This window comes from Mauremys reevesii, unplaced genomic scaffold (assembly GCF_016161935.1).
Source record: "Mauremys reevesii isolate NIE-2019 unplaced genomic scaffold, ASM1616193v1 Contig9, whole genome shotgun sequence".
NCBI lineage: Eukaryota > Metazoa > Chordata > Testudines > Geoemydidae > Mauremys > Mauremys reevesii.
This window is the reverse complement of record NW_024100906.1, coordinates 346,195-417,570: the sequence shown is the minus strand read 5'-3', so window position 1 is coordinate 417,570 and position 71,376 is coordinate 346,195. Positions and strand designations below refer to the sequence as shown.

Sequence of the window (71,376 nt, the reverse complement as noted above, 5' to 3'; positions counted from 1 at the left end):
TCATTAGAAAGCCAGAGTGTAAATACATGACACCGAGAAAACATGCTCCCTCTGTGCTGTGAAAGGGCAGTACCCAGTGCCCATCCCAAAGAGGCCACTAGTTCATCCCTCACCCATCACTGTGGTATTGGGGCTGGGACATGGGTGTTCAAACAGCCTTCTCAATACTGTATAATGTGCAGGTGTGTGGAGTGTGGGGCGATTATGGCCGTCATGGCCTGGGGAGTGATGCAGACACAAGTGATGGGGCCCTGGGGCTCTGATTTGCCCTGTCACAGAGGATCTGTTTGTACCAGTCACATCAACTCTCAAACCCCTCTCAGCTCTGGGGTGAGGGCCTCTTACATCTGGGTTTTGCTCTGGGCTCAGATCTCATTCCAAAGGGGTGTGTGTGTGTGTGTGTTTGTGTTTGTGTGGAGAAACTACACTAGAGAGCAGCAGTGACTGGTGAGCACAGTAAGTGATGGGGCTGCAGGTACCTCCTGCTCCTCCCACCCTGACCTCCTGCTCTCTCTGCCGGGTGAGCAACGTTTGATAGTGAAAAACTGGGACAGGGGTTGGGGAGGGGGAGGAAAAGGGGAGGGGGCTTCCCTCTGCCACCCTGGGACCCTCTACAGCAAAGTGGGCAGTGGGAATGTCAATACTTGTCCCTCTCTACCCCCTTCACTATTGTCTCCCAGAGCCAGCTTCTCTCTGCCCCCTCCCTCATGCCACCACCCCCCGACTCTCTCAGCTCTCCTTTTATAAGGTCTGGCAGGTGAGGGGAGATAAGGTACTTGGGGTCACATGGAGAGGGGGTCTCCCCCACAAGGTGGTGGAAGATGGAGCTCTCGGGGGTGAGTGAAGCTGGCAGGGTCCATGGCCATTGGGAGTGTCATGTCCCCTTTTAATACCCCTGCTCCACGAGCTCTTCAGCTCCATGAGGCTGATGCTGTCAGTCACTCTCTCTCTCTGCCTCTCACCCTCCTTCCCTTCCTCCCTGCAGGTCAGAACTACTGGCAGTCAGAGCAAGGTCCATCTGCTAACACTAGGGTCAGAATTGTGGGTAAGTTATTGCATGGTTCCATCAACCTTTTGTTAACCACACACAGGGACAGAGCGGGTTTGTCTGCAGAATAACTGTGTTCCTTCGCATTGGATACCACACAATCATTTTATAAGAATGAACATGGGGGTGCTGGGTGTTCCCTCGAGGTACAGAACATCACAGGGTGGTGGGAGGGGGAGTTCTCAGGAGGGTGAGTGAAGCTGGCAGGGTCCATGGCCCCTTTTTACCCCTGCTCCAAGAGCTCTTCAGCTCCATGAGGCTGATGCTCTCTGTCACTCTCTCAATCAGCCTCTCACCCTTCTTCCCTCCTTCCCTGCAGAACAGGGCTACTGGGAGCCAGAGCATCCATCTGCTAACACCGGGGTCAGAGCTGTGGGTAAGTTATTGCATGGCTCCATTAACCCTTTGTTAACCACACACAGGGACAGAGCGGGTTTGTCTGCAGAATAACTGTGTTCCTAAAACCTCCCATTGTCCTGTAGTGGGTGGCCTGGTCCTCTTGCTGCTGCCTGATCTTCCCTGAAAGCTTTCTGTTATGATCTACCCCTACTAGAACCCTTGCTGACTCATTCCAGTATATTGGTGATAGCATCTGTGTGATCAAAAACTAATGTTGTCTCTGGAAATGCCATTACCCCAGACAGCCTTAACTCTGCCCTCTCACCATGTCCCTGAATCTCTCCCATGCTCCTTGCAAGGCAAGAGTGTGTCAATGTAAAGTGTCAGTATCCCATTAGGTAACTTCTCAATCTCTCTATCCCAGTGGTGTCAAACACCCAGCCTGCTTTGTATATTTGAAACCCCTGATGATTACCATGAATACCATTCCATGGGCATTGATGATTACCTATTCTGTTCATTCCCTACGGGGCAGCTGGCACTGTCCACTGTCAGTAGACAGGATACTGGGCTAGATGGACCTTTGGTCAGACCCAGTATGGCTGTTCTTATGTTCTTAAGTTCACAGAAGATAGGTCCATCATTTGCTATTAGTCAAAATGGTCAGGGATGGAACCCTATGCTTGGAGTGACCCTCAACCTCTGACTACCAGAGGCCAATAGTGGAAGATGGGTAATAAGTCTATAATTTCCCTGGTCTGTACACTCCCCATGAAGGTCTGGCACAGGCCACTGTCAGAGACAGGACATGGTCTGACCCAGTATGGCAGCTCTTATGTTCTTTATGTTCAGTGGCTGGCCCAATGTGGCCCCGACTCCTGATTCCCTAGAGTTCACCTGGACCAGCTGACACACCTTCTGCAAGTGGCCTCTGCACATTCCCACTCACAGGATGCGCTGATGGGGCAGCTCTCACAGTGGAATGGTCTCCTAACTAATAGTGGCCACTGGAGTGCTTTCACGCCCCTTTCCATCTCCCCTCACTGTTCCTGCATGTTCTCACAATAAAACTATAACAGAGGTGTGGTGCCCCAGCTGCCTCTGTTTCTTCCCACTGTGGTACCAGACAGGTCAAGAACATCACTGGGTTGATCCAACCCACCTTGGTCAGAATGGTCTGTTCCCAGTGCCTTCCGACTAGCTAGTTAACAACTCAGTTTAGGTAGATTTGATCTTTTAATTTTGATTTTTTTTATTTATTGCATTGTAATTATTTATTTTACTCCTTATTTTTAATTTGATGGGATCCCATGCCTTGGCAGCTAAGCCCTCCAGTTCTGAGCACAATGGATCTGTGAGTCTGGAGAGGCCGGCTTCAGTCCTGACCAACTTGAGAGCTAAACTGCCTAGCAAAGTCCTGACTAAAATACTGGCCTCTTCTACTGGAGCCAGACTTCAGATCCTGGTGTTAGGAGTGCTAGTGCCAATGTAGGATTCAAGCCTGTATTTTTGCCTGAGATAGAATTTTGAGTCTTGCTTGCCTGTTTGATTTTTTACATTCTTACTAATATGTATGAACAAAGGGATCCTTGCTAATATGTGTAAACACAGGACAAAGACACTGTGTATGTTGCTTTTGCCTAAGCCACATGGGTTTGTTAATATAATGGGAACAGATAAGAGCAGTTAAAGTGTTACTGGGCATGGTGGGAGTATAATATATGAGGACACACATGAAGACTGTCTCAACTCCTATCTCACGCAACCAGTCGGGAGGGGCAAGGGGAAATTGGGGGGAAGATAAAACACTAAAAAGCCAGAGAAATGCCTGTCCCTGACCATAGCACAACCTCACTCCTTACCCCTCCCACGGGGAACAAAAAAGGTGGGATGAAGACCCCAGACCCATGACCCCCAAAATGGAACATGACCATAAATTGTAAGGGGTGGGACTGTGGGCCTGCATTTCAGGCATATTTATGCCTACTGAGGAGGGGGAGAGGGACACTGGAAAACAAGGGTCTGCAGTGTCAGAGTTATGGTACAGATGCTTGCTGGAAACTAACCCCAATAAACATCGCATTGCCTGCACTTCTGACTTCTGGTCTTCTGCTTTCTGTCTGCGTGACAAGAACCAGGGGAGAGGGTGAAGAGAAAGCCCTCTAACACCTGGTTCTAAAGGATCTGGGACCATCAGATGCAATCGACCAGCAGAACAGGACCTTGCAGATGTCATCCTCTTCTAATAGAGCCAGGCCCCAGGAATGTATCCCTTCGGTTCCAGCACCACTGGCTCTGGACACAGGAATATCAACAGGCATGTGGCTATATCCGCTGTGAGATGGCACTTCATAGATTCAACTGGATCAGTTCTGAGAACTCAGTTGCAGTCTTTGGAACCAGAGCAAAGCCAAGGGGCCATATTGAGGATGAAAGGCATAATAAGGACCTTAATCCTAATGAAATGAACCTTCTGGTTCTCTTGGCAATATCAGATGAGGCACCTGAAGCTGCCTTGGATTCATTGGTTCCTACCAGATCTGTGATTACTGTAGTGGTTCAGGCTGACCACTCAGATCCCCAGTCAGATCAGAAAGCCCTTCAGGCAGCACAGGACACAATGTCCTCATGGCAGAAAGGCAAAGGAAAGAAACAAAAGGCAGCTGAGCCAGTTTCTTCTGTTCCTTTCCCTCTGCTCCCATCCCCAGAAAAGAAGAGTCTGCAAACTGTCACTAACCACCCCCTCACAGGTGAAGGCTTCCCAGAAACACAGGAACCTCCCCCAGAGGCTGCCCCAAGAGATACACCTTGCCATTCTCGGCCCTTCAGATACCGAAACCAGTAATGTCTTCCATACAGACCACTTCAGATCCGTACTCTGATCCACAATCCATTGCTGGACCAGGATAGGATCCATCCGACACTCTTCCTTCCCCTTTCTCTCCTGAGGAATAGATCTCTAGAGAGCACTATAGAGACTCTTGGTTCCAAGTGTGTAGACTGATACCCTTCCTCAGTGGGGCATTTGAGAGAGGGTACTGGGAGGTAATTCCATGGGCCAGATGGCCATATTGGCCTTCATGTAGCTATCACCATATCTACATGGTGGAGTTGGACAGCCACATAGAGGACCTTCTCCCCAAAGGGGTCAAGGGACATCTCAAGCACTTGATCTGCCTTGCTGTCTCCATTCCTCCTTCCAGAACAGTCTCTGTTGCTGGTCCCAGACTTTCTGTCTGAGGAAGAACCTGAGGGGCTATAGAGCTCAAAGAGCCAGATGTGGAGCCAGATATTCAAATTCACCATGCAATAATGTGTGTGTTTCTTTGGCTTCTTCTCCTTCAGAAGATGCACTGCAATTTCATGAATTGGTAGGAAGTAGCAGTTAACAGGATGGCTTCAGCCCTAGCGTTCCAACGCATTTGATACTTTGGAATCACCCTAGAAAAGGATTATTCTAGCCCTACAGGGTTTGCAACCAGAAAACAACAACAACAAATTCAGGTTGAATCCACCCCCTGGGCAAGCAATTCTAAGAAAGCTGACAAAATATCAACTTCCCCTTGAGAGATTTTCATACTCTGCTCCAAACTCATTGGTAGTGGCGGCTGCTGTTCAGAGAACAAACAGAGGTAAAGTCCATTCTACCCCTTCTGATAGAAAGGGCAAAAACTTGGATACCCTGAGTAGAAAAGTTTTCTCCTCAGCTACATTGAGCCTTAGAGTGTTCAACTACCAGGCAGTAATGTCTAGGTAGCAGTACCATCTACAGGAGATGATTTGTATATTTGCAAAGTCTCTGCCAGAAAAGCAGAGGAAACTGGCCAGAACATCCATTTGGGAAGATCAGCCAGTGGCAAAATATGACTTAAAGGCTTGTTTGACTCCTGAGATGCAGCTTCCAGTGTGGCAGTTTCAGCAATTACACTAAGAGATAAGTCTTGGCTTCGCTCTTCCGGTTTCCCTCCAAAAAACAGAACCAGGGTGGAAGACCTTCCATTTGAGAGGCTTAGATTATTCAGTGCTTGAACTGATGAAGTTCTAGAAAATATAAAGGTCACTGTGTCTACAGCTAGATTGTCCGAGATCTTTCAGCCATCGAGGAGGAGGTTTGATGTGCCAATGTTCAGGTATTACAGGCAGCAATACCAGTTGTCTTTGTCTTATTTAGTGAAAAAGATACAATATCAGCAGAAACCCCTTGCTCATCTTCAGCAGAGAAGGGAAGACTTATAAGCCTCATCCTGAAGGGAAATCAGTTTCATCGTCTACTTGTGCACCAGGTCCTTGGCCTCAGATTTGATGAGATCCTTGAGAATCTCTGAGCAATTTCTACCCAATCACTCACTTGCCTGCCCGTGGCCCCCCCACACCCCCCCCCCTTCAGAAACCATCTTTCTCACTCCTTCAACACCTGGAGTGCCATCACTATGGACAGATGGATTCTGGAGATTGTTCAAAGGCTGCTCCATTCAGTTCAGTACCCCTCCTGCCCCCAACCCTCCCCTTACAATAATGATTTTCAGACCTCCTAAAGCTATCACAAGGGGTCTGTCTGTCTCTCCTAGCAACCACATATTTTTTGACTGATAAGAATGATTGGATTTGCCAGCCAGACCCACTATATCTTCTCTTGGCAGCATGGGCCATAGGACTCTGTCCTGCTCAGAAAAAGTTCAAAACTTTCTTAAACTCCAAGAAACAGTCAACCCGCCGATGTTATGACTTAAGTGGAAAAGGTTCACTCTGGGCTCCTAATAATAGCATAAACCCAAGTTCAGCTCCTGTTCAACCTGCACTGGAGTACCTGCTTCATTTGAGATGCTTAAGGCTTTTCTTATCCATGAGAGTGAATCATGTATTAATTGACAATGAGATTGTATTTAGTCATGACTCTGTAAATAGATTCCTGAAGGGACTAATGAATGTTTATCCTCCAGTCAAAGAACCTACACCAACATGGGACCTCCTTCTTGTACTTAGCTCATGAAACTGCCCTTTGAATCTTTGGGAGGTGAGTTAAGACAGTCTTCATTGTGGCCATTCTATCTGCTAGAAGAGGAGAGTTACAAGCACTTATGGATGACCCACCATTTTTAGTCTTCCACAAGATAAAGGGGTTCTTCACCCTCACCCTAAACCCCTCCTCATGGTGGTAACAGAATTCTATCTCAAATATTCCATTCACTTGCCAGTACATTTTCCTAGCCCTTACCCTCAGTTGCGGGAGGTGAAGTTGCACGCATTAGATGCCAACAGAGCATTTGCTTTCTACTTGAATAGGCCTGAGGAGTTCAGGAAATCACTTAGGCTGTTGGTCTCCTATGAAGATCACAATAAAGGGCAGGCAGTCTCATCACCACACCAGTCCAAATAGGTTAGACTTCATATTAAATGTTCCAGACACTCCTGTGTGGCTCTGTCCCTCTTCCAGGAGACTATCAGGGCAAAGGCAGCTTCCATGACCTACCTTAGACATGTCCCAACTTTAGAGATCTGCAGAATTGCCACCTTGATCTCTGTTCACACCTTTCTGGAGCACCACTCCCCTGATCTGACATCTAGATTGGAGCCAAATTGGTACAGCCATATTACAATCACTGTTTAACTAGGACTCCGCATCCCACCATCCAGAGATAGGAGTGCTGCTTATCACACTGTCCCATGAGAAGGAATGTGCTGAGGCCACTCAGGGAAGAAATTAAAGTTATTCACCTGGAGCTGGAGTTCTCAGACATGAACTCTTCACATTCCTACTCCCTGTCCATCTTCCCCACTTCTTCGAGTCCTAATTACAACTTTGGACTTGAGGAGGTGGTGGAAGGAATCAAGGTGGCTGGAGCGCCAGGCCCCCTTTCCTAGCCACACCCTCAGCACATACAGGTAGGGTAAGGATAGGGCAGGAAGGTGCTCCAAAGGGTACTGCTGTCCCCCCTCAGAGCTGTACCATTGGCATATTCTATGAGTGGGAATGTGCAGAGTCCACTTCAAATAACTCCAGTTTACGCACATGCATGAGAATCTTTCTATCATCTTTTACAGACCATGACCTCTTCATGGGAAGGGGTCTGCCTTGCCATATCCAGTACCGACTACTGCAGTGATGTAACAATAATAGTACAATGAAATTTTCACCTACTGGTCGTCCAGTGTCAAACCTCTGTTTTCAAGGAAAGATGTGGGCAAAGTGGGAGGCCTAGTGGATAGCACACTGGAACTCTTGGTCAATTCGTTTGGAGTCACTCCAAGTTTAGATCTGTGTAACTGAGATCAGAATCTAGCCCTAACTTCATTGTTCGGTGGGGTCCTGGATTTACACCAGGTTCACTGAGATCAAAATTTGGCTCATATTGTTTGGAATTTTGTCAGTTTCCATTTTTCTTTTCAGGATTCATCGGTGAAGACACTGAATCCGATCCCAGTTCTGCCGCAAAGACAGAGGCGGCAGGAGGTGGGTGGTGCTGATTGTAGCTCCGCTTCTCCCCCTCTAACATGCGCACTGGCCTATCACAGCCACAAGTGCTTCTGCTCTCACAGTGCCAGTGGGTCTACTTTATTCCTTGCCATTACCATTCTGTACAAGCAACTTGGCTTGTGCACAGGCTCAGAGTCCAGGAGGCTCAGGATTCTCTTTCACTTCCTGTCCCAAACTCCTATTTGTGCAGCATCATTGGGTGGCTGTTCACCAGCTGCTGTGTCCCACCCAGAAGTGGCTACATTTAAGCACCAGGTGAGCAATTCCTGTGAAACACTGCTGTATGGCTGTTAACCAGCTGCCCCAACCCCAGAGGTAGCTGCATTTCTGTGCTGCCAAGCTGCTGTAATACTGCACAGACCCCCCCATAGGTCTGATCTGGTATGACAAGGAGTGGGGAGGATATTGGGCTAGATGAGCCTGTTGGTTTGATCAGGGGCAGCAGGTAGAGGGCCGGATACAGGGCTAGATGAACCCATAAGGCTGTTGTGTCCCATTACAGAGGTGGCTGCATGTGTATCCCTGGAAAGCAGCTTGGGATGGAAGGAGCCTGGGGAATAAATGCTAATGACGTTATTGACATTATTAATAATTTATCCCTCCCCAGAGATCACCTGCAAACAGACTCTCCTGTCCTCCACTGGGTCTGCGGCTGGTGCTGCAGGTGAGTGAGGTTCAAATTGACCAGAGGGGTGGTCTGATGGGCCTCGCTCATGGCCGAATAGAAAGAAACAAAACGTCCCCTTGGCCTGTTGTTCTGACCATCCCCTGATCAGACCCTGACACCATGCCCCCAACACCTGCATCAGGTTTAATCTCTGGTGCTTGCAGGATTGCTCGGGTCTCTTCCCTCCCTTTGCTGCCCCCACTCCACATCCTGCCCACTCTCCTTCCCTTTATGCCCTGATCCCCTTCTTTGAACCTGTCTGTCCCACACTGCCCCACCTTCTTCCTCAACACAGAGCCCTTCCGCCGGGCCTTGTGAGCCCAGCAGTCCCCGCACAGCAGCAGGGTCAGAGCTGGGTTAACATGTAGAACAGATGCATCCACGGGGGAGTTTGCCAGTGGAATTGTCCAGATCCCATTGCTCTGCACAAGGGATGGGGGCTCGATATTCAATGCTGTCAGGATGTGAGATGTGAAAGGGTCTTTCCCTCTCTCTGCCACAGGAGAGACCAGCTGGAGTGAGGATCCCAGCAGGGACCCCTGGGGACAGGACAAATGTGACTTGTGTCCCAGAGAGGAGGTAAAGTATTGTGGGATCACTCAGATCCTTGTCTGTCTGTCCATCCATCACCTCTTCCCTTCTCTCTTTCTCTCCCTCCCCTCAGCCGTACCTCTGAGTATTTCACCAGTGCTCAGGGCTGGGACATCTCGGCCACTTGGGAAACACCCCTGGGGAATGACTGACTGTGGGGCTGGAATCCAGCTGATCACAGAGTCCCCCCTGCCAGCCACTCTGCCAGGGTCCCAGGCCACAGAAACAGCCCCCAGCTGAACACTCGGCCACAGCTGCCCAGGTTCCTTCTGTTAAGGGCTCTGCAGTGGGAAATCGCCAGTGAGGCTGAGTTAACGCCTGTTCCTGTGTTCTAGGATCTTCCAGAAGAAATACACCCTGAGACTGTTCGGGGCCCAGATGGGAAGCAGGAGACGTACAGGTGAGAGCTGGGCCTGGGAGTTCGGTGTCACCCCTCTTCGCAGCAGTGTCTGGGAGTTCAGGACAGCTCCTATCACACTGAATGTGCATTGTCCTGTGTGGGTGGGCTCATGTTGAGAGATGCTCATGTTGGTGGGTAGAGCAGAGTAGGGAGACGACTGGAAACCAGGAGCCTTGAGAGCCCTGGGAGGGGTGGGGAGGGGAGTATAATGGTTTATAGCAGTGGGGACTGGGAGTCAGGACTCCTGGTTTCTGTCTGCAGCTCTGGGAGAGGTGTGGGGTCTAGTGGGTTAGAGGAGTCAAGATATCTAGGCTCTACTCTCAACTTTACCATGCGCTGCTACTGAGTGACTGTGTGCAAGTCCCTTCCCATCCCTGTCCCTCAGTTTTCCCATCTCTCAAAAGGGGAAAAAATTGTTCCCATCTTTCACAAGGAGGCTGAGGGGGAGTCAGGAGTACAACAAGGCAGGCTGCAACATGTCCTGTGATGCCACGCAAACCTTCTGTTTGTTAGCACCTCCATGAGTGTTATTAATATAACTTCCACCAAACCACCATCACAATCCTGCACAGCAGCGTGGTCTACAGTTTTCTCCAGTCCTCAGCCTCTTACTCCAGGGAGAGGAAGAGCAAGAGATCTTGCCACCCTGAGCTCTAACTTCCTCCTAACTCTGCCAGCCTCCCCTCTCTGCACTTCCTTCCAGTGCTTCTTAACTGCTCTCCCAGCTAATGGGATAATTATCTATAATGTTCTATTATAATTAGCAATATTATAATTGGAAAAGGTGCAGAGAAGGACAACAAAAATGATTAGGGAAATGGAACAGCTTCCATATGAGGAGAGATTAAAAAGACTGGGATTGTTCAGATGGAAAAGAGGACTAAGGGAGGATATGATAGAGGTCTATAAAATTGTGACTGGTGTGAAGAAAGTGAGTAAGGAAGTGTTATTTACTCCTTCACATCACTCAAGAACTAGGGGGTCACCAAATGAAATTAATAGGGAGCAGGTTTAAAACAAACAAAAGGAAGTACTTCTTCACACAACACATAGTCAACCTGTGGAACTCATTGCCAGGGGATGTTGTGAAGGCCAAAACTGTAACTGGGTTCAAAAAAGATCTAGATACATTCTGGAGGATAGATCCATCAATGGTTATTAGCCGAATTGGTCAGGGATGCAACCCTATGCTCTGGGTGTCCCTAGCCTCTGATTGCCAGAAGCTGGGACTGGACAACAGGGAATGGATCACTCGATAATTGCCCTGTTCTGTTCATTCTCTTTGAAGCATGTGGCACTGTCGACTGTCAGAAGACAGGACACTGTGGACTAGATGGACCATTGATCTGACCTAGTATGACCATTCTTATATTCTTATGTTCTTAGCTCATCACCCTCCAGTCTGAGTGGCTAATGAAGTACTCCACTCCTCCATCAGGTCTTTCCTGGGGGAACTAATTAATGCTTGAGTGCTGGGCCAGTGACTAGCTTTCAGCCCTCTGTCACAAGGAGCTCAATCCACTCAATTAGCCTGGCTCTCCTTAGCTGCTCACCGGGACGGGGTCTGAGAAGGGCCAAGTGTTCTCATTGTCACCCAGCTTCTGTTGTTGGTTACAGAGTAACCCTGATACCAAAGCACAGGGCTGAGCTGGAGCCAGAATTAAGGGGATAAATGTGAGGGCACCTGGGGTCGTTGGAAAAGGACGTGAGATGGTTCCAGCCAGTGCTGTTTAACACTTTTCTCCCCACACTATGCAGGGTTCACCTCCCAAGGGCAGGCTCATTCCATTGCTCTGAAACCGAACTGGGGTTCGAGGTGAGGGCAGCCGTGACCATCCAATATGGATATGACTCCTGGGATCGGCGTCTGAATATATATGAGAAGCAGCAATGGATGGTGGCCGGCCCTTTGTTCAACATCAGGGTAGAACCAGCTAGGGCTGTGGCAGCCGTTCACCTCCCACACTTCCTGTGCCTCGCAGGTACTGTAGTAAAATACTGCTAGAAATGGCATTCTATAGCTCCTTTCAGCCACACAGGAGATATACATGAGCCAGGTTTTTAAAAGTATTTAGATTAATAGGTTCCGGGGCCAGAAGGGACCATTGTGATCATCTAGTCTGACTTCCTCTATAGCATGGGCTAGAAAAATTCTCCAAACGTATTGCCTATCTTTTAGAAAAACATCTGATCTTGATTTTAAAATTGCCAGTAATGGAGAATCCACCACAAACCTTGGTAAGTTGTCCCAATGGTTAATCACTGTCACCCTATAAATGTATGCCTTATTTCCCGTCTACATCTGTCTAGCTTCAACTTCCAGCCTTGGATTGTGTTAGACCTTTCTCTGCTAGACTGAAGAGCCCATTACTACATATGTGTTCCCTATGGAGGTTCTTATAAACTACGATCAAGTCACATCTTTGTTATGCGAAATAGATTGAGCTCCTTGAGTCTCGCTATAAGGCATGTTTTCTAATTGTTTAATCATACTTGTGGCTCTTCTCTGAACTCTCTCCAACTTATCAACACCCTTCGAAATGTAAGGTGCTACACTTAGGGAAGAAAAACCAAATGCACAAAAACAAAATGGGGGATAACTGGCTTGGCGGCAGCACTGCTGAGGAGGATCTGGGAGTTGTGGTGGATCACAGTCTCAACATGAGTCAGAAATGCGATGCTGTTGCAAAAAAAACAAATGCAATTTTAGGTTCCATTAACAGAAGCGTGGTATGCAAGTCACGGGAGGTGATAGTACTGCCTTACTCATCCGGGTTAGGCCTCATCTGGAGTACTGTGTCCAATTTTGGTCACCAATGTATAGAAAGAATGTAGGAGCAGAGCCATGAGAAAGATTATTCCAGAGCCGTGGATTCAGTAGGAAATTGGACAAAGGTCATTTAATCTTTTAGGACAGGAAGCCAGAAACACTGGTTGCAAAGTACTGATCTCACACTGGGGAGAGTAAACTAGCACTGAGCTGTCTACAGTGGACATTTCCTCCAGATCAGGGAACAGAGTGCTGACTCTCAGGCCCTGATCCAGCCATTAGCCAGCAAGGAGAACAAGACAAGTAAAATCTCATGTTCTTTGTTGTCCTTCGACAGCAGCAGAGGTTGATGTTTCTCAGCTTCAAGTGGCCCATTTTGTTGACTGTGGGATGATCCTGGAAAGTCCAACGCGGGTGAGGCCGTTCCACGCCGTGCTGGAGAACCCCAGCTTCTCTCCAATTGGACTGCTTTGGAAACAGATCTATTCTAAGCTATTTCCTCCAGTGCACACCCTGGTGCTGCTCTATCAGTCCAGCAGGGCTGCAGACATAACCCTCCACCTCTACCTGATACCCAGTGACCTCTCACTAGCACAGGTAAAGGAGACTCCAATAATAATATACTGTAGATGTACGTTGTACAGATCCACCAGCTACGCTTGTGCTGAGAAGAAGGAGTGTGTTGCAACATCCTCTAGCATGCACTGTAGTGAAATAACTGCACAAACCAGTGAAGTGATGTGTGCTTCTGAGGGCCGAGTGACTCCAAACTCACTCTCCAGAGTGTGATTCTACCTCAGAAATGTTAGAAAGGATTTCCGTTGAATCTGAGTGAGTTATGCCCAGTCCCATGTGACTGGGATGGGGCACGTTGCCTACCTGGGTCACACAGATAAGGAAGACAGCCTGGACAGAGAGCTCTAGGGTTCTGGGCTGGGTTTATATATGGGAAGGCAGGCAGCTGGGTCTGGCTAAACAGCCAGGTGGCTAGACAGCTAAGCAGGTACAGAGAGGAGCGAGTGCATCACATGCAGGCCTCCCCTCCCGCAGGGTTTCCTCCTGTGCATTGCTCTATGTGTACATAAAGGCTTTCTCACATGCCTCTTTGAAGCCCCATGTGACGACCAAAGAGACTGTGTCTGTCCCAGGCCTTTGGAATGGTTCAGGACTGTCTGGGCCTCTTTTTGCTTCTTGGAGAAAGAAGGTCTGTGATGCTCATTATGTGAAATAAGTCCCGCTGCTGTCCTCACCCCACATCCCTGCTGTTTATGGGGATATCCTCCATCCTTAAAGGTTTTTAAGGCCCTTCTTGACAAAGCCCTGGCTAGAATGATTTAGTCAGGGTTGGTCCTGCTTCGGGCAGGGGGTTGGACTAGATGACCTTCTGAGGTCTCTTCCAACCCTAATCTATGATTCTATATATAGTTTGGTCTCGCCTGGCTTTGTTGGAGGCCCTCTGGAAGGTACAAAGCTGGTTACTCTCAGTTCTTAGTTCCTTAATTTAATATGGATCCAGCCATGAAATGAAGATGGGGTAAATGGACAGATGGGAGCAGATTTGACTTTCCTTATTGGGAGCAAAATCACACTAAAAATGCAGGTTCCCCAAGGTTACTCCTTGCTTGCAGATCTTATAATACCACTGCCCCTGGGATCACAAATACTGTTCTTCCTGATGGCTGTGATGTAGCAATTAAAAAGGAATCTGGACCCTTTCTCCTCTGGTCCCATCCATCTCTGTTTGGCTTTCCAAGAAATAACTGTGCTTGTACTTCACAGGCGATTGAGGACAATGAAATGAAGTACCGGTCAATACGGGTGCGCAAGCCTTCTAAAAGCAAGCCCCTGTACTTCGGCTCTCGTTCTTTTGTATCCAGTCCCTCAAAAATAGAGGTGACACCTAAGGTATGTAAAATTTAAACTCTCTGCTTCCATGGAGGATTAACAACATTAGGGTCTGTTGTGATAACTGGGTCTGCAAATTTACCATTATTGCAAGCTCAACTGTTAAAAGTGAGTGTAAGTTTATGAAGCGTCAAAATAACCCATAACAATCAGTGCTGATGGGAAAAGGTACAGAAGGGAGACAGACTGAATTAGTCCAAACAAAAAGCCCCCCTGGATCTAATGCAAAGACTGTGTTAAGATCATGCCTGGTAAACAAGAAAATGTGGGACTAGAAATCAATTAACCAAACTTTGGTGTATCAGATAGGCCTAATTGGAGGACAAAATTATGAGAGGATGGGCTGTTCCTCTCACTCCTTTTTGGGGTCCTTAAAGAAAGGGATTTGGGGAGAGAAATTTGCCTACAGGAGTGAGCTCCACCTTGATTGCTGCCACTCACCCTGTCTCCTGGGCCCCGGACCTTCTGCAGCTCCATCCTGAAAGATGTCCTGACCAGACCAGGCCAGAAAGAGGGAGCCAGATGACATTGGCACCTCCACTGGCTTCAGCTGAATCCTGAGTACTACCTGGGATGTGAGACTTTGTCTCTCTTCTCCCCTCCCCCATGTGTTTTTTCCCTTCCCTACTTTATTTCTTTTCCATCCTAGCTGTCTCCTTTTTCCATCTGTCTAATGAGAGTCTGGCTTAGCCAACCAAGGCTGGATATTTTGAAACACTGCTGTAAGCCTGTGACCAGAAAGATGCAGCTTATATCTGTGCCCTAGACAACCCAACTCCTGTACAAGTTTGCCAGGTCTCGGACAGGCTGATCAGACAATGTGCTGGGCCTGTGTTTCTCCAGCAGTGAAGTAGCCAGTGAGAGTCAGCACCAGAGACAAAAGCATTTTCTTTCTTTGCTGTTCTTTTCTCCCCCCTTTTTTGTGTGCTTGTCTTGTTTTGTCTTACAGGAAACAGGATCAGATTTTAACAAGAACAGTAACTATGACAACTCCAGCCCCTCTCAGCTAACTTTGCTTTTGCCCAAAGAGCACAGTTATTACCATCTTTGATACCATCTGAGACATCAAGGTGGTTTTTCCTTCTAAAAACTCTCTGTAGCGAATGGGAAAGGAACAAGAGATGTTGTTACAATCAAATCCTTATTTACTACTTTACATTTCAAAGACTTTCATCTGCTTTTCCTTCTGTATCTTTAATCAGAGGTTATGGCATAGGATGTAGAGGATGGCTCAGTAGGGGGTGCTCTCTTCATAGTCAATGTTGACCCGGCTGCCCCGATACAGTGTGAGGGGGCGCTGTGCTGCAGGGAGCTCTGGGTGACAGGAGGCCAGCGTAGCTATTGACAAGGATGGAGAAGGCAGAGACAGGGAAGGGATTGGAAGGGGAGGTGAGGAACTGAGCTCAGTATGAACCAGCTGCAGGAGATACCAGAGGAGGCAGGGCGCTGGCAGAGTGAGTAGAGAGGCTGACCTAGGAATCGTCATCACAGAGGTGGGAGCTGAATCTGCCCCTCTTCTGCTTTCAGTAGGGCTGTTGGAGTGAACCAACAGGGGCTCAGTCAGTCTGAGGGCAGAGCAAGCCCAGGTGCAGGATGTGATTGAGAAAGGGATGAAAGTTATATTGACGGCTACTGTGTTCCTGGTACTGGGAGGCCAAATGCGGGAGGCCCCTCCTGCTCTGACAATTCAGGGAGGATTATTAAGGATTCCTGTGGATTTGGGGAGTATTGTTGAGAATCCACATGCATTGCCCACTCCTGCTCTGCCGGCTCAGGTGGGCTCACTCCAAGGGGACGGCTTCTCTTTGCTGCAGGAGTTGGAGTTCTCCAATATGGCAGCTCATCCCCTGGATCCAGACATGGAAATCTACACCAAAGACTTGGGGGGCAAATTGGAGCTCAGCCTGATGGAGAAGAAAGAGCAGCAACAGATTTGGGAGACAACTGTGAGACCAGGTAGGCTCAGCCATCCTGGCAGAGGGGAGGGGATTGTGCAGGAAGCACTCTCCCAGCATCTGCTTGTGGTTGCAAGGGCCAGCCGTGGGCACACAATAAGGCAGGACACTTGTGCACAGCCACCTCTTACAACCCATGGGAATGTGAACTGGGGCTGGGCTGGATGAGGGAGAGCAGAGGAGCAGGTTTGGAAAGGCCTATTGAGATCACATCACTCTAGTCCCCAAACAGAGGCACCCAGCACAGCGCTGCTGTCACTCTGCCTACCATGGCCATAGAGAATCTCACAGCAACTGAGGGGGAGAGAACGCTCCAACTCTGGCTCCCAAACTCAGCCCCTGCCTCTCCAGCTCCAGCAGTTCATCGGGGATCGGGTCTGTGACACGTGGCTGAGAAGTGTGATTCATCTTCTCCAGCCAGGAAGCACAGACACACCAGCCAAGTCATTGTTCCCTGGCTGGCCTCGGATCCAGGGTAATGTCCATCCCCACTCCCAACCTAACATCAGACCCAGAGTGTATCCAGCCTATGCTAGAGCCTACACCCAACTAGTATAGTGTGTTGGTTGTTGTGACCTTGTCCTTCATTGGGGAGGGATAGCTCAGTGGTTTGAGCATTGGCCTGCTAAACCCAGGGTTGTGAGTTTAATCCTCAAGGGGGGCATTTAGGAATCTGGGGCAAAAAATCTGTCAGGGACAGTACTTGGTCCTGCTGTGAAGGCAGGGGACTGGACTCAATGACCTTTCAAGGTCCCTTCCAGTTTTATGAGATAGGTATATCTCCATATTATTATTATATTGCTCGGGAGAGTATTAACTGTATTGGCTGCTGACCTTGCATTCACCAGTAGGAAGAGCTGTATCTCTGTGCACAGGTGCCCTGTGCTTCTGAGAATTATCACTGAGCAGAACTGAATCTCTCAGCATTGGTTGGTGCCTGTTGCACCCATAAGGGCATCATCCTTTCCTCTTGTCTCATCTCTCCCTGCTCAGCCCATAGGAATCAAGGGGCTCAAGTTCTCTCAGCCACTATGGCCACCCCAGGTCCTCCATAGTCCTAGCACATGGCAACGTTCTTCAACCTTCTCAGCCATATTAAGGTACTTGTCAAAAGGACATGGCTGCTTTCTACACCTGTCAATCCCCTGCTCTAACTACTAGCCCACACTCCTTCATATGGCTAGAAGAAGAACCCAGGAGTCCAGTGCCTTCATTCCAAGATGATCCTTCCCTCCCTATTCACAAACTCAACATGGTGGATGCTGTAAAATGTCCTGATGCTGGTAGGTGCTGAGCTCCTGAACTCCCATTGGGAGCGGTGAGCACTTAGCCCTCCTCAGGATCAGGTCATAAGAGTGAATTAATAAGCCCCCCTCTTAGCCTTACAGTGAAGAGATCCATGGAAATTACTGCTCAGGGCAGTAGCTACAGAGGTACAGAGTCTGTACATGGTAATTAGCTGCACTGCCAAGTGAATGGCTTAGCCAGTCAGATATCAGATATCTAGTGGGATCTCTCATGAGCAGCATGAACCCAGTATCTGATTCCCTCTTTCCTTCTCTTTTCCAGGCGATGTGAGGCTTCCTGGCTCCACCCCAACACAAGCAGGTCAGTAGGAGTTCATGGAGCTTGTGATCCCAACGTCTAATCCCAGTTGTTCTCTCAGAGGCCCAGATCCTCCTGCCTGCAGCACAGGGGTTCGGGTGGCGAGGCCTCATTAGGTCCCATTAATTCCCTGTCTACTTGGGGGCCCAGGTAAGGATTGCCCCTGTGGTCTGTCCCCCAGAGCCCTGCACAGTGGTGAAGAACCATCAGGTATCCTCCAGATCATCTGTAAATCCCAGAGAATAAATTGTGGGGGGGATCATCCTGCCTTGGACTGTTGTGAGGACAGGCTAAATGGGACCTGAGCTACCTTCTCCACCTTTGGTACCAAACTAGGATTGTAGGATTCTCCTCTACTCTCTATTCCTCTGAGTTTTGATCAGTTTAAATGGCAATAGAGCTTCTCTCAGGGACACCATTCCCCTGTCCACTGGATCTCTCTGTTAGGACATGACTCTGGATACTAGAGAATTAGCTGGTCTAACACCACAAGAGAGTTAAAATATTCACGAAATAGTGGCAAGTTTACTGCCCTTCTCTCTGTAGGATATGTAAAATATCTGTTTTACAGATGAACATGGAGGGGGGTTTTACTGAATGTTTGTTAGTCCCAAAAGGTTCTTTGAACTTTAGCATCAGTGACGATTCCTTTACAAAAGTCATGCCGGGAAATGTATCACGATGTCAGTTATCCAATCACTCTAGTGCTTCTTGAAAGAATAATTTTGCTGGCTGCAGCTACTAAAATGTCAACAGTGTTAACTACTTGACATTTATCCCTATACAGATCCAGTGTTAACACACTATTGAGTTGAACTGGGGCATTTCACACCTCTCTGACCTATTTTTTAAGTTTCTCTGTAGACTTGGACAGATGGCACTGTATCTGTTTATGTGAGGGTCACATTAAAAGATTTTCTTTACATCTATAAGGGCTAGCTGGACAGTTGTTTTTTAGTTAAAATAATAATTGACGGGGCCACATAATACATTGTAAATGGGGCCTTATGAAGAGTTTGTAAACCACCGTTGTAGAGGACTGAATACTGTGTAGGGCAAGAGGAAGGTGGGAGCTGGTATGTCCCTGACCACCCATCAGTGGCCAGTCTCCAGGAAATCAGTCGACTTCATGTCACCAGTTCTCATTCTCTCATTTAGCTCTGTGTCCTCTGAGCCTCTGATCCTAGGGAGCGGGGGTGAGGAAGAGGAGCTGGGAGAAGGTGGAGACACAGAAGCTGAGGAAGGAGGGGAAGAGGGAGGAGAGATATAGTGACAGACAAGACTACATTTTCAGGAAACATCGAAGACAAGATGACTGAGACTTGGAGAGACGCCCTGCAGGAGACTTTGGATGAGCTGGAGGGCAAAAATATCAAACGATTCAAGTCCAAATTGAACCATATGGAGCTACCAGAGGGGTACAAGAGAATCCCCAATGGGATGCTGGAGGAGGCCGACTCCCTGACTGTGTGTGAGCTGCTGGTGCAGTACTACACGATGGATGGGGCTGTTGAGGTGGCCATTCAAGTCCTAAAGGGAATCAACCAGAATGAGCTGGCAGGAAAGCTTGAGACGCACACCAGGTGAGTGATGGCTGGAGCTTCCATTTATTCCCTCTTGGCTTCAATTTCCATCTCTTCGATCTGACTATTTCAGCACATCAGGCTGTAGCCTTTTCCTGGAAGGGTTTTTATCTTTCTCTCCCACACTCACCTCTGCAGGTCCCAAGGCCTTTGCAAGAGCTAACAGACGTTATGGTAAAATGATCAGTCTCTTTCTCTCTCCTCAATAGTAGGCATTTTCAGTAGAACGTTCTCTTTCCGAAAGCCCCCTTGTCTTAGACAGATCTGGGGTCCTCTTCCATTGTTACAAGTAATTCACACACAAAGCCAAAAACTGTACAGTGTGTGTGCACTGAGCAGTTCCTTCCCCTTCCCATCCCCTGGTAAGACGGGAATCACATGAGCCCACATCTAGAGGTATTGAATGTCAAACTCCTGTTGAAATCAATGGGAATTAGGAGCCTAAATACTTTTGTGGATCAGGGCCCTGGTGAGCAGCAAGATGTGCTGAGTGCACTGAGGAATTCTGCATGGGACAGGTCCAGCCAGTGGGTCTTAAATCTCTGTTATGTTCTGCAGGAGAATTCCAGCTGGCATTGATTCAGTGTGTAGCCGTTTTTCTGCAATGGAGTTGGGATCGGCCTTCTGAAGATGAGCACACGCCTGACAGAACTGAACTGATCACAGCCAGTGCAGCAAGGTGGCTCCATTTGTCTGAAGAAACGTTAGCGAGATTCAGTACAAGCCTTTCCATGCACCAGGCAGACAATTACAACAGCATGTCCCTGAGGAAGCAGAAGTCACCTGTCACCACAGCACAGCTCCGAGGGCTGGCCCCGGAGCCGGAGTCTGTTTCCCAGGCAGAAATTCCTTTGGTGCTGATCATGGTATTAGCTGAGTGAGTCACAAACATTAACTAGTTGGCTCAGCACCCAATGATCTAGGGAACTATTGTCTGCCTGTCACTGCATGGACTGGTTTCTTGGGGGGCTGGAGCTCAGCTGCAATGTGCCAGCCTTAGCCCACCTCCCCAGGTGAAGGGAGTGACACCCAGGGCCATATGATGGGAGCTTGTGACTGGAAAGTAGCCTGCTGAGAGCATAAGGGCAGCCTGAGCTCCCTCTGGGAGAGTCTGGGGAAGGGAGCCTGCTGCGCTAATGGCACCTGATAACTCTCTGAAGCCCTGGAGAAAGACTTGCAAGGAGCCAGAGCTTGTTGAGGCATTAGCCTCAGCTGGCAGGGCTACAAAGAACTGCGAGCAGGAGGCTGGGCTATAAAAAAGGGGAAATGATTATAAACCAAAAGGATTACTTGATCCAGGGGAAGAGGGCTGGAAGGCTTTGAGTTTTACTTTCTGGTAATGAAGAACATTAGGGGAGCAGCATTGTGAAAACAGCAGCTATGGTGGCTTGTTTTAGGTGAGATTGGAAAGTAAACTGAGGCAGCGGCAGGCCTGAAGCTAGATAGAGTAAGTCCCTTTCTGGAGTGGCTTATGACCGTGAACAGGGCAGATGCCTTAAACTGGTGGCATGTTCTAGAATTAGATTTTACCAACCCAGCAACAAATGTAAACTCCTGGATCACCATAAGAGTCTTACCATGGAGTCACAGACAGTCCCCTTAGACTCTCCAGTCTGCCTTGCCACCCAGGCAAACTTGTCTTAGTGATAACTGATCATTTGCATGAAACATCAGACAATATTCCGGTTGCTTTCTGTTCCAACAGGCCAGTCATTTACTCCAGAACAATTGGTACCCTAGATCTTATCCCACAGACAATGCCAGTAGCCAATCCTGTAATAAACTATCTACAGTTTTATTAACCAGGAAAGAGAAGTAAGAGAGCTAATTACAGATCAAAGCAAGCAAACATATACACACTGATGAGTTACCATCTAAATCCTAATGACAGAGTTGTAGTGAGTGACAATTCCAAGTGTCTTTCAGGGCTGGCCCATGAGGCAGCCCCTGGGGATCTCTGGCTTCAGTTTGGTTTCTCTGGCCCTTTGAGAGTTCAAACATCAAAGAGATGAAAAATCTTCATGCCACCTGTTTTTATGTCCATCTCCCAGCAGTCAGAGCAATGGGAGGAGGCCTTCTGCACATACTTCTCCATGGGTAGATGGAGCAATTAACAAAGCTTTTGTTTTATAATGGCCCACCTAAATTTTGATAGTCCTCCTGGATGGGCATGGTGGGTAGGGGAGAGTGGGGGACAATTCCTGTGCCTGGGTTCACAAGTTCAGAGCAAACATTTTCAAAGTTATAAAGCAAAACTTACATATTGTCTTGTAGCATGGAATAGAGACTTTACAAGTGAGATTAATGCATGCAGCCTCCTCTATGCAAATGAGTCCCAGCCCCAGCCCCTGAGGCTAAGGAGGGCCCAGGTGGCCCCGTTTCGGGAGAGGCGCTGGGAATGTCCCTGGGGTGACCCAACACAAGGGAGCCGGGGGTTGTGTGTGTGTCTCAGATGCTGAGTGCCCCTTTCTGGCCACCTACTAGGGCAGCTGTGAGGGGGATCCAAGCCTCTCTACTCTCGATCCCCTGGGGTGTGTTAAGCTTCTGGGACCTGAATGGAATCCAGCCGCTGCCCCAATCTCAGGCCCCTTAGGCCAGTGGCTCTCAACCTTTCCAGACTACTGAACCCCTTTCAAGAGTCTGATTTGTCTTGTGTACCCCCAAGTTTATACCTCACTTAAAAACTTACAAAATGAGACATAAAAATACAAAAGTGTCACAGCACACCGTTACTGAAAAATTGCTTTTACTTTCTTTCATTTTTAAAATAAATCGATAGGAATATAAATATTGTACTTACATTTCAGTGTATAGTCTATAGAGCAGTGTAAACAAGTCATTGTCTGTATGAAATTTTAGTTTGTACTGACTCCACTAATGCTTTTTATGTAGCCTGTTGTAAAATTAGGCAAATATCTAGATGAGTTGATGTACCTCCTGGAAGACCTCTGCCTATCCCGAGGGGTACGTGTACTCCTGGCTGAGAACCATTCCCCTAGGCCACACCCTCAGGACACAGACGTGCTACCTGTCACACCCCTTCTGAGCATCGGAGCCGCTGTGTAACTGCCCAGCCTTGCTTGGCACAGCGCTGATCCATCAGCCTGCCCCCTACTCAAACACCCCCTCTTCCAGAACGGCACCCAGAGATGTGAAGCTTCTGATCTACACTTAGCTTCCTTGGGCACACAGCCATTGTGAATCAGTCAGTGCACATGTGTGTGTACACACACACACACACTCTGTATTCAATCTAACAACTTTATGCACTTTATATTTAATCCTGTAAGGCACAAGAAAGCAGAGACCACACAAAACAGTCAGCCATTCCAGACACAATGTCTCTTGCTAGTTCACCATTTGTGTGGGAGCCCTTGGAGAGCATCTATATACCCTCAGGCAGGCAGGGTCTCTTAACCCACTGCCTACCGCCTTGTCGCAGCCTCCTTCATCTGACTCTGGTACAAGATGGCTCTTATCCCCAGTGCATCCCTTTATAGATTCTTGCTGGGGTCTCCTACCCAACTGCTGCTTTTGGTCTCTTGGTAACTATTTAGGGTTGCCACCTTTATAAATGTTGGTAACTGGACCACTGAGGCCCTGCCCCCTTCCCACAATTCCCTGCTCCTGCTCCACCTCTTTCCCCAAGGCCCCGCCCTGGTCTGCCTTTTCCCCCAAGGCCTGCCCCCATCACTGGCTCCTCTCCCTCCTCCCCCTGTCACTCGCTGGATCGTCTCAAGCCTGCCTGCAGGTAGGAGGCAGCCCCAGCTGAGCAGTGGCTGGTGTGGGTTAATGACCCAGCACTTGGCCCAACCCGCAGTAACCAGACTTTTGGTTTAGGTGCCATTTACAGTTGCCAGGTCCTGAAAACCGGACACCTGTCACCCCTAAATGGGACATTTTTGGCACAGAAGCCAAAAATCGGACTGTCAGATGGGTGGCAACCCTACCCTATCCCCTTCTCTTCCCCCTGCCTGCCCCTATCTCCTTCTTCTCTCCACCCCATCCCCTTTCCTCTCCCCACTGTCACCTGCCCCTATCCCTCTCCCCATCCCCTATCCCTTTCTCTTCCCCTGCCCCGTCCCCTCCTTCTTCCCCACACCCCATCTCCTTTCCTCTCCACACTGTCCAGTGCCCCAGTCCACTCCCCCATCTCCCTCTTCCCTGCCCCATTGCCCCATCCCCTTCTCTTCCCCCTGCCCTATCCCATCCCCTTTCTTCCCCACTGCCTCTTCCCCCAACCCCATCTCACCAGCTTGCCCTGTCACCATCCACATGAGCACTCACCATTGTATGGAAACAAGATCCAGCACACACAAAAGAGGAAGATGATGGGCGCTAGGACCCAGGAGGCAGCATTCTGGAGTTGCCACCCTCAGCTGGGAGGAGGAGTCGAGTGTAATTTTAGATGGAATATTCCAGGTATATTTTCAGGAGATGTTGTACCTGCTTGGCTTCTCTCCTCGTCCGGAGAGGGAACAACAACTGTGAAGCTGAGCCAGAGGAGAATCCTCTGTGTTTTAAATCTTTTTATTTACCCTGTAAAGTTACCTTCCAACCTGATTTTGCAGGTGTAATTCTTCTATTTTTTTCCGTATGAATAAAGTTTTTCTTTTAAGAACCTTATTATTTTCAGTGTCCTGAAGACAAAGGGTCTGGTCTGTGCTTACATTTCTAAGGCAACTGGTTGGTATATAATTCTCAAGCCTACCCAGGAAAGGGGATGAAGGGGCTTGGGGAAATATTTTGGGGGGATAGGGTTTCCAAGTGACCCTTCCCTGAATTTTTGTGCAAATCACTTGGTGGTGGCAGCAATACTGTCCAAGGACAAGGAAAGGAATTTGTGCCTTGGGGAAGTTTTAACCTAAACTGGTAGAAATAAGCTTAGGGGGTCTTTCATGCAGGTCCCCACATCTGTACCCCAGAGTTCAGAGTGGGGGGGGGGGCGTGGAGCTCTGACATGGTGGCAGAGCAGTGGGATCATTTTGAACCAGAAGCACAGACTTCAGGATTTCAAAAGGACACATTTTTCCTTTTGGCTGCTTGAAAACCAGGGAGCTTTTTTTCTAAAGGACATTTTTTTTTAAGCTGAGAGCAGCTGGAGTTTTTTTTCTTTGCCTGAGAACAGAGAAGTTAGGCTACAGCAAGGGAATTCACAAACTTTTTTTTTTTTTCTTCCTAGCTGTTGGGCTAGGCTACAATAAGGGCAGGAAGGTTAGCAAAAATGACAGTGAGGTCCAGAAAAAACTGGAATTAGCCAGATTGGAGGCTGAAGAAAAACATAAGAAACATGAAAGACAAATGGAATTAAAGCGCTTGGCGTTGGAAGTGGAGGAGAGAAAAGAGGTGAAGCACTTGGAGAGAAAAATAGAGCTGAAGCACTTAGAGCTGGAAAGGGCTAAGCTGGGTCCAGCAGGTAACCCTGAAAGTCCTTCTCCAGGTAATGCTCCCCATTCCAGGAAATTCCCCACATACAAGGGAGGCGATGATATAGAGGCCTTCTTAGAAAATTTCAAAAGGGCCTGCCTTGGGTACAAAACCCCAATAGATCAGTATATGGTGGAGCTGAGGCCGCAGCTCAGTGGACCCTTAGCAGAGGTGGCAGCTGAAATGCCTAAAGAACACATGAATGAGTATGACCTTTTTAACAAAAAGGCCAGAATTAGAATGGGGCTAACACCTGAGCATGCCCATCGGTGGTTCAGAGCCCTAAGGTGGAAACCAGATGTGGCATTTCCCCAACGCACCTACCACATTGTAAAAAATTGGGATGCCTGGAAATCAGGAGCAAATATTAAATCTCTGGAAGATCTGTCTCTCCTAATGCAAATGGAGCAGTTCTTAGAGCGTGTTCCTGAGGAAATAGAAAGGTACCTCCTAGATGGGAAGCCCAAAACTGTAATTGAGGCGGGGGAGATCAGAACCAAATGGGTGGAGGTGGCGGAAAAAAAGAAAGCTAGTAGCAATTGGAGCAGATATCAGAAGGGGCAACCCGAGACAACATCCTACCACCAGGAGCAGCCCAAGGCCCCACGTACACCCCAAGGAAAATCCCAGACACCTTATCATCCTACCACATCATTCTCCAGCCACCCACATCGTCCCAGTGATCAGTCAACTGGGCAATATTTTAAATGTAACGAGCTGGGGCGTGTGAAGGCCAACTGCCTCAAGAACCCCAACAGATTGCAGTTCATGGCACCGGGGTCATACCAAAGGTCCTCAGGCCCAGATGCCTCCCAGATACCCTCAAAGCAAAGGGAAACTGTCAGTGTGGGTGAGAAGAAGGTTATCGAATGGAGGGACACTGGACCACAGGTGTCAGCTATCCGCCAATCCTTAGTGGACCCCAAATTCATAAACCCAGAGACCCAAGTGATGATTCAACTCTTCAAATCGAACTCTTTAAACTTGCCTGCAGCCAAGTTGTTTGTCCAGTACAAGGTCTGGTCAGGAATGTGGACTTTTGCAGTCTATGATGATTATCCCATTCCCATGCTGCTGGGAGAAGACTTGGCCAACCATGTGAAGCTAGCCAAGAGGGTGAGAATGGTCACCCGCAGCCAGGCTAAGCAAGCTTTCACACCTATCCCTGCTCCTGAGCCTTCTACAAGGGCCCTGTCTGTATTAGCAGAGACCCAGACTGAGGTGGTGGAACCGGACCCCATGCCAATGTCTGCGACAGCAGTAGTGGATCCAGTCCGAGATACCCAACCAGAACCAGTCCCAGGACCAGAACTGGCAGAGCAACCAGCACCAGAACCGTTGCCAGCTCTGAATCCAGCGCTTGCAACCCCGTCTGCAACTCCAACGCCAGAGGAGCCTGCACTGGCAGCAGCAGCTAAACCTGCACAAGAGGCTCAGCTGGAGCCTGAAATACATCCTAGTGCACCAACGGAAAGCGGTTCACAGTCAACGGCAACAACCCCATCACCTGCATCACTTCCACAGGGACCAAGTCCACAATCCAGTGAGGAACTGATGTCTCCAGCATCAAGGGAACAGTTCCAGGCAGAGCAGGAAGCAGATGAGAGCATCAGGGGAGCTTGGATGGTGGCACAGAGCAACCCACCACCTCTCAGCCCTTCTAATAGGTCCCAGTTTGTTGTAGAAAGAGAACTTTTATACAAGGAAAATCTTTCTGGTGGGCACAAGGAGGACTGGCATCCTCAAAGACGGTTGGTAGTTCCAACTAGGTACAGGGTAAAGCTCTCGAGCTTAGTCCACAATCATCCTAGTGGTCATGCTGGGGTGAACAGGACCAAAGACCGTTTGGGGAAGTCATTTCACGGGGAGGGAATGGGCAAGGATGTTTCTACCTATGTCTGGTCTTGTGAGGTGTGCCAACGAGTGGGAAAGCCCCAAGACCAGGTCAAGGCCCCTCTCCAGCCACTTCCCATAATTGAGGTTCCATTTCAGTGAGTAGCTGTGGATATTCTGGATCCTTTCCCTAAGAAGACCCCCAGAGGAAAGCAGTACATACTGACTTTCATGGATTTTGCCACCTGATAGCCGGAAGCAGTAACTCTAAGCAACACCAGGGCTAAAAGCATGTGCCAAGCATTAACATACATTTTTGCCAGGGTAGGTTGGCCCTCAGACGTCCTTACAGATTCAGGAACTAATTTCCTGGCAGGGACCAGGAAAGTCTTTGGGAAGCTCATGGGGTGAACCATTTGGTTGCCACCCCTTACCACCATCAAACGAATGGCCTGGTGGAGAAGATTAATGGGACTTTGGGGGCCATGTTACATAAATTCATAAAAGAGCATGCCAACAATTGGGACCTGGTGTTGCAGCAGTTGCTCTTTGCCTACAGGGTTGTACCACATCCCAATTTGGGCTTTTCACCATTTGAACTTTTGTATGGCCGCTGCCCCGTTCCCCTCAGCCCAAGCAACTCTAGGTTATTTGCAGCTGGGAGAGGGAGCTGAAGTTTCCCCAAAACAAAAGGCAGAAAACAACCAATTCATGGAGACAAAAAAAGAGTTAACAGGGACTGGGATAGGGTCAAAAGTTCAAAATAAGGGCAAAATAAGTGCATGGGATCACTGAACAGAGGACCACAATCAGCAACCACTGATCTGAGCAGGAGTCCCCCAAGAATGCCTCTCAGTGGGTGCAGAGGGAGAGAAGGAGGGAGCCCCCCACTGCCTTTGGATCATCTCCCCTTCAGCTAAGATCTTTAAGTGGGAGGGCAAGGGCCCTGCATGGAAGGCTCCTATCTCTGTCACCCCCACCAGGCTTCTACTAGCACTAGGGTCCCAATTCCTAGAATGCCCAGATGGCTGTGGCTGTGGTGCCATCACCATCGTCTCTACCACCTGCCTCAGCTGCTGCATTGACCTCTCCTCTCATTTAACTGACAGCCGCCAGGGTCCCTTCCCCAGCCTCACCAACCGGCACACAGTCTGGTGCTCCCTGGTGCCCCCCTTACTCCATGTGTGAGTGTTGGGGAGGGTCATAAGGTCCTTGGCCATTGTGGCGGCTTCCTCAATATTCCTTTGGGCCATGGGGAGTACCCTGCCTCCCTTGCTGTTTCACAGAGCTCTGTTATTGGCACAGTTCACCGATTTCCCCAACACATACAGAAAGGAAGGAAAAGCAGTTCTTCTTTGAGGAATGTTCCTGTGGGTGCTCCACTTCAAGTGTCTTGAAACCATGCGCTTCTAGTTGGAGACTTGTGGTAGCAGTGCCCTGGTTGGCCATGCACGCATGGCAGCTATCTCGCACCGCTCCGAGCGGCTACCCCACGAGTGCAGCCAACCGCCACCCAGTTCCTTCTCTACTGCCCTTGATCTCAGTCAGAATGACAGCAGAGCCCTTATCAACTCTTATATTCCTTTCATCTCTGCTCTGTTCTCAGTTAATTTTCCTCAGGGTTTATCTCTCCATTCATTTTTCTTTCATTTTCACATTTAAAACAACAACCCTCCCACCCACCCCAAAAAAATTCCCTTTTTTCTCCCCTCCTCAGGTGGGCAGGTGCTGAAGAGGCATCAGACCAGGACTATTCCCATTCTTTATTCAGCTAGCCTCTCGGCCATGCCTGGCTTGCCAGGTTTCAAGCGCTGTCTGATCTGCAGACTCTCAATACCAGTGACAGACAGCCACTTGTAGTGTGTCTGTTGCCTGGGAGAGACATGCGTTACCTCAACGTGTCCCCACTGCAAGAAACTCACAGCACGCAGGGCGGCAAGTTGTATGGGCCCGTGGTGCCCAGGCTCCAGCAAATTCAGGGTCCAGGGGGCCTGGCTGCACCTGCTGCCCCAGCAAGCATCCCCGCGTGTATCCCTCCCTGCCCTGGGCGGTGGGTATCTGTCCCATGCAGCTCCGTGAGGTGCTCCCTCACCAGCCGCTGCCACATCCAGCTACAAGGGAAAGGCACTGGAGGCAGGCTGAGGCAGCTGCTGCACCTGTGGAGGGAGGAGGGGAGGAGGCACATGGCAGCCTCCCCCCTCCCCCGGCAGGTGACTCTGAGTTGACTCCGGAAGCGGGGGGCTTATCCTGGCTGCACCTCCTGAGCAGTACTTCGGTGGGCTTGGGTGAGTGTTGTGCCAAGGAGTCCCCCTGCTCCATAGCTCTCTGCTGCTGGCAGGGAGAGGGCTGGGGGAGTCCTCCTCTTTGGCCCCCAGCCCCGGGGCAGCCTGCCTGCTGCATCCCAAACTCCTCATCCCCAGTGGCCCAGCCCCACACCCCAACCCCTTGTCCCAGCCCAGGGTCCCTAAAGGAGTCAAATCGCCACATAAATCTACTGGAGTGCCTAGCAGTTCAAAACGCCTGCCATTACTTTCTCCCCCTGATCTGCAACAAAACTGTCTAGATTCTCACGGACAATTTGGTGACTATGTTTTATATAACTCGTGAAGGAGGGGCCCGATCTTACCCGCTCTGCACAGAAGCAGTCTGCCTCTGGCAATGGTGGATCTCCAACAGTATACACATCACGGCATCCTACCTACCTGGAAACCAGAATGCCACAGCTGACGACTTCAGCAATAACTTCTCACGGATGCATGAGTGGGAACTAGACCCACAAATTCTGCAAAATATATTCCGACAATGGGGATTACCCTCAATAGACCTTTTTGCCATGACACACAATGCCAAATGCCCACAATACTGCTCCCGAGCAGGACTGGGACACAACTCTCTTGGAGACACCTTCCTCATCAAATGGGAGGCCCCACTCTTGTACGTCTTCCCTCTGATCCCCCTATTGAGTTATGTCCTATACAAGATCAGACAAGACAAATTCAGAGTCATCTTGATTGCACCAACATGGCCCAGACAAACATGGTTCCCATAACTGACTCAGATGGCTGTCAGATCACAATCCCTTCCCCTCCTGCCTCACCTACTGACACAGGATACAGGACGCCTCCATCACCCCAACATTCCAACACTTCATCTCAGGGCATGGCTAATCCAGGGATGACAGAACTGCAAACACGCTGTTCCAAGGAGGTCCAAGACATTCTACTCAACAGCCGATATCTCTCCTCACAAAAAACATACGCACACAAGTAGACAAGATTCTCCATTGGGTGCCGAGACAAGCAAATCATTCCACAATCAGCCCCATTGACCCACTATCCTGCTCTTCAGTCACCTAAAGTGGAGCACCCACAGGGACACTCCTCAAAGAAGAAGAGAAGATTAATCAACTTGTGCAGTAAGTGGGGTTCTTCGAGATGTGTGTCCCTGTGGGTGCTCCACTACCCCTGCTCCTTTCCTTTGCTTCGGAGTTTTGGCTCTACCCTCTAGGGCAGTGGTCTCCAAACTTTTTTGACTGTGCACCCCTATCAGTAAAAAATTTTTGAGCATGCACCCCCTGCCGCGCTGGCTCTCCCATTTTTGCCAAAGCAAAAAAAAAAAAAAGCCGCTCAGACTCCTGCCCAAACTGCTGAAGCAAAAAAGAAAAAAAACCTCTTGCCCCCTCAAGGATCCTCTTGTGCACCCCACTTTGGAGACCACTGCTCTAGGGCAGAGAAGGAACTGGGTGGCGATTGGCTGCGCTCATGGGGTAGCCGCTCGGAGTGACCAAACAGGGCACTGCTACTGCAAGTCTCCGACTAGAAGCGCAGGGCGCCAAGACACCTAACGTGGAGCATCCACAGGGACAACCATCTCAAAGAACCTCAGTTACTGCACAAAGTGAGTAAATTTCTCTTAAAGCCTTTGAAGTGGAAAGTATGAAATAAGACTTTCCTTGTAACACCATCCCTTGTTCCCTTTCCTTTGCTCTGGAAAGATTTTTTAAAAGGAAACCCTCCCCCGGTCTAACTGTTTTTTTAGATTTGTTTGCAGTGCTGTTGTAGCTCTGCTGGTCCCAGGATATTAGAGAGACAAGGTGGGTGAGGTCATATCTTTAATTGGACCAACTTCTGTTGGTGAAAGAGAGATGCTTTCAAGCTCCATAGAGCTCTTCTTCAGGTCTAGGCCAGTTTTTTCTTTTCTTCCATCACCATGGCATCTGTGAGCCAAAGCTGTTCTTGAAGTTGGTACAGTCTATATTTCTAGATATCCTTCCTGGTGCCTTCGACATTTCTATTGGTGATTGCACTCACCCCTAGAGGAGGCCCTTGGGAATCATGCAGTTGTGTGTGGATCAGTAGTACCGCTTGACTAACAGTCTTGGACTTGTTCTGCTGCATGAGGAGTCGGGCACTGTACAGTTGCAAGCCAAGAGGGTCTGGTCGCTGCACATTGTCGGAGAAAAACTCAGTTCTCACTTTTTGTTTGGGTGCAGCAAAATCAAATACTTTATTATTTCTCCAGTAATTACAATGGAGGGAGAGAGTGCCATAGGACACAGGGTCACCCCAGTCCCGGACAGGTCTCTCAACTGGTAAACAATTACAGCAAGCCTTTATACCTTTGTTACAGACAATTTCTAGCAATAATACAGACGGTAAAAAGCAACAAATACATTTTGTTTATACATAAGCCTTTCTGCTATCTTATTTGTCTCACTCCTAAGAAAAGCAAGCCTGCATATTTGGTTAGACTGTTGCAAGGTCGTAATAACTTTGTACACAGTTCTTGTCCTCTCGCCTCGCACTATCCTTGCTTCTACAAGTCTCACGTCATTAGGGTTACAGTATGGCCTGACTCTTGCTAACTGACTGACATGCATTAAAATCCCCTTCAAATCCTTATTAATTCTTTCCCTGCTTCCACAACATTTCTGAGCAGTTCCAGAGATGGTGACACTCAAGCAAGTGTCATAAAATGTCTCTGTCACCTCTAGTTCTCCTTTGGGTATGTCCTCAGTTGGTTCAGGATTATATTTACATATTAGGACACTGATGATTGTATGGCTCCAATCAGTGCAAGAGTTTCCTTGCACTTAATTGTCCATGTTGGGTAACGTGTGAAGAAGGTAACACCAGACCATTCCTTTCTTTTGGATGTGCATCATCACTGGGAAGGTGCAGCCATCCATAGAACCTTTCTTGCCCAGACAATGCTATTAAAGGATTTCTGTGTCGGCTTCCTACCTTATCAGCAGGTCTGCTCTTACACCCAGGGTCACCTTCAGTTCAGACAAAACATAAACTCAGTGTGTTTATACCTCTCTGGGGCCCCCTTGGGGAGAGGGTGGGTGCCACTCCTGTTTCAGAGGCCCCTTTCTGGACCTCAGAACTGGGGTTGCCATAGAGACAGGAGCACAGATGTCCAGCTGTACTACTCCAGACATCTTCACCTTTACCAGGGCACAGGGGTGATGGGGAGGGAGACATTTAAAATAGTCCCAAAAAAAACAAACTCAGGATGCTTCTGCAGCCCATGAAAGGCTAAGTCCAAGGCTGGGACCCTCCCATTTAAGGAGCTGCCCCTCACCAGGCCTGTCAAACCTCACAGGTACGCTGGGTTGGGGCTGATTGTGTCCAGAGAAGCTCTTTAACCCCTTCCTCACCAGGATGGGAATCTGCCCCACCACAGTCCCCAGTTTGAAATGCTGGACCACCAATGCCTATGAAACCGCTGGCAGTGATGGGGCATTGCCAGTGGTTTCCATCTGGAATAACACTGGACCTTTTTTCTTGAAGGTTCTGAAGAAGATTCCATTGACGAGAATATCACAGAGGTGAGAACTTATCAGAGCCAGCAGTTCCTGCCATTACTTGTCCTGGGCTCCCTGACAAGGGAACCTCATCTGTTTCAACCATCTGCGGTCATGTCTTGTCCAGCTGCCAGGTTGACACCGGAGCCAGCTTTCCATGCAATGCGCCCACCCTGTGCGATAATGTCAGCTTTCACCCTGCACATCAAGGAGGTGGTGACAAGACTGTGTAATGAGGCAGAGTGGCCTCATTCCAGCCCAGAGCGGGTTAACTCACCCTATTGGGCCCAGTGAACCCCGCCCCATCCCCCCCACAGGAAGTGCAGGATTGGGGCAGGAAGTATAAGAGCTGGGCCCTGCAGCTCAGTTGATGTCAGACCATGGAAGCAGCCCGACGTTCTGACCAGGGAGCTGAGCTGCCTGCACAATCAGCCATGGCATGCGACTGCCCTCAGGAGCTGGCTTGGCAGGAAGGCAAACTGCTGCCCTCGGAGATTGAGAGACCCAGTGAGGGAAGGGAGAGCAGAACACCCAGCAGTGAGATAGGGAACCAGGCCCCCGCAGCACAAAGCAGACCCACCAGACCCTGGCAGGAATGTAGCCCAGGGGAAAAAAACATTGAGCCTGTTGCGTTGCTGGGAGGTGAGGCAGCAACCCCCACATTTCCCTGCCAGCTCAGCGATGGGATCCCCCGTCGCTACTAAGGCCTGGGCTGGGACCCAGTGGAACAGGGTGGGCCTGGGTCCCCCAATCCCTGTCCCCACACAATTAGCCCTATCAGAGCCCCTGGCATGCTGTCATGGCAGAGGCTGGCTGAACCATCCATGGACACTGCACTGCCAGCTCACAGCAAAGCGTTGTGTCCCTCTAGGACAGATTGGTTTGTGGCAGCAGGTGGGGGCACAGTGCCCTGCCCAAGGTCAATAGCAATGTGGGATGGAGGTTGGCAGTCTGTCCCCCCAGCAGAGCTACACTAGTCAGGAGCACAGAACACCATGGGGCTGAAACGCTCAAAGCTTTTTCTTTACAGACACATAGCAGAGAGGGCTTGACAGAGCTGGGCTGGGAGAGGGGAAGGCTGCACGATAGGTGACAGGAGTGGCAATGAAGCAGGCTCTGGAGAGACAGCACAGGTGTCTCATGCACATGAGGATGTCCTTGGAGAGCCGCTCTCCTCGCACAGGCTGTGGACACAGGGCACTGAGAGGTGGTTTGGGGAGTTCTTGCATCTTCTCCTGCTGAGCTCTGATCATGTCTCACTTTGGGGCAGCTGCAGAGGAGCAGAAGGTAGCTCGATGAGGAGAGAAGCAGCACATGTCCTTACACTCTGTCATCAGTGCTGCATGATACCCATCTAGAGTGACATTTTGCATACATTAGAATATTTGCATAAATTCCCACATAGCAGAAGCACATTTGCATACCAGTTTATAGTAACTCTGTGACAAACTTACAATTAGGGAGACAGCTGCGCTCCTCTACAGGGAGCCTTGTCTGTGTGATGGTTGCATGTGAATGATTATTTCACATGTTTCTATGCCATACATACAGTATTGTTCCTGTCCTCTGGGATGACCAGTTTTGTGTGGTTTTTACACACACACACACACACACACACACACACACACACACACACACACACACACACACACATAAACATTGTGTATCTCTGTTATTCAAATAACAAATTCCTGCATAAATAGAGTGATCCCAAAAAGTATAATCATGGCCAATGATCAGCTTGTGTGTAACATCTGTTTATCCCACTGTTATCAGTGTAGATCAGGGGTTCTCAAACTGTGGGCCGGGACCCCAAAGTGGATCATTTTAATGGGGTTGCCATGGCTGGTGTTAGACTTGCTGGGGCCCAGGGCTGAATCCCGAGGGCTTCAGCCCTGAGCAGGGAGGTTAAAATTGCATGCCCCCCACCCAGGGCAGAAGCCCTTGGGCAGATTCCCCCCCTCTCCCAGGGCAGCGGGGATTGGGCAGACTCGGGCTTCAGTCCCCCATTCTGGGATCATGTAGAATCATAGAAGATTAGGGTTGGAAGAGACCTCATGAGGTCATCTAGTCCAACTCCCTGCTCAAAGCAGGACCAATCCCAATGTTAGGCAAAAAGATTATTTTCCCCAAGAATTAGGCAAGCACAGATACTACTGAAGGGGGGTTATTCATGGTACTGGGAGGACTGATAAACAGCTTTAAAAATATGGTGCCATAGTGGCCAGTTATATACATTTATTTGCATTTATTTGTACATACAGAGACAGACATTGTTACAAGTTAAGAGAGAACCCTGAACAAAGATAAAAATAGGAACCATACGTACATATAGAGGTCATTTTGATTGCATTAAGCATTTATGGCTACCTTGCAGGGGAAAGAGGCGGGGTGGGGGGGTAGGGATGAGTGCATACAGATATCTGGTGGGTTGATATGAAGGGGGGGGGGTGTTCTATTTTAAGAGCTGAGTTACTGGGCAGGCATTGACCATATAAGTTTATTAATTGTTTACAGTTGTTAGTGCCCTTGGGCTTTTGAAGCATTTTTGCTTGATTTGAGTTTTTGTTTTAGCTGTTAGCTAAATTTTAACTCTTGCCTGACCCCAACTAGTAATTTTGATTGTCAGAAGGGGGTCACAGTGCAAAGAAGTTTGAGAACCGCTGGTGTAGATTGTGAGCACCGTGGGGCAGGGACTGTCTTTCACTATGGGTATGTCTACACTGCATGGTAAACCCAGGTTTCTGGGACCCGGGCTTGCAGACTCAGGGTGTCCAAGCCTGCACTTGGGCATCCACACTGCACTGAAAACCTGGGTTTACATGGGTTTATAATTGCTGACCACACAGCTGTGTTAATGTGTCCATACTGTGCTACACACAGGGGCGGCTCCAGGCCCCAGCACGCCAAGCCCGTGCTTGGGGCGACACACCGCGGTGGGGGTGCTTTGCCTGTCGCCGGGAGGGCGGCAGGCGGCTCCGGTGGACCTCCCGCAGGCATGCCTGCGGAGGGTCCGCTGGTCCCGCGGCTTCGGTAGAGCATCCGCAGGAGGTCCACCGGAGCCGAGGGACCGGCAACTGGCAGAGCGTCCCCCGCAGCATGCCGCCGTGCTTGGGGTGGCAAAATGGCTTTAGCCAGCCCTGGCTACACAGATCCTCTGACTCACATCAATGGCTTGACCTGTGTCTACACTGCAGCATGACAGGGCTTGGACCCAAGTCACAGCAGGACTCGGGCTATGACCCACCCATCTAGCAGGGTCCTGGGACCCATCCCTGAGTGCTTGCTGACCTGAATCAGACTGATGTGTGTGTGGATGGAAGAGGGGCTTAGGCTCAAACCTGAGTCAGAGCCCAGGCAGTGCAGCTGTACCCTGTGTGTCTGTGCAGTGCCTGGCACAACAGGGGACCTATTCTTAATGGCAGCCCCTATGTGCTAATGTAATTAAATAACAATGTTAGGGCCAGGGCCAGTTCTGAACCGCTGATCACTTTCTGCTTTCACAGGAAACCCTCCCACCCTGAGCCTGGCCTCAGAAATACCAGGAGACTTGATACATTTCTCCTGCAGACCAGTCAAAAGGGCAAACTATTGTCATCTAATGGGACAACCCAGGAGATTTGGTGGCTTGATTTCAGACAACAACACGTCTTACATAATTGAAGACCAAGGGTAGGTACAAAAGTCCCAAACCAAATAGCCAGTGAATCCTCTCAGGTAGCTGGAGTTGGTATATTTCACACACCCAAGCAAACTTACTCCAGGAGAACACTGGGTAAGTCATGAATGAGATCCAGGCTTTTCCCCTCTAGGATACTGGATCCAACCCAGCTCCAGGGCAGGGGACTGGCCGGCTCAGTGTGGTGAGAAACAGAATACAGGACCTTCTCTAGCTAGGGGGTGCCGGATCCCATCCGGCTTTCCATCTAAGCAAGTTATTCCATAATCGCCTCACAGGGGGCTCTCTGAAGCCGCTGGTGCCGGCCCCGTCGCTGGCTTATGGATCACTGGTGTGATCTAGTCTGGCCATTCCCATGTTCCTACATTAGCTCTGGACAGAAATGTGGCTGGGAAACCATTTAATTCTAACCTGGGGCCCATGGAGTCACACAAGGGATGGACTTGCCTGCTGGTCTCCCACTTGCCCCACAGACCTACTGTATATTGCAGTCCCCTAGTGCCTGCAGGTGCCTCTGGACTCTCTCTAACCTGGAGAATCTCTGAGCAGAGATCCCTGCAAATTAGGCTTTGCTGCAGCTGCCAACTCTCTCCAGAGAGAGACTGGCAGGGCCCTGCCAGGGAACAATTAACTAGGTAAAGATGCTGAGCCCCCAGAGCAAGAGGGAATCTACTCAGCAGCTCTGGCCACCTGAAGAGCTGCCCCCTGGTGTAGTAATTCATGATCAGGTCACACACAGCGAGGCGATTTGCCTCCTGCAGCTTCCCTTTGGGGATTCTGTTACAGCCCTGGGGCACCTCCAGAAGGTTGTTTACTTTGGACTTCAATCGCTCAAAATCCTCCCTCCCCAGCTCATCCAGAACCTCCTGCAGGACATCTTTCAAGGTCTTAGGCATCTTGTCTTGGCTGTTTGCTGAAAGTGGAACTGAGTTCTTCACCGAGTCTCCCTTTTTATCTTGTTCTCTTTCCCCTCCCCCTTGTCCTCTTTCCTGTATCTTTCCTCTTCACTCGTCTGTGTCCTTGCCCTCCCCACTCTGGACTTTTCCCCTCTGATTCCCCCTACCCCCTATTCTCCCTGCCTCTCCCTATGATCTCAGACTCCTGGGACACAGAGTTGGCAATGAAAGCTGGTGGCCACAGAAGTCAACCTGTTTCCTAGAATCAGGGAACTGATTGGGACAGGTTAGGTCACTGAGAGTCTGTGGATGCATCAACCCACTTTAATCACAGAGATGGAGGAGAGAGACACCTTTAACAAACTTTCAAATTATTGTAGGAAATGCTCCCTCCTCCTTTCATTTCTTCTCTCTTCCCTTCTCCCCCACAAATCCCTGTGTAGCAAGGTGGACCCCCTGCTCCTACCCTGAAGGTTTAAAAACAGCCCTGGGAGGGGGCTGTGGCTGGAGAAAGCAGCCTTTAGGCTGGGCTGATTGGGGGAAGTGGCTGCAGCTGGGGCCATGCCCCAAACTGAGCAACAGGGCCTTATAAGAAGGCCAGGGAAGCCAGAGGGAGCAGGCTCTCTCTGACTGTAGAGGGAGATGGTCCTGGCTGCAGGGAGCTGGACATAAGGTACCTAATTGAAGCAGGGCTGGAGAGCTCTAGCCTGGAAAGCCCTAGGCTGCGGCCTAGCAGAAGGTCAACAGGTCCTGGGGGTTGTAGAGGGCAGCTCGGGGTAGGCCAAGGCAGCCAGTCCAAATCCTCCTTGCCAGTGCTGAGTGGCTGATATGGAAGTCTGCCCCAGGGCATGGGGGCTAGACAATGACTGGCAGTAGCCATATACTGAGGCAAGGTGGGGATAGAGGGTGGGGGTTCCCTGGGGAGGAGAAACCCTGAGAGAAAGGGGTACTGCCAGGGGGCAGCACCCCATGTAAAAGGGCACTGAGTCCAGGGAGGGACATGGGGGCCAGAGGACAGGTGGCTCACCAGCCTGCAGAGCTAATTCCCAGAAGACACCAGCAGGAGGCGCTGCAGGGGTGAGTCAACTTGTCTACACCCTGGCACATATGTGCACATGTTCCCCTCTTCCCCCGCCCTCCAGAAATCCCCAGCGTGTACACACAAATGCATGCACACACACTCCCCCATGCAACCTTCTAACTATTTCACTGATTTATTTAGATATAGATGAGCACAAATAAAAGAGAAGCCCATCCAGCATCCCTGGCACCTCTGCCAATTTTTTAAAAAATACACTGAAATACCCAGTTCCCTGAAACCAACTCTAATGCTGAGTGATAATATAAATATCTGAAACCAATCAACCACACACACAGTCCCCAGAGTCTCACACCCAGTCTGGCCTAGTGTCTATCACCTCACAAACTAGGGAGAAAAAAATAGTTCTTGAAGCATGCCCTGTGTTACATACATGGCACACACAGAGAGTAAAGTTGCATAAAAATATGCAATAATCTTGCTGGAAGGCTGCAATGTAGCACCACTTTAGTTCTTAAAATTCAGAATAACAACACACAGAACCAAAACCAGAGAGAGAAAAAGCAGGCTTCTCCCTCAGGTAGCGGAATACAACACACTGCATCTTGATCTAGGCTGGCTTTGTGCAGACTGATTCAGATGGCATGGTACCCTACAGAGCCCCCTGCCTGCAAGCAGGACCAGAAAAACTCTTGAAACTTAAGGCACTCCTTCACTACTGCGGTAAATTGGCACCACTGCCATTGATGTAGCAGCATCGATTTAGTGGGTCTGGTGTAGACATGCTAAATCGATGGGAGAGCGTCTCCCATCAACAGCTGTAATCCACCTCTATGAGAGGTGAAAGCTGTGATACCAGGACAGTGTCTCCCGTCGACATAGCGGAGCGTGGACACTGTTGCCGATCAATCTAAGGTATGTCGACTTACATTACGTTATTTACATAACTGAAGTAACGTACCTTAGATTGACCTACAGGGGTAGCGTAGACCAGGCCTCTGTGTGACAGCTTATAATTTTAACATGGTTTTCAATACACCACATCCTGCAGTCTAACAAACTTAAGCTGTTAACAGATCTTGCTTCCTCCTAAGCCTTTTTCATATTAAAGGTGCCTCCGCTGATAGCAATTGCAATTACTTTTTCTGAGGCAATCCTGTGAACACTGAGCACTTTCAGAGCACAGTAGCAGGGTCCTTGTGGCCACTTAGTGTGTGGCAGGCTACTGCATGATAGATCTACACCCTAGCTTGCCACACACTGTGTGTCTAGGCAAGCCCTGGGAGTATGTAGCAGTAATTTAAGGGTAAAAGGAAATCCCAGGAATCATGGTGTGGCAGGGCACTGCTGGAGAAGCCCTAAATCTGCTCCTGCAACTCCAGCCCCAATCCATTCTCCCTGATTGGGGATGGGTGAACTGCCCTATGTTTGCCTGCTAACTGACCACACCTGCCAGCCTCATTAGCAGGAGCTATAAGGTTGGAAGAAGGAAGTGAGAGAAAGGGGGGGGGTGTGGCCAGGGGCGGCTCTAGACCCCAGCGCACCAAGCAGGCGCGTGGGGCGGCCCTTTCCCGGGGGGGCGGCATTTGGCTCCGGTTGAGCTCCCGCAGGCATGCCGGCGGCAGGTCAACCAGAGCCGCGGGACCACGGCACCCGCCGCAGTCATGCCTGCGACAGGTCCGCTCGTCCCGGGCTGCGGTGGATCTGCCGCAGGCATGCCGGCGGGAGCTCAACCGGAGCCGGGGAAGAGGGGACCCACCGCGGGACCGGGGAAGGGCGGCGCAGCGCACCGCGCTGCTTGGGGCAGCCTGATTTCTAGAGCCGCCCCTGGGGGCGGCGGCAGAGAATAAGAGCAGGAGGTCAGGCTCAGAGGGAGTAGGGGACCCTAGTCTGTTGCTGGTGAGGCCTGTGGTAAGCCAAGCAGTTGTAAAGCCTGTATATAGTTGGAAACTGGTGGCGGGAAACTGATCAGGAATAAAGAACATGGGTGTTGCACCAGACTGAAGTGTCCCTGATTCAAGGAGGAGAGGGGCCAAGGGGCCAAATCCAGAGGGGCGCAGTGTGCACCCTGTTAGAAACAGAAAGAGCTGTTGAAGGAGTGATCAGAGAAGTAGAACAGGACAGTGTCAGAAAGCCCCACGAGGGTAAGATATCAAGAAGAGGATGACTGTCAGGTTTTTAAAGCAGCAAAGGCTGAGGGGGGATGAGACTGACATAAAGGTCCTGAGATTTGGCTAGGAAGACATCATTAGAGACCGCAGTGAGCGGTTTCAATGGAGAGGAGACCTCAGAAGCCAGATTGGAAGAGATTCAAGATTGGACCCATCTCTCCACCTTTTTAACACTGACAAGAAGCCATTGAGACATCCTTAGTAAAATATCAGCATTGCACCGAAATAACACATCTTTTACCCTCCATGCCAATAGCACTGTCTCCCAACTAGCCTCAGCCTGGCTGACACCAGCTCTTGGATGAAAGGCAGGTGAACTGTGGACAAGATGAAGTGATAATGGCAGGAAGATGTAAATATGTTGAATACCTAGTAAGCCCATTGTGATGGAATACACCCCATATTCACACCCTTCACCCTACTGTATTAAGCTTTATACAAGGTATGCCGTGTAAGGTGTCAGTTGAAAACTCATAATTTGCTGATCTGTATTGTCCTGAAAAAATGTGTGGCAACATTTTATTTGAGATTATAATATTCCCCTGTATGTTGTTAAAAATATGTATTCAGACTCCTGTAGCACCAAACTGGTCATGCGGACCAGGATATGTGCTTGCCTTAATTTGCATTTAAGCAGTAAACAGAGTCATCAAGCAGGAAGGGAAAATAAGGCAGTTCAAAGAGGTGGGGAAAAAACAGCGGGGAACATGCTTCCACATAGACTCTGTCTCCTCATTCTCAGCTGGAAAATTTTTTCCAGATGGGGATCGGAACTATAAAAAGGAAGGACAAAACACCCAGAGACACCCCTCTTTCTCTTTCCATGCCCACTGCATTCTCTGCACCTGAAAAGACAAAAGGAAACAGCCACTGGGGGAGGGTGTTCCTACCCTGAAGAGTTTGTTCAGTAACCTTGCTGGAAGAATGTGGTGAGAAATTTTGCTTGAATCTAATATAGTTTGTTGTTAGTCACTAGTAAGCATTTTATCTTTATTTTTCTTGTAACCATTTCTGCCTTCTATGCCTCATTACTAGTACTCGCTTAAAATCTCTCTTTGTAGTTAATACATTTGTTTGATCTAATCCATGTGTTTAAGTTTTCAGTGGTGGCAGATGACAGAACAAGGAGCAATGGTCTCAAGTTGCAGTGGGGGAGGTCCAGGTTGGATATCCGGAAACACTATTTCACTAGGAGGGTGGTGAAGCACTGGAATGGGTTACCTAGGGAGGTGGTGGAATCTCCATCCTTAGAGGTTTTTAAGGCTCGGCTTGACAAAGCCCTGGCTGGGATGATTTAGTTGGGGGTTGGTCCTGCTTTGAGCAGGAGATTGGACTAGATACCTCCTGAGGTCTCTTCCAACCCTAATATTCTATGATTCTAAGATGAGTGTCTGGCTAACTCTCTATTTAAAATAATAAGCTGGTATGTTATTCCCTTAAAGGAATAATGGACTTAAAATATTTGTACTGTCCAGGAGAGGGCTGGGCAGTACAAGGATGTACATTTCTGGGGGGAAATCTGGGACTGGGGTGTGTTGGGGTCACCCTGCTGTATAACTCAGGCTGGTGAGAGTCTAAATGTAGCTGTCAGGCTGCAGTTACACACAGACACTCGGAGTGTGGCTTGCATGCTGGAAGGCTGTGAGCAGCCTAGGTGGGAGCTACTTCAATGAGGCATTGTAAGGCACCCACGGTTGTTGGGCAGGGTGACACCGCCCCCTTTCCCCACTAGTCTGGATTGTACCTCACTATATCACACCCATCACCTCACTATTCACTGAACTCACTCAGCCTGGCCAGGCTCTTGTGCATTCAGGGAGCACCAGCCACCGATATTTCTCTCTGGCATCTGGGACTCACCAAAAGTCTGTGCACAGACCTGGCCACAATTATTGGATAGCTGAGCCACACAGTATTAAAAGAGACTCAATCTTGCCCATGCAGCCAGGCATGAAAAAGACAGAGATTCCTTGAAAAAGACAGAGGTTCCTTGCAGAAGGGTCAGACTCATATCAAACTTGCCCAGGGGCACTAAACATGAAAAAGAAAGCCAAGAATTACCAGCACAAAGAAGGTGAGTGAAATACAGATTAAAGAGAGAGATTTAGATTACCATATCAGGCTGGAGTCCTATGAACTCCAGATCACCACTTGTGACACCAGGCACTAATCTCTAGATACTCTAGATAACAAAGAAAAAGAACAGTCCCCCCGGTTATTGCTTTCATTTTCTGCTAGTTTATTGCATTGTTATTCCTTTGTTGATTGTTGGGTGCTGGTTCAGCAGCTACATTTCCCGTGTGAGACCCATTTAGCTTTTACCCTGATTTGATAACCAGGTTCCTTGAACCCAGCAATTTAGTTATTTCAGTGAAACTCCCTCTGATTAGCCCAATGGGGTCAGGCATAAAGACCTCCCTTGGCACTAAGAATCTGCCATGGAGAACTCATCTAATCAAAGACTAGGTACAGATCCATCCCGAGGGCCCCCTAACACCCTGTGGGACTCCAGACCACCCTGGAGATGTGGGAGAAGTTGCCCATCACAGCTCTCACTCTCCCCTCATCTGAGCTAGAGAAATCTGCCAGGCTAAACTGCTATGATGTCCCCCTACAACACGTGTAACACACTGTGTGTCCATGTACAAAAGTGCCCCCAGTGGTTCACAGGCATTAAACTCACGAAAGCTCATGCTCCAATATGTCTGTTAGTCTATAAGGTGACACAGGACTCTTTGCTGCTTTTACAGATCCAGACTAACACGGCTACCCCTCTGATACTTGGCCCTAAACTTGTATCAGTAACTCTATCCTGCCCCTATTATGGCATACCAATGTTCAAGATCATCTCATTATGCACATAGATTTTACGGGACTTTGAAAATTATGATCAGCACAGTGGCGAATGGGTGGGGGAGTCTGGAAGTTTGAAAGCCCTTAAATGCCTCCAAACTTGCCCCACAATGTCTATCTTAGCTCTCATTGCAGAATACCAATTTTCAAGACAATCTCCCCATGCATGTGGATTTTAGAGCATCATCTCCTCACTGGGGGAGCTGCATATGAGGTAACCATTGAGCCGATGAGGCCAGACATGCGCCACCTACTCCACTAGCCTGAGACGCATATCAGTTTTCAAGACAGTCTGAGTATTTGTGCTTAGAGTGCTTTGAAATATCAGCTCTTAAACAAACACCAAAGAACCCTGCTCTCAGGAAAACCTTCCCCAAGGAGCTGTGTTTTAGCCAAATGTTGCTGGGCCTCACCTTGTCTGGTTTCCCCTTCTCCCTTTGTTTCCTTCCCTCTCCCATGGGCTTTGTTGAGATTTTGTTTGTACAACAGCTCATTTTATGAACAAATAGGATGTCATTTTCTCACACTTGCACGCTCTATATAGCTCCCCATAAAAGCTTATCTATGCCGATAAGTGATGAACAAACACGTTCTGTCTGGGTTGCTCCTGGCCCCAAGTGCCTCTGCTCAGCTTTCACTCTCGTTTCATGTGTTCTTTGGCTGAAGAACTGCTCCATTGTAATGCTCATGCAATAGATATTGTGCAGACCCATAAAGCTTCTCTTCCTCTTCCATCCACCCAAGAGCATCTCTCAGTAAGTAGCTCCCAACATTGGAACATTCAAGTCTTTTGAAAACCTCTTAATCTGCAAAGAGCTCTGGTCATACAAATAGTCATTGATCAATACCTTACAGCGGGCTAACGAGTGATCAGCAGAGGTTTTAGCTAACTAATTGTTATAGATTATTAAAGAGTCCAACAGCTCAATAAGTAGCTTATAACCATCGACAATACTGTCCATTGATGGCCTTATTGTCATCTATAACACACACTGCTCATGTCTAACATGCTTAGAACATCTGTTAATAACCGTGTCATAACTATAAAGGGAAGGGAACTGCCCTCCTGTGTACAATACTATAAAATCCCTCCTGGTCAGAGATACCAAAATCCTTTTACCTGTAAAGGGTTAAGAAGCTCAGGTAACCTGGCTGACACCTGATCCAAAGGACCAATAAAGGGACAGGATACTTTCAAATCTTGGTGGGGGGAAGGCTTTTGTTTGTGCTCTTTGTTTTGGGGGTTGTTCGCTCTTGGGACTAAGAGGGACCGGACATCAATCCAGGCTCTCCAAATCCTTCTGAACCCGTCTCTCATATTTCAAACTTGTAAGTAACAGCCAGGCAAGGCGTGTTAGTTTTATCTTTGTTTTCTCAACTTGTAAATGTTCCTTTTTGCTAAGAGGATTTTACCTCTATTTGCTGTAACTTTGCACCTAAGGCTAGAGGGGGTTCCTCTGAGCTCTATGAATCTGATTACCCTGTACAGTTATTTTCCATCCTGATTTTACAGAGATGATTTTTACCTTTCTTTCTTTAATTAAAAGCCTTCTTTTTAAGAACCTGATTGATTTCTCCTTGTTTTAAGATCCAAGGGGGTTGGATCTGCACTCACCAGGAATTGGTGGGGGGAAAGGAGGGGGAATGGTTAATTTCTCCCTGTTTTAAGATCCAGGGGTTTGGATCTGTGTCTACCAGGAATCTGGTGGAGAAGTCTCTCAAGGCTACTGGGAGGGAGATAGTCTGGGGGGAAGGTAAACAGAGTTTCCCAAATAACTCTTAAAGGATTTGGGTGGTGGCAGTAAAACCAGGTCTAAGCTGGTAATTAAGCTTAGAGGTTCTCATGCAGGTCCCTACATCTGTCCCCTAAAGTTCAGAATGGGGAAGGAACCTTGACAAACCGATTAAGTTATTTTGACATGGCACCTTCATATAAAGTGTGACTGAGTTTTTAAATCTACCTTGATGTGCCTGTATTTACACATGGGGGTATATAGTCACTGCCCAAAAACTTCACTACTGCAGAGTTAAGCTTGGCCTGTTCTGACTTGTGTCCTTCCAGATCAGCAAGTGCACCTATGCTTCAGCCTCTGCAAACCAGGAAATACAGGGTTACAGTAAGACAAACAAAACTTTGGAAACCAGTGGATAAAAAGTTAGAGTACACTGCAGCGTCCTTCCTAACAAATTGTGGTCCATTGTCAGTCCTTGCTATGTTAGGAGTCCCAAACCTGGCTAATAACTCCCAGTCATAGAGGAGGACCCAATTGTGCCAGGTGCTGTACATTATTTATTAGGTTCATTACATAGCACCTAGGAGATTCAGTCACGGGCCAGGACCCCCAATGTAAATACAAGAGAAGAGACACCAGTTGGAGACAGACAGACAGATGTGGGAGCTCAAGGAAACAATGAGGCCATCCGGTCAGCATAATGGGCAGTGATGTCAGCACACCAGCAGCCTCATGGATTTCTAGGTTTTTTGGAGAGTTTTAAGACAGGATTTGAAGAAGAAACTGAAGTGGCTTTGCAGATGGTTACAGGGAGCATCTCTCAGGAGTGAGAGGCAGCAGGGGAGAAAGCATGAAGGGGGCTTGTTTGAGGATTCAAGAAGTGGGAGATGGAGGCTGGCATCATTGGCAGAAGAACTCAACATTGGGAGAGTGAATGAGAAATGATAGGGCAGGTGGGGATAGGCCGGGAAGGGCCTTGAAAGTAAAGACAAGCAGTTTATGTTTGATGCGATGCAGAATGGGGGAGCGCATGGAGAGATGCAAAGCGAGGGGTGACATGGTCAAAGACAGGCTTGGAGAATGACCTCTGCAGCACCATTCTGAATGGAGATGGGCAGGGCAAGACTGCCTCAGCAGGGCCCATCTCGCCTGTCCCCACCCGGGGCAGGATTGTCCCCGACCCTCTGTTCCCCCAGCAGAGATGGAGCCACCCCGTTAGGGCCCATCGAGGATAAAGGTCAGGAAAACATGACAAAACCAGAGACTTAGTGGTGGACTTGGCTCTTTTTTCAGCAAGCTACTGAGGCGAGGCATCAAGGAGCCCATGGGACCCGCTGCAGTGGGCGTGGGAGCTTTTCCCTGCCTCACGGGGCTGAGATTAGAGCAGCAGAAGTCACTGAGGAAGCAAAAATTGTCTATTCCCAGCACGGCCCTGCACCCTGCCACAGCAGCACTAAACCCAGAGCAGGAACCTGCCACATGCATAGTAATTACTTTGGAGGCTTATCCCCGTGTTTTCCGACCATCTCGCACACAACGACATGAGCCCCCCAGTGATGTAGGAAGGATTTTTTCCCTATTTGAAGATGGCAAACGGCGGTACAGAAATGTACCCAGGGCCTGAGGGCAGAGCTGGGTATAGAACCCAGGAGTCCTGACTCCCAATCTGTGCCTTTCTCTGTTTTCAGTTGGTTCATTGTATGCAAACAGTATGTGAAAAAGGGTGACAATCCCACCCTACATTGTCTGGTGGTGACCCTCCTGTGTCTTTCCTCCACCCAGGCACTGGAGAAATGTTCAGAAGCACCTAAGTGAGTAGGAGCCTAAATCCTGTCCTTGTCCCTCCTTCCTTCAGTGCTGGGCACTGCCAGAGATCAGATGTGGCCTCTGGGCCTAGTCCACCCAGTCACACAGATGAAATTTAATGTTGATAAGTACAAAGTAAGGCACAATAGAAAAAATAATCCCAACTCCACATATACAAGGATGGGTTCTAAATTAGCTGTTATCATCCAAGAGAGCAATCTTGGGGTCACTGCGAATAGTCCTCTGAAACCTTCTGCTCAGTATGCAGGAGCGGTCAAAAAGGCTAACAGAATGTTAGGAATTATTAGGAAAGGGACAGAAAATAAGACAAAATATATCACAATGCCACTATATAAATCTGTGGGTGTGCCCACACCGTGAATGCTGTGTGCAGTTCTGGTTCCCTATCTCAAAAAGGATCTAATGGAACTAGAAAAGGTTCAGAGAAGAGCAACAATGATGATCAAAGGTATGGAAAAGCTTCCAGATGAGAAGAGACTGAAAAGATTAGGACTGTTCTGCTTCGAAAAGAGACAACTGGGGGAGATGACAGAGGTCAATAAAAGTATGAATAGTGTGGAAAAAGTGAACAGATAAGTGCTATTTACCCTTTCACTCAATACAAAAAACAAGGATCACCCAATGAAATTAATATGCAGCAGGTTTAATAGAAACAAGAGGAAATAACACACTACTAACCTGTGGAATGCTTTTCCAGGGGATACTGTGATGGCAAAAAGTGGTTCACAAAAGAACAGGATAAGTTCATGGAGGATAGGTCCATCCACTTGCCATCTAATATGTTAATTGCCCTTTCTCGCTTGCCTTAACCCCTTCTGGGAAAATGTCGGAAGGACATCCCATCGTATTGGTCCATCAGTGTCTATTAGCCAAGATGGTCAGGGATGCAACCCTGACTTCCAGAATCCAGGAGCAGAAGACGGGGTGGCTCACTCTATAATTGTCCTGTTCAGTACACTCCCCTGAAGCTCTGGTATGGGCCACTGTCAGAGGACAGGATACTGGGCAAGATGAACGTGGTCTGACTCAGGATGGGCCCTCCCATGTTCTTAGCTATGGTCCATTCAAATCACCATGGCTACTGTTAAGTATTAGCCATTGTCCCTGGTCTGGGGAAGATATGACACAACCCAGCCAGCTCATGGTGGATGCACATACAGAGGTTGTCCGTGATACAGCAGTTTCATGATCCAACTTTCTAATGTCAATCAGAATTAATCTGATGTAGACACAGCACTAAAATCGCCACACCGTCTGATTCAGAAAGTGCCTCTCAGACATGCCGCCACTACAATAAGATGAAGACCATCACCCCAGTGCGAGAAGAGATCATTTGCTGTGAAACTAGCAACAGACGAGCTCAGTGGCATGTGCAGTGGAGTGCAGAGAATAAGCCAGACAGGCTACCTAAGCAATGCCCAGTGCGTGCTGCGATGGTCATGGGAGGGCTGTTTGCAATATTAGGGTTATTACACTAGAACCTCTCTCTGCTCTGGCACTGCACCACATTGCAGGACTGCACAGTGACTGGCTTGTCAAAACAAGTCTAAACCAAGGAGTGGGTTTAATGCCTGTGAACCATTGGGGGCACATTTGTACATGGACACGCAGTGTGTTACACGTGCTGTAGGCGGGTTTCATAGTGTGTTAGCCTGGCAGATTTCTCTAGCTCAGATGAGGAGAGAGAGCAAGAGCTGTGATGGGTAACTCCTCTCACATCTCCAGGGTGGTCTGGAGTCCCACAGGGTGTTAAGGGGCCCTCGGGATGGATCTGTACCTAGTCTTTGATTAGATGAGTTCTCTGTGGCAGATTCTTAGAGCCAAGGAAGGCCTTTACACCTGACCCCATTGAGCTAATCAGAGATAGTTTCACTGAAACAGCTAAATTTCTGGGTTCAAGGAACCTAGTTATCAGATCAGGATAAAAGCTAAATGGGTCTCACACGGGAAATGTCGTTGCTGAACCATCACACAGCGATTGCCAAAGCAATAACACAGCAATAAACGAGCAGAAAATGAAACAATAACTAGTGTGACCGCTCTTTCTAGAGATTAGAACATGGTGTCCCAAGCAGTAAACCATGGGACGTGTCAGCTCACTCTCCAGCCTGATATGGTTATCTAAATCTCTCGCTTTCTCTAATCTGTATTTCACTCACATTCTTTGTGCTGGTAACTCTGTGCTTTCTCTTTCATGTTTAGTGCCCCATGGCAAGTTTGATACGAAGCTGCCCCAACTGCACACAGCTCCAAGGAACCCCTGTCTAAGGGCCTGCTCCTTCCATGCTTGGCTGTGTGGGCAAGACTGATAGCTCAGCTGTCCAGCCTGCAGGCTACAAATGCCTGAATCATTGGGACTAGTTCTGTGCCTGATCAGAAAGGTCATTGGTGAGTCCCAGAGACCAGACAGAGATTTCTGTGGCTGTTATTCACTGAATGTGCAAGAGCCTGGCCAGACTGTTGTGTGATTTCAGTGGTCAGGGAGGTGATGGGTGTGACATGGTAAGGTACGATCCAGACTAGTGGGGGTGGGCGGGGGGGTTGCGCTGTGTCATCCTGCCCAGCAACCTTGGGTGCCTTCCAATGTCTTGCTGAAGTAGCTGCCACCTGGGCCACTCACAAACAGTCTTCCAGCATTCAAAAAGTAATAGCAATTTTTTTTTAAGTACATCAGAAGCAAGAAGCCTGCTAAACAACCACTAGGGCCAATGGATGATCGAAATGTTAAATGAACACTCAAAGACATTAAGGCCTCAAGCTAAATGAATTCTTTGCATCAGTCGTCACGGCTGAGGTTGTGAGCCATTCTATTTAGGTGACAAATCTGAGCAACTGTCCCAGATTGAAATGTCATTGGAGGAGGTTTTCCAACAAATTGTTAAACTAAACAGTAAAAAGTCACCAGGACCAGATGGCATTTGCCCAAGAGTTCTGAAGGAACTCAAATGTGAAATTGCAGCACTACTAACTGTAGTCTGTAACCTATCATTTAAATTAACTTCTGTACCAAATGACTGGAGGATAGCTAATGTGACACCAATTTTTAAAAGGGGCTCCAGAGGTGATCCCAGAAATTACAGGCCGATAAACCTGACTTCAGTATTGGGCAAACTGGTTGAAAGTATAGTAAAGAACAAAATTGTCAGACACATAGATGAACATAATTTGTTGGTGAAGAGTCAACATGGATTTTGTAAAGGGAAATCATGCCTCACCAATCTACTAGAATTCTTTGAGGGGGTCAAAAAGCATGTGAACAAAGGGGATCCAGTGGATATAGTGTACTCAGATTTTCAGAAAGCCTGTGACAAGGTCCCTCACCCAAGGCTCTTAAGCAAAGTAAGCTGGCCTGGGATAAGAGGGAAGTTCCTTTCATAGATAGGTAATTGGTTAAAAGATAGGAAACAAATTGTAGGTATAAATGGTCATTTTTCAGAATGGAGAGAGGTAAACAGTGGTGTCCCCAGGGGTCTGTACTGGGACCAGTCTTATTCAACATATTCATAACTGATCTGGAAAAAGGGGTAAACAGTGAAGTGGCAAAATTTGCAGATGATACAAAATTACTCAAGATACTTAAGTCCAAAACAGACTGCCAAGAGCTATAAAAGCATCTCTCAAAACTAGGTGACTGGGCAACAAAATGACAGATGAAATTCAATGTTGATAAATGCAAAGTAATGCACATTGGAAAGCATAATCCCAACTATACTTGGAGTCATTCTCTGAAAACATCCACTCAATGTGCAGCGGCAGTCAAAAAAGCAAATGGAATGTTGGGAATCATTAAGAGAGGGATAGATAATGGGACAGAAAATATGATATTGCCTCTATATAAATCCATGGTATGCCCACATCTTGAATACTGCATATGGATGTGGTCGCCCCATCTCAAAAAAGATATATTGGAATTGGAAAAGGTTTAGAAAGGGTCAACAAAAATGTTGAGGGGTATGGAACAGCTTCCGTATGAGGAGAGATTAATAAGACTTGGATTTTTCAGCTTGGAAAAGAGAAGAGTAAGGGGGGATATGATAGAGATCTATAAAATCATGACTGGTGTGGAGAAAGTAAATATATGTGTTATTTACTCCTTCTCATAGCACAAGAATTAGGGCTACCAAATGAAATTAAAAGGCAGCAGGTTTAAAACAAACAAAGGGATGTATTTCTTCACATGTTGCACAGTCAACCTGTGGAACTCCTTGCCAGAGGATGTTGTGAAGGCCAAGACTATAACAGGGTTCAAAAAAGAACTAGATAAATTCATGGACGATAGGTACATCAATGGCTATTAGCCAGGATGGGCAGGGATGGTGTCCCTAGCCTCTGTGTGCCAGAAACTGGGAATGAGCAACAGGGAATAGATCAGTTGGTGATTACTTGTTCTATTCATTCCCTCTGAGTCACCTGGCATTGGCCACTGTCGGAAGACAGAATACTGGGCTAGGTGGACCTTTGGTCTGACCCAGTATGGCCGTTCTTATGTTTTTAATTGACATTATGAGTTTCTGTGTTTAACTGCAGCCTGCCAGCTACATTCTGATTCTCACCAGCCTGGGTTACGCTGCAGGGTGACCCCAACATACCCCCAGTCTTGGATTTCCTCCCAGAAATGTATGTCCCCTCCTGCCCCGCCCTCTCCTGGACACTAAAAATATTTTAAGTCTATTATTCCTTTAGGGAAATAACAAACCAACTTATTATTTTAAATAGAGTTAGCAAGACACTTAACTTAAACACACTGGATTAGGTAAAACATGAAAACAAGTTTATTAACTACAAAGAGATGGATTTTAAGTGAGCGCAAGTAATGAAGCATAGAATTCAGAAATGTTTGCAAGAAAAATAAAGATAAAACGCTTACTAGTACCTAACAACAAACTATATTAGATTCAAGCAAAATTTCTCACCATAAACTTCTAGCAAGGTTATTGACCAAATTCTTCAGGGTAGGACCCCTACCCCCAAGTCCAGCAGCTATTTCCTTTTGTCTTCTCAGATGCAGAGAATGGGATGGGCAGGGTGCGTGTGCGCGCGTGTGTGTGTGTGTGTCTTGGAGTGTTTGTGTCTCCTTTTTATAGTTCTGGTCTGTGTTTTGAAAAACATTGCCAGCTGAGACCCAGGAGACAAAGAATTTATTTGGAAGGATGTTCCTTGCTGTTTTTTTTTTCACCCGTATGAACTGCCTGTGTTTTCCCTTTCTGCTTGATGACTCTGGTTACTGATTAATTGCTAATGAAGGCAAGCACGTATTCCTTTGTTGGGTGTGGGACTCTGGGGATTGTGTGTATGGTTGATTAATTTCAGCCATTTATATTGTCACTCTGTATTAGAGTTGGCATCAGGGAACTGGGTATATTAGTGTATTTTTTAAAAACTGGCAGAGGTGCCAAGGATGCTGCATGCGTCTTTCTTTTATCAGTGCTCATTTAAACTGAAATAAATCAATGAAACAGTGAGGAAGTTCGATGGGGGGGGGTGTGCGCACGTGTGTACACGCTGGGTATTTTTTGGGGGAAAGGGGGAACATGTGAAGGTATGTGTCAGAGATTTGTAGGGGAGAGAGAGAAGGAATGAAAGGAGAAGAGAAGGCTTCCTACAATAATTTGAAAGTTTGCTAAAGCTGAATCTGTCCTCCGTCTCTGTGATTAAAGTACATTGATGCATCCACAGACCTGACCTGTCCCAATCAGTTGCCTGATTTTAGGAAACTGCTTTACTTTCGTGGCCACCAGCTCTCATTGCCCTACCCCACTCTGTGTCCCAGGAGTCTGAGGTCATGGGGGAGGCGGGGAGGACGTGGGGCAGGGGGAGGAGGGGGAACCAGAGGGGAAACTCCAGAGTGGGGAGGGCAAGGACACGGATGAGTGAAGTTACAGGAAAGAGGACAAGGGGGAGGGGCAAGAGAATGAGATAAAAAGAGAGACTCGGTGAAGAACTCAGTTCCACTTTCAGCAAACAGCCAAGACAAGATGCCTAAGACCTTGAAAGATGCCCTGCAGGAGGTTCTGGATGAGCTGGGGAAAGAGGATTTCGAGCGATTCAAGGCAAAACTAAACAACCTTCCGGAGGTGCCCCAGGGCTGTAACAGAATCCCCAAGGGGAAGCTGGAGGAGGCAAACCGCCTCGCTGTGTGTGATCTGATCGTAAATTACTACACCACGACGGGGGCTCTTCCGGTGGCCATGGGCGTCCTCAAAGGAATCAACCAGAACGAGCTGGCCATAAAGCTTCAGACACTCGTGTATAACTAGAGCTGGTGAGTAGATTCCCTCTCGCTTTGGGGGCTCAGCATCTTTACTTGTTCCTTGGCTAGTTAATTGTTCCCTGGCAGGGTCCTGCCAGTCTCTCTCTGGAGAGAGGTGGCAGCTGCAGCAGAGCCTGATTTGCAGGAATCTCTGCTCAGAGATTCTCCAGGTTAGAGAGAGCCCAGAGGCACCTGCAGGTGCTAGGGGGCTGCAATATACAGTAGGTCTGTGGGGCAAGTGGGAGAGCAGTGGTCACGTTCATCCCTTGAGTGACTCCATGGGCCCCAGGTTAGAATTAAATGGTTTTCCAGCCACATTTCTGTCCAGAGCTAATGTAGGAACATGGGAATTGCCAGAGTAGATCACACCAGTGATCCATAAGCCAGCGACGGGGCCAGCGCCAGCTGCTTCAGAGAGCCCCCTGTGAGGCGATTATTACTCCTGGGGGAATTCTGCGCCACTGCAGTGTAGCAGAAAAATGCACCCCCACACACATTTTCTCGGTACTTTCTGCAGAAAATGGTTTATGTGGGGGTCTGGGGATACCTCGGCCACCCAGGGGTGTTCCCCCTCCCCTTCACTGCTCAGAGAAGCTGGGGCTGGGTCAGATCAACTCCCCAAAACTCACCACAGGGAGGGGGAAGTTAGCGGGCGGATCTGGGTGCACAAGGTGAGGCTTGTGGGGTGGGGTTCTCCATTGTGTGTAGAGGTAAGGCTCAGCGGGGGCTTGGGTGCGGGGGTCTGGATGCACGGGGTTGGGTGGACAGGGGAGTAGCTCCCACTCCCACACTCAGAACCCCCCCACCCACCAAGCCCCACAAACTCAGGCTCAGACTCAGGTTTGAGCCCAATTCCCCCTTCTGTCCACACACACATCAGTCTCACCCAGGTCAGCAAGTCCAAGTCCCAGGACGCTGCAAGGCAGGTGGGTCACAGCCCGATTCCCATTGTGACTCGGGTCCAAGCCCGGCCATTCTGCAGTGTGGATGCAGGTGATGCTGCAGATGCAAATCGAAGATCTACATAGAATAACATGGACACATCAGCATGGCGGTGAGACCCAGACCCAGCAACCAGTAAATCGTGTACACCCAGATTTACAGTGCTGCGTGGATGCTCAGAAACACTGAGTCTGCAAGCCCGACCCACAGACCTGAATTTACAATGCAGTGTAGACATCCCCATAGTGAGAGCCAGTCCCTGCCCCACTTTGCTCACAACCTACACAAAGGCTGGGATAAAAGCATGTTACACACAAACTTATCCTTGGCAATGATTATAATTTTGGGGGTTACTCTATTTATGCAGGATTTTGTTATTTAAACACAAAGATACACAAAGTTTACATGCACACACATTGGTCACCCTGGAGGGTAGGAACGATACTGGCTGTATGGCATAGAAATGTGCATAGTCATTCACATGCATCCATCAGCCGAGGCTCCCTGTAGAGGCAGGCAGCTACCTACTCAATTGTGAGTTTCTCACAGTGTCACTTTGAACTGGGGAGGCAAATGTGGTTCTGGGGTGTGGGAACTGATGCAAATAAGCTAATGTCTGCAAAATGTCACCCTAGATGACCATCGTGTGGCACTGATGACAGAGTGAAAGGATGTGCTGCTTCTCTTGTCAAGCTACGAGAAGACGCAAAAACTCTGCAAACCACCTCTCACCGCCCTCTGTGTCCAGCCCACAGCCCGTACCGAGGAGAGAGTCTCGCCAAGGACATCCTGATGGGCATGGGGCACCCGACCCTGCAGTGTCTCCAGAGCCTGCTTCACTGTGACTCATGTCACCTATCGTGCAGCCTTCCCCTGTCCCGGCCCAGCTCTGTCCCGCCTGCTCTGCTACGGGTCTGTCAATAAAAACCTTTAAGCGTTTGAGCCCCATGCTGTTGTGTGCTCCCGATTTGTGTAGCTCTGCTGGGGCTCAGCCTGCCAACCTCCACCCCACATTGCTATCGACCGTGGGCAGGGCACTGTGTCCCCACAGGCTGCCCCACTCCAACCTGCCCTAGAGGGACCCAACACTCAGCTGTGAGCTGGCAGGGCAATATCAACGGCTCCTTTGGCCAGCCTCTGCCAGTGTGCAAGGGGCTCTCATGGGGCCAGTCGTGTGGGGCTAGGGGACCCTTCTCCTCTAGGACAGCAGGGAAACCCTCCAGACTCATCTCCATTGCGGGCTGTGGAACGTCCTGTGGACAGTAACCGCTATGGGTCACAGCGGCGGGGAATATATGTCACAGCTGGGTCAGAGCCGAGCCACTGGGCACGTGGTAGCTGTGGGCCGGGCCAGTAAGAAGTCTGTGGCCTGGAGCTCCTGCAAGAACGCTCTACCTAAACCTAGCCAAGGGCTCATGGCTTCTGGGCTTTGGGCTCAGCAAACAGTCAATAGCTCAGGCCCCTTGGCCTATGGGTTAGTGCTCGTCAAGCCCTGAGTGTGGGGCCGGGGGTTGAGGGACCCGGGCCCACCCTGCTCCTCTGGGTCCTAGCCCAGGCCCTAGCAGCAACAGGGGATCCCATTGCTGGGCTGGTGGGGAAACGTGGGCGTTGCTGCCCTGCCTCCCGGCAACACAACAGGCCCAATATCTTCTTTCCCTGGGCTGCTGCCTCCTTGCGCCTGGTGGGGCTGCTCCACAAGCAATGGGGGCCTGGTTCCCCATCTCCACATGGAGCGGCTCTCTAGCCCCTCCCGCTCTGGGTTCCTCTGTCTCCTGGGGCCACGGCTGGACTTTCCTCCAGGCCGGCTTAAGAGCATCATTGTGCCCCCTCATACAGGGGCTCCACGGGCAGGCCAGCTCCCTAGGGTGGACATCAGGCTCCTTCCCTGGCCTGCCTCCCACTGAGCTGCAGGGCCCGGACCTTATATTTCCTGCCCTGCCCCCACACTTCCTGCGACGGGGGGTGGGGGGGTGGGACAGGGCAGGGCTAACTGCATCCCACAGAGTGAATTAACCCTTTCTGGGCCGCTCCACCTCATTACACTCCCTAAGGGGAAAGGCCCATGTCCCATTCCCCACCACCCTAAGCCAGCCAGTCCCCACCCTGGGACTGTATTTGACCTGGGGCCCTACACCATAGATGCAACCACAAATTAAAGAAAGAGGAGACAGGACAATGGCTGCCAGTTGTCCCGATCCAGTTTAAAATCCTGCCTACTGACCAACCGAACAGTTCTGCGTTAATGAACCCACAGAAAACTGTCCTGAAACAGCCGAGGTCACTACGGAGATCACAGGCCTGACCCGTAGAAGCAGAGAAACACAGTTAAGCCATTTACTAGGACAGACCCTCTTCCCTCCCTCTCCCATCTCCCCACAGCCACATCTACTGTACACCACAGACCATGCCTCTCAGCCTCACCTCTGACCCCCAGGGACCCCCACCTGACAGCCCCCCTTTACCAAACTAACCCCTCCAGCCACACCGCCCCTTGCCCTCCTGCACACCCTCTCACAGCACCTCTAGGGGTAGGGGTGGGCTCAGTTTGGAGGTGCCTGTAGGGTCTGGGACATGTCGGGGAAGAGAACTGTTTTATGATTTGAGCTTTACAGGGAAACCATCCACTCCTACTTGAGGCGTGAGCATTTCAGGATTAAATTCACCCACAGCAATGGGAGACTCCCTGCTGGCTGCTTAGGTGGACGTCCACTTCCGCTGGAGTGGAGTCATGTCCTTCTGCCCCTGTCACCAGTCTGAGCTCAGGCAGCTGCTGTTTCCCTGACAGAGGGAGAAGAAGCCAGGGTTTTTCCCACACCAACTTGGGGCCGGTGGCTCCTGAGATCACATCTCTGCTATTTGCCTTCAGCCGGCTGGGCACTTTCCCAGAGCTCTCATTCTCCATGAAAGCAGCCATGGCTTTGAAGATCTTCCTTGCTGGTGCAACACAAATGCTGTGGAGTGGGAGGGAAAACCTTTCCCTTGCAATGAGATTGGTCCCAACTTTTGTACAGAGGGAGTGTTGTACCACTTTGCTGAAGTAGTCTCAAAGTCTTCCCACCGCCGCCTTGGGGAATGGTGACAGATGATGGAAACCCATGTTATCCCTCTGCCATACACTGTGCAATAGTTCAGGTCCCACCTCCTCTCTTAGTAACCCCTCCCTCACATCCTTAGCCCCAGTGGCCCCTTAGGGGAGCAGCAGCAGATTGTGGGTCTTTGCTTATCAATTGCTCAGTGAAAGAGAAAGTGATGCTACATAGGGAATTTCTAGTGTATTTTCTTTATTAAGTGTATACTCAAGTTTCCTTGAATAGAGGTGGACAAAACACCATGAGGTTCTAATGGTTAAAAATGTACACATTATTTGTTTAGCTTCAACTTCCAGTCATTGGATCATGTTATATGATCTCTCTGCTAGATTGAAGGGCCCATTATTAAATAAAAAGAACAGGAGAACTTGTGGCACCTTAGAGACTAACAAATTTATTTGAGCATAAGCTTTCGTGGGCTACAGCCAACTTCATCGGATGCATAGACTGAAACATATATTGAGAAGATCTATATACACATACAGAGAGCATGAAAAGGTGGGAGTTGTCTTACTAACTCTGAGAGGCCAATTAAGTAAGAGAAAAAAACTTTTGAAGTGAAATCAAGATAGCCCAGTACAGACAGTTTGATAAGAAGTGTGAGGATATTTACAAGGGGAGATAGATTCAATGTTTGTAATGGCTCAGCCATTCCCAATCCCTATTCAAGCCTAAGCTGATTGTATCTAGTTTGCATATCAATTCCTGCTCAGCAGTTTCTCGTTGGTATGCAAACTAGATACAATCAATTTAGGCTTGAATAGGGACTGGGAATGGCTGCGCCATTACAAACATGGAGGAGTAATGCACCAATACACGTACCTGAGCTCCCTTCACCGTCATCCCCGGGGCTCATCTGCGCTCGTGTGATGGGACCGGCTCAATTCCGGCAGAGTTTCAAGCAGCTCCTGGCTCCCAGCATGTTTTGTATTCCCCTCTGCTTCTCACCCCCTCCTCCTCCTCCTCCTCCCTGTGCATTGCAGGGGATCCCATGCCTAGCTCTTGCAAAGTGTCCCTGGTCAGATTTCGGGTGCTGGTGGGGGGGTGCAGTTCATTGTAGAAGTGGCAGGTCCGCAGGGGTGGTGATCTCCCTGGCCTGCCGCATGCTTGCCAAGGTGGACAATCAGGAAAAGGCACACAAAACACAATGACGTTTTTCAAGGGGACGGAAGGAGGCTTCCGGTGTCTGTGACCCCTGGGCAATGGATTTCACAATGGCGACCAGAATGGTCACGGTCACGGGGGCAACCAGGGGGACAGCTGCTGGAGAACTGTTAGGATTAACACAGGCAATGCAGTGTCTATACTAGAAAAACCTCAGCTCTGGCTCTGTCATCTGGAGAGGTGATGTTATGTTAGCAAGAGACTAATGCAGGTGTGGACGCATGTAAAACTAAGCCAAAACAAGCTGACTTGGGTCGACGTAACTTCATAGTGTAGACCAGGTCTATGTATTTTACATCGACACTATTACCTTTATCAGCCAAACTTGTAATCTCAGGAAAAAGGTATCAAGTTGATTTGACAGGATCTATATTCCATAAACCCATTGTGATTAGCATTAATTTTATTACCTTAATTAATTTTTTTATTAATCAAATCCAATATCAGCTGCGCAATTATCTTGCCCAGGATTGATGTCAGGCTGACCAACTATAATTACCTGGGTCATCCCATTTCCCCTTCTAAAATACTAGCACAACTTTCACTTTCTTCCAGTCTTCTTGAACTTCCCAAGAGTTACTGAAAATCCACATTAGCACTCCTCCGCCAGCTCTTTTAAAACACTTGGATGCAAGTTACCTGGACGTGGTGATTTTAAAATGTCTAACTTTAATAGCTGCCGTTTAAGACCCTGCAGAGTCACTAGTGGAATGATAAACAGAGAACAAATGTATTCAAGTGGGTAGGGGGATAATAAAATCAGAACTGCAGGTTGCAGATAGGAGTGGGGGCTTGAAAAGAGTTTGGGGGAAAGGGGGGAAACAGAGAGACAATTAAAGTAAAACCTGATCCTAAAGGGTCAGAAAAACGTGCACTCGGAAAGGAATTGGCTTTGTATTCAGTTCCCAAGGGCTCTGACTTACGAAGAGAGAGGAGCATATTCTGTCTGAGATTGTGCTTAGAATTCAGAGAGCAGGGAGGATGCAGAGATGAAGACGCAGTGGGATCCTCTGAAGAGAGGAGGCTGATCTCCCCGCACTGGCTCATTCCTGACCAGCCACTGTTGCCCTGCGAAGTCTCTCTGCCAGCGCTCTCTGATTGATAGCTTCCAGCACCATCGTGGTCACCTCCACCCCATAGTTCTCTGTATAGTATCTGATCAGCAGCTCAGTGAGCTCCACAGGCCCTGCCTTCTCCAGGTCACATCGAGGTATGTGGCTCTGGTATCCCTTTTCCAGATTGATGTCAGTCAGTTTGCTCTTGAACTCCTTCATCCCTACCTCTTGGAGGTTTTTCAGGGTGTCCAGGAGGTGATCGCTCATCGTCTTCCTTGTGCCACCTCCTAGAACATGGGCCAGCAAAGTCCAGTCCCCACCCAGGTACCATTCCCCGCTCTCCTTCACGCCCAGGCTTTCCCGCTTCATGTCCCACCTCTCTCCTCTACAGAAAATGCTTGGTACCGCCTCGCAATCCTAGTGCTCTGTACTCAGTGTCTCTCTGCCTCTGGCCCGGTCTGTGTGGTTCCCCTTTGCTCACCCCTCTCCCCGCTTCTGCTCTCCCCTCCCACAGATACCTCCCTAACTCAGTTACCTTGACCCTCTTCCCCTCCTCACTGGAATACCTCCCAATGCCCAAGCCTCTCTCCTTTCCTGTCAGAATTTGCCCACCTTGATGTCCACCCACTCCCTGCGCCTGCTCTGAATTAGAATCCTGGATCAGGGCAGGACTACTGCCTAGTGGGTACAGTGTGAGGGGAGGAGAGGAGTCCTGGTTTGGCCACTGACTCGTTAGGTCTTTTTTTCTTCTGTAATTTCTGTCCTACTAAAATCAGGCCTCTGTAAATCAGGGGAGATTAACTGACCTGTGTGGCGTTCTGTTGATGGTGAACTGTGCTCAATGTCACCTGGAAGTGGGGAAGGAAGAAGAGTGAAACAAACTTTTTATCATAATTTTCTGTTTACTCTGCTCACCTCACACCACACAGGCCACTTGCAGATCTGATTGGTTAAGCCAGTCACATGGCAGTGTGATTATCTTTGAAGCTAAGAGACTGATACACCAATTAATGAGTTATTCAGAGTCTCCTGAAGGATCTGTTACTGGCCACTGTCAGAGACCGTACCCAGATGTCAGACTCCACAGGTGTGGCAATGCCTGTGTTCTTAGAGAGCTGCTCTGGGTCCCCCCGCAGAACACCAAATAGCAGAAATACACACTTAACACACACACGCTCATCTGGCATATGGTGAGTGCAAGTTACCGTGTGCACTCAGTCACATGTTACTGTACAACAGCACTTATGTCACCACTGACTGTGTCCAAGGTGCCCTCTAGGCTCGTTTAAAAATCTTTTTCCTTATTATTTTTTCAAGAAATCTACAAACAAACCCACTGTAACAACGAATGTATTGTAATTAAAACAGCAATAAGTGATCTCAAGATGACAAGCACACACAGCTGTTGCTTCAGGCTTTTAGCTTCTGGTTATTATTACTGATACATCAAACGCCCAGCACAGGATGATAAGCTCAGTGCATTGTAAATGTCTGTCATGCTGTTGCTCCTTTGGCTGAGCAGAACGCTGTAATTTTGGGCCCTGCGGGGTAGTTTCAATTTGGACGAGTGATCAGTGATAGAAGTCCGGTATATTTCTGGTGTCATCTGTTTATGCCCAGAAACAGACACCGCGTCCTGCTTCCCTGACCAGCAGGAGGAACGTACAACTCATGGGCTTTAGCAGACATCCCCAACCAGACACTCAGCCTGCTGCCCAATAAGAAGCTGCCTCGTCTGCCTCTGCTTCCTTACCGGGTCACCCAGCAACTGCCTCTCTAATGGCTGACTCACTGCGACCCCCGAACACCCAGCAGCAGGTCGGCTTCCGGCTCAGATTGTCAGCTCTTTGGGACAGGGACACAGTGCAGTCCTGGTCCCTGAATAGAGCTCCTAGGCACTACTGTAATACACCTATAAATTAATGTACTGCACCTAGCACAATTGGGTTCTGGGCCATGGCTGTGGGTCTCAGGCAACACAACAAATAATAATGGGCTTGGCCTGCAGGCTCCCGTCTGCACTACAAAACATTCTCAATTGCTCCCGCTGTTAGGTAAGAAGGCAAATGCTTAGCTGCCCCCATGGTCTCTGATGGTCCTGCACCCCTATGGCAGCCATTAGCACCACTCAGCACCACAGTAAGTTTTAGTAATGATGTGTGAAACCCATTGTACCACAAACATAGCTTGTGGGGACACCCAATTCCAGTGTATTTCTCCCATTTTAGTATCTGTATGGTACTAGCACGTAGGAGTCAGATGGATGAATATCTTCAATACCAGGCAAATTGGTTGAAACTACAGTAAAGAACAGAATTATCAGACACATAGATGAACATAATTTGTTGGGAAGAATCAACATGGTTTTTGTAAAGGGAAATCATGCCTCACCAATCTACTAGAATTCTTTGAGGGGGTCCCCAAACATGTGGACAAGGGGGATCCAGTGGATATAGTGTACTTAGATTTTCAGAGAGCCTTTGACAAGGTCCCTCACCAAAGGGTCTTAAGCAGAGTAAGCTGTCATGGGATAAAAGGGAAGGTCCTCTCATGGATTGGTAACTGGTTAAAAGATAGGAAACAAAGGGTAGATATAAACGGTCACTTTTCAGAATGGAGAGAGCGAGGTAAATAGTGGTGTCCCCCAGGGGTCTGTACTGGGATCAGTCCTATTCATCAACAATATGCAAAAAGGGGTAAATGGTGAGATGGCAAAGGTTGCAAATGATACAAAATTACTCAGTCACTGTGAAGAATTACAAAGAGATCTCACAAATCTGTGTGAAAGGCAGATGAAAACAACACAATGGCAGATGAAATTCAGTGCTGATAAAAGCAAATTAATGCACACTGGAAAACATAATTCCAATTCTACAAACAAAACGAGGGGTCCTCAATTCCTTGTTATTAACCAAGAAAGAGACCAGGGAGTCATTATGGAGAGTTCTCTGAAAACATCTGCACAATGTGCAGAGGCAGTCAAAAAAGCGAACAGAATGTTAGGAACCATTAGAAGAGAGAGAAAAAATGTCATAATGCCTCTATATAAATCCACCTTATGCCACCACCTGGAATACTGCAGGCAGGTCTGGTCACCCCGTCTCAAAAAAGATATTAGAATTGGAAAAAGTACACAGAAGTTCAACAAAAATGATTAGGGGTACAGAAGAGCTTCCATACAAGGAGAGATTAAAAAGACTGTAAAAGCAGCAAAGAGTTGTGTGGCACCTTATAGACTAATAGACGTATTGGAGCATGAGCTTTCATGAGTGAATACCCACTTCGTCGGATGCATCAAAAGACTGGAAATTATTCATCTTAGAAAAGAGATGACTAAGGGGGGAAATGATAGAGGTTTATAAAATTATAAATATTGTGGATAAAGTGAATAAGGAAGTGTTTTTTTTTACCCCTTCACATAACACAAGAACCAGGAGTCACCCAATGAAATTAATGGGCAGCAGGTTTAAAACAAACAAAAGGAAACTTCTTCATGCAACACACAGTCAAACTGTGGGACTCATTGCCTGGGGATGTTGTGAAGGCCAAAACTATAACTGGGTTAAAAAAAGAATTTGATAAGTTCATGGAGGATAGGTCTCTGGTCGCTGCACATTTCTGAGCAGTTCCAGAGATGATGAAACTCAAGCAAGCGTAATAAAATGTCTCTGTCACCTCTAGTTCTCCTTTGGGCATGACCTCAGTTGGCGCAGTATTACATTTATTTTACTGTCTTGAGTAATTCTGTATTGTCTGCAAATTTTGCCACCTCAAGGAGCACTAGGCTGATGGGATAAGTGACATTTCAAACAGGAGAAGTGATACATTTCCCAGCATGACTTTTGCAAATAAATCATCACTGATGCTAAAGTTCAAGGAACTTTATGTCTGCTCAACGAGTTGGGGGAAAAGGGACCCTTATGGTCTACCCCCCTTCAAAGACAAAGTTACATTATGACTGCGCCCCAAGTTTTTACCAAAAAGTATTTGCCCAATTCCATATTACCCAACCCATTCACCTTCTGGTCTTTCACCCTAACCAACATTCAGTAAAAAACTCTTCAGTATTCCACTGAAACAAATACTTGATGTGGCCTATAGAGAAAAGGGCAGTAAACTCAACACTATTTGACTGGTGGGTATTTTAACTCTCTTGTGTTCTCCAATATCCAGAGTCATATCCGAACAGAGAGATCCAGAGGATATGGGAATGATCTCTCCAAGGGAAACTCTATTGCCACTTAAACAAGTCAGAACCTAGAGAACTACACCGTAGAGGGAAATCCTATAATTGTAGCTTGGCACTGAAGGTGGAGAAGTTTCCTCAAGTCCCATCTAACCTGTCCTCACACCGGTCCAGGGGAGGATGATCCCCTCACAGTTTAATCTCTCGGGTTTAGAGATGGACTGGAGGGTACTTGATGGTGGTTCTCCATTGGGAAGGGCCCTAGAGAACAGACTGCAGGGACAGTCCTGTCCTGGGTCTCCCAGTGGCCATGGACTTGATGGGACCTGACCCCTGTGCTGCAGGCAAGAGGATCTGGGCCTCTGAGAGAACAACTGGGATTAGACGTTGGGATCACACGCTCCATGAATTCCTACTGACCTGCTCGTGTAGGGGTGGAACCAGGAAGTGTCACATCCCCTGGAAGAGAGAAGAGAGGGAATCAGATACTGGGTTCATATTGCTCAAGGGAGAGCCCACTCGTTATCTGGTATCTGATTGGCTAAAACAGTCATGTCATGTGGCAGTGCAGCTAATTACCATGTACTGACTCTGTATCCCTGAGCAGTAATTTCCCTGGTTCTCTTCACTGTGAGGCTAAGAGGAGGTCTTATTAATTCATTATTACCCAATGGGAGTTCAGCACCTACTGGCATCAGGCCATTTTACAGCCCCCACCAGGCTGAGTTTGTGAATAGGGAGGGAAGGATGGTCTTGGAATGAAGGCACCGGACTCCTGGGTTCTTCTCCTAGTCGTGTGAAGAAGTGTGGGCTAGTAGTTAGAGCAGGGGATTGATAGGTTTAGACAGCAGCCACATCCTTTTGATGACCACCTTAGTATGGCTGAGAAGGTTGAAGAACATTAATAATTGGAGATATACCAATCTCCTTGAACTGGAAAGGACCTTGAAAGGTCATCAAGTCCAGCCCCCTGCCTTCACTAGCAGGACCAATTTTTGCCCCAGATCCCTAAGTGGCCCCCTCAAAGATTGAACTCACAACCCTGGGTTTAGCAGGCCAATGCTCAAACCACTGAGCTATCCCTCCTCCATGTGCTAGGACTATGGAGGACCTGGGGTGGCCGTAGTGGCTGAGAGAACTTGAGCCCTTTGATTCCTATGGGCTGAGCAGGGAGAGATGAGACAAGAGGAAAGGATGATGCACTTATGAGTGCAACAAGCACCAGCCAATGCCGAGAAATTCAGTTCTGCTCAGTGTTAATTCTCAGGAGCACAGGGCACCTGTGCTCAGAAATACAGCTCTTCATTCTGGTGAATGCAGAGGTAATGCAGTTAATACTGTCCTGAGCAATAAAGGACGAGGCCATGACAACCAATGGACTGTCCCATGAGGGTTAAGGCTCCACCTATAGGCTAAGTCTGATGTTCGGTTGGGAGTGAGGCTGGTGGGATGGACATTATCCCTGGGTCAGAGGCCAGCCAGGGAGCAACTAATCGGCTGGTGTGTCTGTGCCCCCCACTCTCTTCTGGGTGGCATCACAACCTCTCAGCCACATGTCACAGATCTGATCCCCAGTGGAGCTGCTCTGGAGAGGCGGGGGCTGAGTTTGGGAGCAAGAATTTGGGAGCAAGAATTGGAGCATTCTCTCCCCTTCAGTTGCTGTGAGAGTCTCCATGGCCATGGTAGGCAGAAGAACCGCAGCGCAATGCTGGGTGCTTTTGTTTGGGGACTAGAGTGATGTGATCTCAATGGAGATTTCCAGACCTGCTCCTCTGCTCTCTCCCACCCAGCCCAGCTCCAGTTCATATTCCCACTGGGCCGTAGGAGGTGGCTGGAGCCCATGTGTCCTGCCTTACTGTGTGCACACGGTTGGCCCTACAACCACAAGCAGGTACTGGGGGGCAGCTCCTTGCACAATCTGCCAGGATCTCTGGCTGAGCCTACCTGGTCTCACAGTGGCCTTCCAGACCAATCCCCTGTCATTTTGCTCCATCAGGCAGAGGCTCAGTTTGTCCCTCAAGTCTTCAGTGTAGATTTCCATGTCTGGATCCAGCGGATGAACGGTCATATTGCAGAACTCCAGCACCTGCAGCAAAAAGAGAAACCATCTCCTCGAGGTGAGCCCACCTGAGCCGGCAGAGTAGGAGTGAGCGATGCAGTGGATCCTCAATAATCCTCACCACGTTGCAAGACAATCGATCACTCCCTTCTCCTGGACTCACTCTGCCCTCAGCATTCATCACTCAGCCTTCCTGGCTCCCTGCAACAGCCCCACTGGACAGCAAGAGAGGGAATCTCTAGGATTCTGGCCCCTCCATCAGATTCAGCTCCCACCTCTGTGCTGACGATTTTCAAGTCCACCCCTCTACCCGCTTTGCCAGTCCCCTGTCGACTCTGGTATGTCCTGCAGCTGACTCACACTGAGCTCAGTACCTCAGCTCCCCTTCCAAGCCCTTCCTTGTCTCTGCCATCTCCTTTCTCATCACTAGCTCCACTGGCTTCCTGTCATCTAGATTCCAACTTCAGCATCATGTTCAGCTCCTTTCCGACTGCCTTCTCCTTACACAGTCTCTACGATCTTTCCCTTCCCTCCATCCCAGTGGCTAGAACCCAGCTCAGGGCCTTTGTTGCTTCATCTTAAATGATCACAAGCTCCACCTCTCTGATCTCTGTTTGTCAGAAGCTGGGAATGAGCGACAGGGGATGGATCACTTGATGATTCCCTGTTCTGTTCATTCCCTCTGAGGCACCTTCCATTGGTCACTCTCAGAAGACAGGATACTGGGCTAGATGGACCTTTGGTCTGACCCAGTAGGGCCATTCTTATGTTCTCTCTGTCTCAACCAAATGCTGCTGCAAAATTCCACAGCAGAGCATCTTCAACGCCACACTGAATCAGCACTGACTGAGGGGAGAACTCCCCCTACTGGGCTACCCACGCCACTACCTATAGCGCAGCACGGCTCCCCTTAATACCATGCTTGGGGACTTGAGGGCAGCAATGACTAGGGTGGGGAGAGAACATCCTACTAAGTAAAGTAATGCACATTGGAAAAAATAACCCCAACTATACATACAATATGATGGGGGCTAATTTAGCTACACCTAATCAGGAGAAAGATCTTGGAGTCAGCATGGATAGTACTCTGAAGACGTCCACACAGTGTGTAGCGGCAGTCAAAAAAGCAAACGGGATGTTAGGAATCATTTTAAAAGGGATAGAGAATAAGACGGAGAATATCTTATTGCCCTTATATAAATCCATGGTATTCCCATGTCTTGAATACTGCGTACAGATGTGGTCTCCTCATCTCCAAAAAGATCTACTGGTATTAGAAAAGGTTCAGAAAAGGGCAACTAAAATTATTAGGGGTTTGGAACAGGTCCCATATGAGGAGAGATTAAAGAGTCTAGGACTTTTTAGCTTGGAAAAGAGGAGATTAAGGGGGGATATGATAGAGGTATATAAAATCATGAGTGGTGTGGAGAAAGTGAATAAGGAAAAGTTATTTACTTGTTCCCATAATATAAGAACTAGGGGCCACCAAATGAAAATAATCAGCAGCAGGTTTAAAACAAATAAAAGGAAGTTCTTCTTCACACAGCGCACAGTCAACCTGTGGAACTCCTTACCTGAGGAGGTTGTGAAGGTAAGGACTATAACAGGGTTTAAAAGAGAACTGGATAAATTCATGGAGGTTAAGTCCATGAATGGCTATTAGCCAGGATGGGTAAGGAATGGTGTCCCTAGCCTCTGTTTGTCAGAGGGTGGAGATGGGTGGCAGGAGAGAGATCACTTGATCATTACCTGTTAGGTTCACTCCCTCTGGGGCACTTGGCATTGGCCACTGTCGGTAGACAGGATACTGGGCTGGATGGACCTTTGGTCTGACCCAATATGGCCATTCTTATGTAAGCCCCCATCCTGTTACTGGCAGTACAGCACCTCCTAGTGCCACGCTGAGACATTGGGCTCTGTGCTGACTGTGAGGGGAAAGTGCCTACTGAGATACCCACATCATTGCCCCTCAGTACAGCTCCCCTAGTGCCACGCTAAGGCACTGAGGTCAGCACGAACTATGAGGACACAGCACCCTCTAGCAACACAACTCAACTCTAAACACCCCCCCAATATCTGTAAACCTCCATGGCAACAGACAGTTTCAATTTTACTCACATCAGGAGTGACCTCTATGCTTGATGAACTAGACACAGTATAACAAGATCCAAAGTGCAGGGGCTTGGTTTTAGAAGGCTTGCGAACTCGTATTGATTGGTAATTCTTTTCATTCTCATCAATCGCCTGTGAAGTACAAGCAGAGTCATTTCTTGGAGTTAGAAACACAGATGGCTGGACCCAGAGGAGACAGGGTCATGGTTCTTTTTTTACTGTTACATTGCAGAATTTAAGGAGAACGGCCTTTGTTAATACAGGGGCAGTGGTATTACGAAAGCAGTGAGTGAAGAGTAGCATTGGGAGACTGTAGACGGATCGGACTCACCCCCGCGGCGCCTCCTGCTGGTCACTCTGGGAATTAGCTCAGTCCAGCGTTCGGAGCGCCCTCTGCAGGCCGGTGATCCGCCTGTCCTCTGGCCCGAGTCCCTCCCTGGACCCTGGTGCCCTTTTGCATGGGGCACTGCCCCCTAGCAGCAACCCCTTTCTCTCTGGGTCTCCCTTTCTCTCTCAGGAAACCCCCACCCTCTATCCCTATCTTGCCTCAGTATTTGGCTACTGCCAGTCATTGTCTAGCCCCACGCTCTGGGACAGACTGCAGTATCAGCCTACTCATCACAGGCAAAGTTGGGTTTGGACCTGCTGCCTTGGCCTACCCCTGGGTTGCCCCCTGCAACCCCCAGTACCTTTGGCCCACTGCTAGGCCACAGCCTGGGGCTTTCTAGGCTGGAGCTCCCCGGCTCCTCAGCCTTCCCCAGCCCTGCTGCACTCAGGTATCTAGTCTCAAGCCCTAAGCAGCCAGGCCCATCTCTCTCTATCACCAGAGAGAGAGTGTCTGGTTCTGGCTTCCCTGCCTTCTTATAAGGCCCTGTTGCTCTGTTTGGGGCGTGGCCCCCAGCTGCAGCCACTTCCCCAATCAGCCTAGCCTGAAGGCTGTCTTCTCAAGCCCTGCCAGGCCACTTTTTAAACCCCTTCTCAGCAGGAGCAGGGTCCACCCTGCTCCAGGGAGCGCTCTGTCTGCTTGGGCTGCCCTGCTGGCTGGAGTGCCCCCACTTCTCTGGCTACCTTGCTGGCTGGAGCTCCTTCTTCCTTTCCTGGGCTGCTGCTGCTGGCTGGAGTGCTTCTTCCCAGGACTGCTGCTACGACTACTGCTGAGTGGGTGAGTGGGGGGGGGCCTTGCTGGCCAGCTCCCACTCCCCCACCTCTGGAGGGAGAAGCCAGGACCCCACCACTACAGCTACCACCTGGGGGGGTCCTTCCTGCCTGGCCACCGGGGCTGCTGGAGGAGGAGAGGCTGCTGTTGCTGTTTGCTGGAGTTGTGTTTGTCCTGGGGAGCTGCTGGAGCCTGGAGGAGGACTGAGAAGACCACCGGCTGCTGGGAAGTGCACAGGAATCTGAAGACCGCTGTGGAGGGGGCCTTGAAAACTGAGTAACTTTTTGACTGTGCTCTAGTGGTGGGGGTTTAGACTGTGTTTGTGGGGACACGGGGGTGTGGCGTGGAGCCTGCCCCCTGGTCCATCTGTGTCCCCCCCCGACCCCCACCACCACCGCTGCCCCCTCCACCACCCCTGCTGGCCCCTTGCCATCTGCCTCAGTTCCTGCCTCTGGGATTCAGCTGCTCGCCTGGCCTGTCACGCCCTATTGCCACCGTTTGGGCCTCCAGCGGCAGCCAGCTAGCCATTGACTGTGCACAAGTGCTTGTGGGTGCACGCACCCCCCCCGTCCCCTGGACTGACCCCTTCCCTTCTGCAACAGGCCCCCTAGCCTTGCCCCTTGTTGCCTGCCCGTTCGCCCCTAGTAGCCTTCCCCACCCCTGCCCAGCTTCCGTTTGGTTGCCTGCCCCGCCCATCTCCCTTTGCAGCTTTGTTTGTCCTGCCCCGGCCCTGAAGCCAGCCCCTTGGTCCTCTGACCCACCCCAGCCTGGTTGCTCCTCCTCCGCGGCCCTTGCCCTGATTAGCCCCTCCTCGTGCGCCCATAGTCCCATCAGTGCGCTTGTGCCTCTCCCTGTTTAAGTTGCCCTCCTGCACTGCACCCCATTGCTCTTGTTTCCCCGCCTCCCTTAGTGCAGCTAGAGGAGCCGGATCTGGCTCCTGTGTCGCTACCTGACCCCCAAGTCCTTGATAGTCCCGTATCTGCCCCCCCCTCTATTGTTGGCACCATCCTCCCTGCCCACAGCCTAGCAGGGAGGAGTAAGTGACCTGTCCCTTCCCGCCACCCCCGTTCTCCGGTGTTTGCCCTCCCTCCCCATTCAGCATGGCGGGAGGCACGGCGGGTGGGATTCCCGGGATGACGTCTGTCCCCTGCCTCGCCTGCTCCCCAAACGCCTCCCGGTTCGACCTCAACCGCCGCTGCCGGACCTCCTGCCACCGCTACCGCTGAGGCGCCGGCAGCGGCGACCGATGGGGTGCCCTCTGCTGCTGCCACGTCCTCGCCCCTTCCGCCTCTGGGGAACCCCAGCCGGCGGAAAGGGCCAGGCAAAAGAAGGAAGGGCCCCGCTAGAAAGACTAAGCCCGCCAGGGCGGTGCCTGCCCCCGCCGCTGCGGCCCCGCCACCGGCCGCGGCGTCCCTCCCCGCTGTTCCCTCCGCCAGCTCTGCGGGTGCCCCTCCCTCGGCCCCCAGAGCGTACGCCCAGGTGGCGGCGGCCCCCCCGCCCGCCGCTACGTCATCTTCCCCGACCGCCGCCTCGCTACCATCTACAGCGGCCGAGGCCCTTCCCACCTTGACCCGGAAGCACGGCATCCGTTGCCTCCTGGTGCCCGCCTCGCCCCACGTGGAGACCTACGTGCGGGCGTTGGCGAGGGTGGTGGGGCCCACGGAACATTGTGGCGGCCTCCAAAATGTATGGCAAGGTGGTCTTCTTCCTTGCCTCGGAGGCCGCCGCCCAGGAGGCGGTGGAGAAGGGCCTGGCGGTGGGGGGCGTGTTCGTCCCCCTGGAGCCGCTGGAGGACCTGGGGGTCCGTGTCGTCCTGACCTCCGTCCCTCCCTTCCTGCCCAATGCCGCCCTGTTACCCGCCCTCTCGACCCTGGGGAAGCCCATTTCCATTGTGAGCCCTCTCCCCTTGGGCTGCAAGGACCCCGCCCTCCGTCACGTCCTCTCGTTCCGCCGGCAGGTGCAGCTTCAGCTGCCGCCGGCGGCACGTGGCGGAGAGGCGCTCGAGGGGTCCTTCCTGGTCCCCTTTCAGGGGGCCCAGTACCGGGTGCACTACTCCACGGGGGAGGCCCGGTGCTACCTCTGCCGGGCGACGGGGCACGTCCGGAGGGACTGCCCTTTGGCCCGGCTCGGAGGAGCTCTCGGGACCCCCGAGCCCCGGCACAGCACTGGCCCTGTCATCGCCGGCGCCCCCGGCTGCCCGGTACCCAGAGCCGCCCCTCCTCCTCCTCAGCCCATCACTGCTCCCGCTCGGGCCTCAGGGGGTCATCCTCCAGGGCGCCCTGATGAGCGGGAGAGCCCCGCCTCCGCTACCTGCACTCTGGCGGGGCCTGTGGAGGAGGGTGCGGCAGGGATACTGCCGGGCGTGGGAGAGGGCTCTCCCCAGGGGGACTCATCCCTCCTTCCTGTTGTTCCACCAGTGCCTCTCTCAGCCCCCAAACCATCTTCCTTGCCCCCTGACCCAATCCCTGTTGACCAGCCCGCAGGCGATGCCATGGAGGGCTGGACCCGGGTGGAGGGTAAGCGGGGTAAGCGGAAGGCTCGGGCTCAACTCGTGCCATCTGCCGTGGAAGCCCCCCGTAAGACCAGGAAGGGGGCCGCAGGCACCGAGCCTTCCGCCATGCCCACGGGGATACCCCATCTGCCGATGACGGCTAGGGAAGACGTGGCAGCACCGGAGGGTACCACCATCCCTCCTCCGCAGTCCCTCCCTGCGGAGGCCCCCGATGGAGCCCCTCCTGTTCCCTTGCCTCCTGTGCCC

At 49.5% G+C, this 71,376-nt stretch overlaps 1 protein-coding gene and 1 long non-coding RNA gene across 2 annotated transcripts; one reads left to right on the top strand and one right to left on the bottom strand.

Moving 5' to 3' along the window:
* The first annotated feature begins 37,587 nt into the window (after nucleotides 1-37,587).
* LOC120395024 lies at nucleotides 37,588-54,497 on the top strand. Its single transcript, XR_005592462.1, has 3 exons — nucleotides 37,588-37,655; nucleotides 52,564-52,867; nucleotides 54,433-54,497. It is a non-coding gene; the product is annotated as an uncharacterized LOC120395024 (long non-coding RNA).
* A 3,146-nt stretch (nucleotides 54,498-57,643) lies between these two features.
* Nucleotides 57,644-67,765, bottom strand: LOC120395023 (pyrin-like). The gene is made up of 5 exons (XM_039519200.1): nucleotides 67,469-67,765; nucleotides 65,236-65,377; nucleotides 63,712-63,750; nucleotides 59,912-59,953; nucleotides 57,644-59,392 (listed from the first exon to the last, which is right to left on the bottom strand). Exons 2-5 carry the CDS (start codon nucleotides 65,357-65,359, stop codon nucleotides 59,094-59,096), a joined length of 504 nt encoding a protein of 167 aa, XP_039375134.1. The 5' UTR covers nucleotides 65,360-65,377; nucleotides 67,469-67,765; the 3' UTR covers nucleotides 57,644-59,093.
* Between the last annotated feature and the right edge of the window lie 3,611 nt (nucleotides 67,766-71,376).

Excerpts from the sequence above, each read along its gene's own strand:
- LOC120395023 (XM_039519200.1), bottom strand. The coding sequence starts at position 65,359 with ATGACCGTTCATCCGCTGGATCCAGACATGGAAATCTACACTGAAGAC. Across the intron at positions 59,954-63,711 it reads TTCCACCCCTACACGAGCAG|GTGACATTGAGCACAGTTCA; the intron begins GTCAGTAGGAAT and ends CCCCACTTCCAG. Across the intron at positions 59,393-59,911 it reads ATCAACAGAACGCCACACAG|GAGGTGGCACAAGGAAGACG; the intron begins GTCAGTTAATCT and ends CCCATGTTCTAG.